The following is a 71,826-nucleotide window of genomic DNA, read 5'->3' as shown; positions in this document are numbered from 1 at the left end:
GGTGGCCTGGCCCTGGCGCCGAACTGGCAGCCTGGCATAGGCGCGAACTGGCGGCCTAGCCCAAGCACGACCTGGCGGCCTGGCCTAGGCGCAACCTGGCGGCCTGGCCCAGGCGCAACCTGGCAACCTGGCACAGGCGCCGACCTAGCGGCCTGGCCCTGGCGCGACCTGGTGGCTTGGCCCTGGCGCCGAACTGGCGGCCTGGCACAGGCGCCGAACTGGCAGTTTGGCACAGGCGCCGACCTGGCGGCCTGGCACAGGCGCCGAACTGGCAGTCTGGCATAGGTGCCGACCTGGTGACCTGTGAGACATGCTCGCCAACAAATTCGACATGCATCCTAACACTCCCATGATCATTGGAAGTTGGCCCACGTGCCGAACGATCCGGAGGGTGGTCAACGTGCATGACAGTTGCCTCAGGGAATCTGGGACAACTTAGACGACTTCTCAGAAATCTCGAATGCGGTGCATGAAGCACACGCCAAGCAATTCCTATATAAAGGCACCAACCCCAATGGCATAGGGGGGGGCAAGTAAGCATATTCTAGCTCTCATACTTTGTGATTTTTAGCTCACAATCTACTATGAGAGTATTGACTTAAGCATTGGAGCGACCTCGTCGGGTTAGCCACCCTGGGTCCTCTAACATTGATTCCTTGTAGGTCTCTAAAGAACTACGAAGCTCAACAATCAATCTAGCTCACCACCAAGCAGCTCGGCCCTCTGGTCAGCTCAACAACTAATAGGTAGCTCGGCCCTCTGGTCAGCTTGGCACCTAATAGGCAACTCGGCACTCTAGTCAGCTCGTCACCTAACCTGCCTAGCTCGGCCTAGTTAGCTCGTCACCTAACCTGCCTATCTCGGCCCAGTTAGTTCAGCACCTAACCTGCCCAACTCGGCCCAGTTAACTCGCCACCTAATCTGCCCCCAGCTCGGCCTGGTCAGCTCAGCATCCAGGTCCTCCAACAAAAGTTCACTTCGGCCTCTGAGTCATCGGCCACTTGGAAGCAAACCAAATGACGAGATACTTAGCACAAAAAATTGATACATAACCAAAAATTGATTCATCAATTTTGATTTTAAAAAAAATAAAAATAAAATAAAATATACAATATAATATATAATATATATATATAATATATAATATATAATACATGTAATATGTGTAATATTAATGTATATATACTTATTGGTTCAGTTAATCGCCAATTTTTTAAAGGTTAACCAAAAATCGAACCAGTCCTTCAGTTTTTCTAGAATACCAAACCAAAACTGAACTAACTAGTTCGATTAACCAGATTTTTTATTCGGTTTAACCAGTTTAGTTTGATTTTTCAGTTTTTCGATTTTTTTATGCTCACCCCTAGGTGGGGGTGTGGGGAAGGGGAAATTTACATGAAGACAAGTAGTATAAGTGGGGATTAGGGTTCACCCAAGTCACCCTGGCTTCATCCTTGATCATTGGGGTTGCTATACCCTTTGCTTATTTTAGAGCCATTTCCCTCTTGTGTCCAAAAAAGGTAAGTTGCTGAAACCTCCCACAAAGTTTTCGACCTTTGTTGAAACATCCCCTCTAGTTTGGTACTTGCATTCACCTCCCTTGAACTTTCTAATACATTTGCAAGTAGACCCTCTTTGTTAGAATCCACTAATAAAAGGCACAAAAATGTCCAAAATACCAATGAAATTAATGAGGCTGGTTCTACAGAAAAGCAATAACAATAAAATAATAAGAGAATTTATAAGTTACAAGTTACCTTTGAGCAATTGATATAAAGGGCAAATTTAGAAAATAAATCAATTATAGAAAAGAAATTGAAAAGTTTTGAACTAATGACTTATGATGATGCACAATCTGGCCGGTCTTAGCTGTCGATGATCTTGCCTCTGAACTGAGTAACAGGGACCTAAAATGGGAGGAGAAGAGAAGCTCCGGGGAGAACCCGGCGTAAGGGCTCCGAAGCTCAAGTTAGAATCCTTCAAAGGCAAGAATAACCAGATAGTGCGAAAGTTAGCATACCTCGTCCCTGGGGGGGTACAAGCCTTTTATAACCACCTCACGCACTCACTTCCAGGCCTCCGTCAGGTCGGGCATGATTACTTCTGAACTCCTGCCAGTTCGGGTGTCATTTCCTCTAGTCGGACAGAACCGCCACTGTTCCTTTTGTCGAAGCCGTCTCTGCGGCTAGTGACGACGGTTGCAGGTGGCGGTGGCAGGAAGCCGTTTGAAATGCGGCTGTCAAGCGTCAGATCCCAAATCAGTCAGGTACGTCGCCCTTGGATATGGACGTCCTTGGTGTCGGGTACGATTGGCTGGCCTGGTGCTTTGGAAGTGAAGTGTGGGAGTGGCGAGCGAGGTGCCTTCAGTTCGGTTTGGAGTGTTCTGAGCTGCCACGGGTCAGCTCGGGTCAGCTTTGTGAGGCTTGGGGCCCAGTATAGTTTGGGCTCCTTGCAGGGATCTCGGGTTCTCAGTAGGGAGCTCGCTCTTAATAGCGAGCTCGGACTCCCAGTAGGGAGTTTGTTCTTAATAGGGAGCTCGGGTTCTTACTTGGGGAGCTCGGACCCTTAACAGGGAGCTCGCTCTCAACAGGGAGCTCGGGCTCCTAGTAGGGAGCTCGGGTTCTTAGGGAGCTCGGGCTCCTAGTACCAAGCTCGGACTTGGGGAGCTCAGGTTTTAGGGAGCTCGGGCCTTTGACAGGGAGCTCGCTCTTAATCAGGGAGCTCGGGCTCCTAGTACCGAGCTCGGACTTGGGGAGCTCAGGTTTTAGGGAGCTCGGGCCTTTGACAGGGAGCTCGCTCTTAATCGGGGAGCTCGGGCTCCTAGTAGGGAGCTCGGATTTAGGGAACTCGGGTTCTTAGGGAGCTCGGGCTCCTAGTACCGAGCTCGGACTTAGGGAGCTCGGGTTTTAGGGAGCTCGGACCTTTGACAGGGAGCTCGCTCTTAACAAGGAGCTCGGACTAAGTACAGCGGTCTGGAGTTCGGGCTCGGTAGTGAGTTTGGACTTGCTTCTGATGTTCGCTTTGGGTGCCCTACTGTCCCGAGCTGCTTGCCTTTGCCACGTGTCGGGCGATCGCGAGGTCGGGCCAAATTTCCCTTCATCAATTGCCACCCACTCCCTGCGACAATGGTTCCGTCTTGGCGCGGGGAGTTTGCAAGGTAGCAGGAGGGTTTTGGTCCGTGCTGAGCGCGCGTTTGGGAGTCGTGACGGCAGTTGTTCGGGAGTTGCGCTGCAAACGCCTGTCCTCTGACAAGACGTGCGTGACGTTTCATCAGTTTCGGAAAGACGTGCGCCGATTGGTCTTGGAAGACGTGCGGCTTAGCGCGGCTGTGGGTCGTTGGATTGGCTTCGATTTGGGCCGTCGCTTTCCGTACGCTGTGGATATAAATAGTGCGCGGGGGGGGGGGACCCGTCCTTGCTACTGTTGTACATCTTGAGCTCACGCCTTAAGTTTCAGCTCGCGTCCCAGGTCTTCCTGCTTGTTCGAGCTCTCGCGGTCTGCTTCAGTCTTCTTCCCGGGTGAGTGTTTTTGGAATCCCGTTCCGTTTCACGATGTCTGGTTTGGAGGGTTCAGACTGTTCAAGCGGGTCTGATGTGGGTTCTACGAACCAGTTTGCGTCCGACGGTAGTTCAAGTGAGCCCGATGTAGGTCCAGAGGAAGGGGTCGGGCCTACCACCAGAGGTGCTTCGGGTAGGTCGGCGGCATCCACCTCCCGTCGTGGTCGGGTTGTAGATCAGTTCGGCCCTTCGACTATGACGCTTGAGGAACTTCAAACCCTCGTAGACTACTACAATTTGCCCAGTGAGTACGGTTACTTTATCCCTACGGGCAGCTTTCCTTGGGAACACGGTCCTGATGAGATGGAGATTTTCCGGGAACAGCTCGCCGCGGGGCTGTGACTGCCCTTCCACCCTCTTCTTGTCGAGGTCCTAAACCACTTCGGTGTGACGGTTGGCCAGCTTCACCCGAACTCTATTAGGAACTTAGTGGGAACGATCTCTTTATTTTGCGACGAGAACTTCCCTCTGGATCTGGAGATTTTTTCTTCTATCTTAATGCTGAAAAAGCAAGTGGGTCCCCTTCCTGGGCGTAGGCGGGCATACTACCTGTCCCCTCGCCCGGGCTTCAAGCTCTTACACGGACTCCCCAATAAGGTCCCGGCGTGGAAGCGGGACTATTTTGGGGTGCGAAGTGCGATGGGGTGGCCGTTTCAGACCGGCTGGGGGGTGGCCGCTCCTGATTCCGACATCACACTTGATGAGGAGACGGCGAAGGGCCTCTGGCAATGGGCGCGGCTTGGGCTGGATTGCCAATGGTATCTGACGGAGGCCAAGCTTATTGCTGATGGCCTGAGTTCGGGTAGGTTCTTTCCCTAGTGATCCTGTCTTGCTCTTCTTTTACGTGTCTTACTGATGCCGAACTCCTTTTCGCAGGTACAATGGATTCTCGAGGGTCCCGAGGTGCGCACTTGTTCGAGGGGATGAAGAGGAGAAAGCGGGTGGCCAAGCGAGCTCGCGCCGAGCCATCCCGAGCTGCGGAGCCCGAGGTGCCGGATTATCCGGCAGAGGAGCCCGAGATGGTTCCTCCTATGCAGGGGCCGGCGGGGTCTCCTTATGCCGAAACCACACACACGGGGGCTCCCGCCTATTCCGAGTCCGCTCATATGCAAGCTGGGCCGTTGGGCTCGGAGGCCCCGGGGGACTTCAGGAGCGTGCTGTCGCCTGTTCATGCTCTTCAACGGAGTAAGGAGGCGATATTTCCTGAGGAAGTTGCAGCGTGGACCGAGCTCCCTCTGCACCAAGTGGCCTGACGTGTCGTTACTCATGCCAAGGTGGTAAGTGATCCCTTCTTTAGAGCTCGGCTTCTATTCTCTTATTCGTTTCTCTGATCTCGTTTTCCTTTGATAGGTGAACTCCTCCATTCACGCCTTTGCGAACCAGGTGGAGAAATGATCGCGGCAGGCGCGAGCTGCCGAGGAGAATGCTCGTGCTGTTGATGCTGCTGCTCGCCGTGCGCGGTCTAGGCAGGCGAGGTCTTAGAGGGATGCCGAGGCCATGGGAGTGGTGGTGCAGCGCATGGCGGAAATGAAGCTGGACCTGGAGCACCAGGTCGAGTATCTTCAGGAGGATATCAGGGAGAGGACTCAGATCTTCTCTCAAGGCATCGAAGACGCGAAGAAGAAGGCTGTCAACGATTACATTGCTTCGCCGGATTTCGATGACCTGATGGTAGACTTCTACAGGAGGGGTTTCAAGCTAAGTCGGTGGATGATCCGGAATACGTACCCCAACCTCGATACCAGCGCCATATCCACTTCGCGCATCACTCCGGAGATGGCTAATGCTGCGGATGCCGAACCAGACTCCAAGGGGGAGGCAGGTCCTTCGGGCGTTGTCGGAGAGGCTTCTGATAACGATGAAGTAGCCCCGGGCTTGTGAAATGAAATGTCTCCTTTATTTCTTTTTTTTTTATGTACACATCTGTTTTGAAATGAAATGTCTTTTTGTTCATGTACTGGTGTCTTTGAGCTATATTTTTTGCCGAACTGACCATTTCGGTCCTTCAGTTCATTTTATGAAATGACTTCGGCGTACTTGCCCTGGTGGCCTATAGATAGTACCTTCTCAAGTTGACAACGTTCCATGCTCGGGGTACTTGTTTCCCTTCTAGGGTTCCGAGCTCGTACGCTCCCCCACCGAGTGTTTTCATTACTCTGTAGGGTCCTTCCCAGTTTGGTCCAAGTTTCCCTACGCCGGGTTCGGGCACCATGACCTTACGGAGAACCAGGTCGCCAACACGGAAGTTCCTCTTTTTTACTCGCGCGTTGTAGTACCGAGCTACCTTTTGTTGGTAAGCCGCAGTTCGGATGTGCGCGAGGTCTCTCACTTCGTCCAGTAGGTCGAGGTTGGTGCGTAACTCGCCCTCGTTTGTCCGTTTGTCGTACGCTTCTAGTCGCAACGTAGGCACTTCGATTTCCGCCGGGATCAATGCTTCGGTGCCATAGGTGAGGTTAAAGGGGGTCTCACCCGTGGCGGTCTTTTCCGTGGTTCGGTGTGCCCATAAAACACTTGGTAGTTCATCTGCCCACAAACCTTTGGCTCGGTCCAATCGCGCTTTCAGTCCGCGGAGGATGGCTCTGTTCATTACTTCTGTTTGGCCATTTGCCTGCGGGTGTGCGACCGATGTGAAGTTCTGACTAATTCCCATACTTCGGCACCATTCTTGGAACTTGATATCTTCGAACTGTTTGCCGTTGTCGGAGATCAGTACTCGAGGTAGCCCGAAGCGACATACGATGTTCTTCCAAAAGAAGTTTTGTATGTTTCGGGCTAGAACTATTGCCAGGGGTTCGGCTTCTATCCACTTTGTGAAATAATCTACTGCCACCACTAGGAATTTTCTCCCGCCTGTCGCTGGTGGGAATGGCCCCAGGAGGTCGATGCCCCATTGGGCGAAGGGCCATGGACTGGTGAGGTATTTGAGGTCGGCAGCGGGCTGATGGTGGATGCTGGCATGCTTCTAACACTTACCGCATTTTCTGACGAGCTCGATTGCCTCTGTCTTCATCGTTGGCCAGTAGTATCCTTGTCGAAGTGCCTTTTGGGCGAGGGCTCTGCCCCCCAGGTGTCCGCCGCACAAGCCTTCATGGATGTCGCGGAGTACCAGCTCGGCTTCGGCTGGGCGCAAGCATCGCAGATAGGGGAGCGTGTAGGATCGTCGGTACAACCGTTCGTCTATCATGACGTATTTGGTTGCCTGAAGCTGCACCCTCTTGGCTATGTTGCGGTCCACGGGGAGGGTTTCGTCTAACAGGAAGCTCGCGAGTGGGTCGATCCAGCTCGGCTCTGCTTCGGTGACGGGAGCGACCTCTTCTGCCCCACCGAGAATTCTGGGCCGAGGCAAGTCCTCTACGTACACGGTTCTCCTGGCGTTGTGGCTCGTGCTAGCCAGTCGGGACAGGGCGTCGGCCTCAGCGTTCTCTGACCTCGGGATTTGCTTGATGAAGTGTGATTGGAAGTTGAGCAGAGCTTCCTTTACTTTTGCTAAGTACGCAATCATAGCGAGTTCGCGTGCTTCGTACTCGCCTGTAACTTGGTTGACCACGAGCTGGGAATCACTGCAGATAACCATGTGCTTTGCTCCGACCTTGCGTGCTAGGTTTAGCCCGGCTATCAGTGCCTCGTACTCCGCCTCGTTGTTGGATGCCACGAACTCAAAGCGTAGTGCGTATTCCAGTTTTGTTCCGCCCGGGCCGCGTAGCACTATTCCAGCCCCGCTGCCTTGTTGGTTCGAGGAGCCATCTACGTGAAGGATCCAGGGCTCCTCATCCCAGTTCACGCTTGGTCTAACCAGGAGGGAAGCCACGCTAGCTGCTACTTCACGGGGTTCGGACTCGTTTGGCTTGGGAGCTCCGAGTTCGCCCGAACTGGGGACCTCAGGCTCGACCGGCTCAGGGGCTTCGGGGTTGAACGTGCACTCTGCGATAAAATCTGCCAAGGCTTGGGCCTTGATGGCAGTTCTTGGCTTGTACTGGAGATCGTACTCACTGAGTTCGATGGACCACTTCGTCAGCCGGCCGGAAACCTCGGGTTTGAGTAAAACTTGCCTCAGAGGTTTGTCGGTCAGGACGATGACGGTGTGGGCCTGGAAGTACGGGCAGAGTTTCCGTGCTGCTACCACCAGGGCATACACTAGCTTTTCTATCTGCGGGTACCTTGTCTCTGCTCCCTGCAAGATTTTACTAACATAATATATGGGTCGTTGGACCTGGTCTGCCTCCTTTACTAGTACCGAACTGACCACCTCGTCGCTAGCCGAAAGGTACAGCTCTAAGACTTCGCCTTCCTCGGGCCGAGCTAAGGTTGGCACATTGGCGATGTAGCTTTTTAGCTCGTCAAACGCGAGCTGACAGTCTTGGGTCCATTTGAACCCTTTGCCTTTGATTGCTTTGAAGAAGGGTAGGCAGCGATCTGCCGACTTGGACATTTAGCGGCTATGCGGCCGTTTAGCCTGTGGACTTCTTTTATTTTTCGAGGTGGTCTCATATCTAGGATGGCTTGTATTTTGTCTGGGTTGGCCTCGATGCCACGTCGATTGACAACGTAGCCCAGGAACTTGCCCGAGGTGACGCCAAAGACACATTTGTTGGGGTTTAATTTCATGTTATACTGACGTAGGATTTGGAAGACAGAATCTAAGTCTTGTATTAATTCTTGCGAAAACTGTGTTTTGACGACCATGTCATCTACATAGCACTCTATTTTTGTGCCGATCAGGGGCCGAAACAGCCTATTTACAAGTCTTTGGAAGGTCGCCCCGGCGTTTTTTAACCCGAAGGGCATGACCTTGTAACAGTATAGACCGAACTCGGTTATAAAGCTGGTTTTTTCCTCGTCGGACTGGTCCATCCAGATTTGGTTGTAGCCTGAGTAGGCATCCAGGAAGCTTAGCAATTCATGTCCCGAGGTCGCGTCCACTAGGCGGTCGATCCTAGGAAGGGGGAAGCAGTCTTTCGGGCAAGCTCGGTTCAAGTCGGTGTAGTCGACGCACATGCGCCACTTGCCGTTCGCCTTTTTCACCAGCACAGGGTTGGCCACCCAGCTCGGGTAATGGACTTCCCTTATGAACTCTGCCGCGAGGAGCTTTTCGACTTCCTCGTCGACCGCTTTCCAGCGCTCCGGGGCTAAGTTCCGTTTCTTCTGTCTAACGGGTCTGACTAAAGGGTCAGTGTTAAGTTTGTGAGTTATAAGACTAGGGTCAATACCGGGCATATCAGCCGCGGACCATGCAAAAATATCTAAATTTTGGAGTAAAAAACTTACCAGTTCGGTCCGTAGAGGTTCCTTGACAGAAATACCAATCTGGAGTGCGCGAGCTGGGTCCGTAGGTGTGGTCGGGATCGCGACTGTTTCTTCTGTTGGCGAGGCTCGTTCTTCACCTTGCTCCGTAGGCCGCTCCAGATCGAGGTCGCCGGCCGACATGGACTTGCCCTTTAGGGCGGCGACGTAGCACTTGCGGGACTCGAGCTGGTCGCCCCGCACTACCCCCACACCGAAGTCCGTAGGGAACTTCATTGCCAAATAGTAGGTAGAGACCACCGCCCGCAGGATATGCGTGATTGGTCGTCCTATTATGGCGTTGTATGGGGAGGGGGTCGCGACCACCAGAAAATCGTGGTTGAGTCTGACCGCACAAGGCCACGTGCCGACTTCCACGGGCACCGTTATCTTTCCAAGGGGCCTGACTTCCTCCCCGCTGAAGCCCACCAGGGGAGTGCTTGCAGGTTTTAGTTCGCTCCTTGGCAGCTGTAGCCGATCAAATGCCGACTTGAATAGGATGTCCGCCGAGCTGCCTGAATCTATGAGCACGCGCCTAACTTCGAAGTCGCTAATCCTGAGTTTAATGACAAGTGCGTCGTCGTGAGGGTAGCGAACTCTTCGGGGGGTTCCGCTCCTCGAGGACCGCTTCGCGAACTGAGGTCCGAGCTGCCGCTGATGTGCACCCCGCCACCACTGAACCTCCCACAATTACATGGATGGTTCCCCGAACTGGCCTTTCTGCCGGAGGCTGTCGCTGCATCGGTTCGGCAGGCCTGCTGCTGGTCTCCGGGGCGTCTTTTAAGTGTTCGCCCGGCTGATCCGCTTTATTGCTATTGTTGCTGTGCTGTACAAAGTTTCTTAAGTATCCGCGACGGATGAGCCCCTCTATCTCGTCTCGGAGGTTATTACATTGCTCGGTACTGTGACCGTGGTCCCTATGGAAACTACAATACAAATTCTTGTTTCTTTCGTTCGAATTTCCCTTTAGGCGAGGTGGCCATTTCACGAAGGGGGCGTCCTTGATCGTCATTAGGATCTCAGTCCGCCTTGTGTTTAGTGGCGTGTAATCCGTCCGAGCTGGCAGGGGAGCTCGGAACGACTGGTTCGGTTTTGGGTCCCGGGCTGGGTTTTTTCGGTCGGCCGAGCTAGAGGGCTCGCCGTCCCTCTTTCTTTTCTCATTTCCGCCCTCGGTTCTTTGGTTGATTTCCTCCTCCGTCCTCATGAACTTGTCCGCGAGCTTGAGGAACTCGGCCACGGTCGCGGGCTGGTTAGCTACCATGTGCCACTTGAATTCCTTGTGCGTCACCCCTCTTTTTGCTGCGGCGAGCTGTACCGCGGGGTTTAACCGAGGTATCTGTAAGCATGCCTCGTTGAATCGTTTGATGTAGCCCCATATGGGTTCTCCTTCCCTTTGGACTACTCCGAAGATGCTTTCCTCTGCTCTGGGGCACCGTTTGCTGGTGACAAAGTGTGCAGTGAAGACCTGCACGAACTGAGCCCAACACTTTATTGATCCGGGGGCCAGGTTCCTGTACCAAGTGCGGGCTACCCCCTTGAGGGTGGTGGTGAAGGCCACGCACATGCATGATTCGCTGGCCCTGGCGATGTGCATTTGGGACTGGAAAGCGTCCACGTGATCGTTGGGGTCGAAGGATCCATCGTACTTGTCTAGGGGCGGGAGCTTGAAATCTCTAGGCAAGGGGACTGCCAGGAGTTCTGAGGCGAGGGGGGAAGGAACTGAGAGAATCGGGGTGACTCCTACCTCGTCCGAGCTCGTCTCGCCTTTGCCTCTGAGCTCGGATAAGACGCGGGTGGCTATTCGTCGACTTCGACGGCGTCTTCGCTGCTGAGTGGGCCTTGTGCTGGCGCTGCTGGCCTCCGTGTGGCCGAGCTCGATGGGCTCGGAGTGCTGGTAGTCCGCTGCTGCCAGTGCGCCGAATCGGTTTCCCACCAGTGGGGACTTCGGTTTGGAGACCCGAGGTGCTGACCTCGCGGGCGAGGTTCCTGATCCGCCTGCGAGCCACGAGGCGGGGATGACTTTTCTTTCTCTCCGGCCTGGGGACGAGGCCTGGCTGTCTGGGGGATTTTGGGGCCTGGAGGCCTTTCCTTGGTGGAGGTGCCCATCCTGCGGAGAGGCCTTTACTGGCTTCGGGGCAGGGTGGCGAGGTGGAAGTAGTGGTTGGTTCGGTGTCAGTTGGGGGAACTGCTGCTGATAGTGGTATTGGGAGAGGTTGTGCAACACTTGGTGCTGGTGAAGCTGGTGTTGTTGGAACTGCTGCATCTGGGCTTGCATTGCCCGCATGCATTGCATTAAGTCGTCCAACCGATTTTGGCTAGCTGCCAGGGGGACGACGGTTGGTTCAGTGAAGGTAGTCTCGATGGGAAGAGGGAAGGGGATGTTTGCGGAAGGTAGGCTTACAGGTGCCACTGCTTGTGGCGTAGTCAGATTGGGGATTCCATCCACCATGAGGGGGATGGTGAACTGCCCAACACACACCACGGGAACTTGGAGCTGTTCCCAGGTGGTGTTTGTCTCTGTGCCGCGTCCGGCGTTGCTGGATGAGGCCATAAGTAATGAGTTTTTCAGAGAAGAAGGAAAGGGTATGAAAGTTTTGGAGGGAGGCTTTTTGAAGCGTTTCCCACAGACGGCGCCAATTGATGATGCACAATCTGGCCGGTCTTAGCTGTCGACGATCTTGCCTCTGAACTAAGTAACAGGGACCTGAAACGGGAGGAGAAGAGAAGCTCCGGGGAGAACCCGGCGTAAGGGCTTCGAAGCTCAAGTTAGAATCCTTCAAAGGCAAGAATAACCAGATAGTGCGAAAGTTAGCATACCTCGTCCCTGGGGGGGTAGAAGCCTTTTATAACCACCTCGCGCACTCACTTCCAGGCCTCCGTCAGGTCGGGCATGATTACTTCTGAACTCCTGCCAGTTCGGGTGTCATTTCCTCTGGTCGGACAGAACCGCCACTGTTCCTTTTGTCGGAGCCGTCTCTGCGGCTAGTGACGACGGTTGCAGGTGGCGGTGGCAGGAAGCCGTTTGAAATGCGGCTGTCAGGCGTCAGATCCCAAATCAGTCAGGTACGTCGCCCTTGGATATGGACGTCCTTGGTGTCGGGTACGTTTGGCTGGCCTGGTGCTTTGGAAGTGAAGTGTGGGAGTGGCGAGCGAGGTGCCTTCAGTTCGGTTTGGAGTGTTCCGAGCTACCACGGGTCAGCTCGGGTCAGCTTTGTGAGGCTTGGGGCCCAGTATAGTTCGGGCTCCTTGCAGGGAGCTCGGGTTCTCAGTAGGGAGCTCGCTCTTAATAGCGAGCTCGGACTCCCAGTAGGGAGTTTGTTCTTAATAGGGAGCTCGGTTTTTAGGGAGCTCGGGTTCTTACTTGGGGAGCTCGGACCCTTAATAGGGAGCTCGCTCTCAACAGGGAGCTCGAGCTCCTAGTAGGGAGCTCGGATTTAGGGAGCTCGGGCTCCTAGTACCGAGCTCGGACTTGGGGAGCTCAGGTTTTAGGGAGCTCGGGCTTTTGATAGGGAGCTCGCTCTTAATCAGGGAGCTCGGGCCTTTGACAGGGAGCTCGCTCTTAATCAGGGAGCTCGGGCTCCTAGTAGGGAGCTCGGATTTAGGGAGCTCGGGTTCTTAGGGAGCTCGGGCTCCTAGTACCGAGCTCGGATTTAGGGAGCTCGGGTTTTAGGGAGCTCGGACCTTTGACAAGGAGCTCGCTCTTAACAAGGAGCTCGGACTAAGTACAGCGGTCTGGAGTTTGGGCTCGGTAGTGAGTTTGGACTTGCTTCCGATGTTCGCTTTGGGTGCTCTACTGTCCCGAGCTGCTTGCCCTTGCCACGTGTCGGGCGATCGCGAGGTCGGGCCAAATTTCCCTTCATCAACTTATATGAATAGAAAATTGGAAAAATAAGCATTTTGGTGAAAAGTAACTACATGGATATTTTAGACATTTTCATGTATCTTCTTAGAAAATTTTAATAAAGGGTCCACTTGAAATTGTTACAAAGTTCAAGGGAAATTTCAGCAACAACAGAAACTTCAGTGGAAATTTCAGCAATTAAAAAAATTGAGATGAATTTGATTTATCTTGACCTAATTAATAATTTTATAAGATTTCTACTTTAAATATAGTTGACAAAGCCAGTACATGAAACAAGTCCCGTCCAAGTTGGGGTCCAATCTAACCTAACTTTGAGAAATGATTTTGATTTTCTTCTTTCACAATTTATTTGAGGGAACTATTGAGGAAATTTTTGTACGGGGATCTGCTCCACACATGGGCGCCTCACAGACACATCCACCGTGCATTGGGAGCATCTCTCGTGAATGATAACTTATAAGTATGGGAGATATTTCCAATGTATGGTAGGATGTGCGTGTGAAGTCGGTGTGAGACACCCTTTGTGAGGAGCAAATCTGGTATCTTCTACTACAAGTGCACGATACAAAGTAAAAGGGGTATTTGTGTTCCCAGTTCCCACTTGTATGTACGAATTTCTCCTCGTGGCAATGAAAACGTCTTGTATCAAAGGGTGGCTCATGAGGATCTTCTCCTCACACAGGGTGCCTCACACCGACCTCACATGTACATCCTATCATACATTGGGAATATCTCCCGTACTTATAAGTTACTATTCATGGGAGATATTCCCAATACACGATAGATGTGACTGTGAGGCGCCCATGTGTGAAGAGCAGATCTCATTCCGATATCTCATATCAAAATAAGAGGGAAACTGACGGCCAATTTGAAAACAGCTGGAGCGCCCATGTACGGGATCTGCTCCACACAGGGGCGCCTCACAAGTACATCCACCGTGCATTGTCTCTTGTGATAATAAGTTTGGTGTGAGGTTGGTGTGAGGCGCCCTAAGGAGCAGATCCGGTCTCGACTTATTGCTTCTATTATTTAATAAGTTTTTAAGAAAGTTGCGATAAGCCGGAGTTGATCAGTTGGATTGGTTCTTATACCCTTAAATATTTATTATTTAATTACTGTATCCAGTAAAAGACAAAAGCAATAAAGTCTTTCGGTTCAGCCACTTTTAGTCACATGTGCTCTTAGCTATCCAGTCGAAAAGGGAAATCCTCTCTCTCCCCAATAAGAAGAAAAATCTGTTTCAGCACAATACTAACTTGGGCATTATCGAGTGACCAAGCGGGTCATACAACAAAGTTGGGTTAAAACATATATAAAAATTATAGTGCTTTCTTTTTTTTTCTCTTTTAATTTCTCCTATCTGTTTATCTAAAATCCAAATTTATATATACACACAAGGTTTTAAAATTCGGCCGAGAAACGGAACCATTTTGACCACCGATTCTCCAGTCAACAGTTTTACCGTTCAGGTCAAACAGTTATGATGATTTGAACATCTTACCCATTACATTACAATATCAGGGTAATATGCAAATAAATATAAGAGAAACTAAGGTTTAAATGAGAGAGATTTGAGAAGTTGTCGGTTGAAAGAAGAAGAGAAGAAGAAGAAAAGGAGAAGGAGGAGGACTTGCAGGCGGCAGCGATGATGACAACAGCGACTAATAGCGGCAATAGTGACGGCGACGGCGATGGCGAACTATAATGGCAACAACAGCGGCAATGGTAACAAATTGGCGATGAAAGTAGATCTAAGATTTCACTCTCTCTCTCTCTCTCTCTCTCTCTCTCTCTCTTGCAGATCTATCGTCTAGAGTCTAGAATGCTCTCCCAGATCTCTAAATGTGAGATCTCTCAGATCTCTCTCATTGTCTCACACATCCCTCTCCAGTAGATCTCATATCTGAGATCTTCTTTTCTTTCATTCTTGTTCTTAGTTAGAAGTAATAAACTGCAAACCGTTCTCCGGGTCGAATGGTTCAATGGTTAAACCATCTGGGTCAATGATCCGTTGACTAATTCAATGGTTTTTTACCAAAGACTGGGTTTAGGATAAAACAAAACCAGTCGCCTGAACAATTTCCGATCCGAACGGTCTGAGCGTCCAGACCAACGACAGTTCAAAAACATTGCATACACACACACGTATAATTTTAGAGTGGAGTCATTAATCAACCCGAACCTGGCCTGGGCCCTACCCTAATCCAAATACATCAAATTACAATGCGAGTTGGGCTCAAATTAAAAAGCTCAGGTTTGACTTTAGGCTCAGGCATGGATTGAAATTGACCATAAACCCAGCCTAACCCACCCAACTAGACCTGTTCATGGGCCGGGCCGGGCCGGGCTTTTACTCTTCATTAATGGAAATATGTTAGGCCCGAGCCCGAAGCCCGACCTAATAAAAAAAATTAGAATTTTCCCTATTCAATAATCAATATAAATTATAATTTATTTATATTAAAAAGGAATATGAATTCAAAATTTATTTACATTAAAAAAAATAATATAAAGAAGGGAAAAAGGATGTGGAGAAGAAGGGTTCGACTGGAAAAATAAGGGAAAGAGGTGAAAAAAAGAGAGGTATTCGACTAGGGTTTTTAGATTTAATTATAGGTCAGGCCGAGCCGGGCTATTTTGGTAAATCTTGAGCCCGGCTTGAATTTATTGCGGGCCGGGCTTTTTGGCCCGAGATTAAGCCCGCAGGTCCATATACCTATTCAAGCCCGTCCGGAGGCCAGGCCGGCCTGTCAGGCCACCCGGCCCATGAACAGGTCTACACCCAACTTGCACCCTAGATATAATATAATCCAATCTGATCATGGAAAGAAAGCCATAGTATCCTTGGCTATGTTTTCCAAACAGCTTAAGTTTCATATACGACATAGGGAATCCTATACTTAGCAATGCTTTGTATGATTTTCATGTGGCAGAAATAGTCAGGGACATATAAGGAAGTTCTCTATTTTATACAATCAAATAACTTATTTTCACTAAGGTAATCATGGATAGGGGTGAGCATAATTCAGTTAAAACCGAAAAATCAAACTGAAATTTTGGTTTTGGTTTAATTAATTTGGCCTAATCGGTTTTTTGGTCGGATTCGATTTATTATTCGGTTTTTTTGTATTTCAGGTTTCGATTTCATAAATCGGTTAATCAAAAAAATAATAATTTAATTTTATGACTATACATTTTGAATATTATTTATATTATAATTTATAATTTTATATTAATATTTAATAAATTAATATATAACGTATTTGGCTATTGGCCAAATTTCCAAAATAAGCAAAACGTAATAGTAAAGAGTCCTCACTCGTATTAGACAAGTAAACTGTGCATGTGCGAGCGTCTAAGCGTCTTCTAGAATCCAGAGTCCCAGACTTCCACTCTTCCTTCCTCAATTGTTCTCTCGACTACCCACTGCCAGCTGTCGTCGAGTGTGGAGTCTGTATTGCCGATTTGCCGTCGTTCTTCTTCTTCTTCTTCACCCCCAGTTACAAGTTTACAAAAGGTTTCTTCTTCTTCTTCTCTGCTTTTGATAGAACACAGACTGATAGACTGATTGACTAACAGAAGGCTTGTCGTCATTGCCGAGTGTCGCGGCTGTCGGCTACCGCTGCATCTTCCTCTAGACTCCAGGCTCCGGTCCTCTTGCTAAGTGTTGTAGAAGAGATTGTCGAGATGAAAGCTCCTGTCAATGCAGTCGAAGAAGTGTCTAAAATGTCAGAAATCTGTAGTTTAAGCGAGAGCGCCTCTACGACGACCATGACAGAAAGGAAAGACGACGAAGAGAGGAACCGGGACGACAGAGAAGTGCGGCAGAGAGTGGACAAGTCTCCGGCTAGGGTCCCCAGGAAATGCCAGAAGGACTGAAAAAGGGGGCCGGTCTCCCCGCAGAAGATATGAGTCGTCTCTCGGCAAGAAAATGGATAATGCAGTGATGTCAGTCCCTAGCAAGGAAATGAGCCACAACACGTGACGGCAGGTTCCTGCGAACAATGGGCTATTAAGGTGAGATCCAGGCGATAGCTCCGGGCGGAGATCGAGGTCGTCGGCGACACGCTCGGTCGACCCTGGGCCTTATTGATCTACTATAGGCCGCAGCCCATCTTCGAGAAAAACCGGGCATTCCCCTGGCCGAGCACCGCCGTTGTCCCAGGACAATGACCGGAAGTTAAGAAGAAACCAAAGAAGGAAGCTGGCCGATGAACGAGTCCCTCGAAAACCCTCTCGTTTCGTTAGAATGCTTTATATTTCTGTAGTAGTCTCTTCTATTGGGACTTTATTTCGTGCATTTTTTGCAAAGACAATGGAATGAAGTCTAAGCATTACATCTAAGCAGGCAAGTTGTTTCTTTTTCCTTTTTGGTGTTGGTGGATGGTAAGGGAAAAAGGAAAATGAAGTTCGAACCGAGAATCTTGTCAGTCATTATTAACAGGCTAACAGCTTTGCATAGTTCGCTTGTTGGGATGGATGGTTGATTACCGCTGGATATAAGCCGGCAGGAAGGGAGGTAGTAGTTGTCATTTCTCTCTTGGATTGGCTGAGTCGGATTTAACTGAAATAGCCGAAAAGAAATTCGGTTCAGTTTATCCGGTTTTCACATATTTCGTTTCGGTTCGATTTATCATATTATTAAATCGGTTTTTAAAATTTCGATTTTTTCAATTCGGTTTTAAAACGTAAAAATCGAATGCTCACCCCTAAATTCATGGAGCCTCTTTCTTTTTTATTTTTTTAAGCCCTAAGGCAATTCCATTCATCATTCAAAATAATTACACATCACAAATGGACTTTAAAAAGTGGACAATCGATCAACTCATGCTAAAAAACCAGCAACTATTACTAGGGTTAAAACTTCTGAATAATGGATCAAAAGGTGGTGATTTTACAGTTTTAAGCCCAGCTCTATTCTAAGGGTCTGTTTGGTTTACAGTCCAAATTAGAATCGAATCCATGGTCTATTTAGTTTAGACGGGAATGGGAATAAAAGTTGGAATCGGTAAAAATGGGATTTCATTTCCGAGAGGGAGGGAGTAGTCATGAATATCATTCTACCAAAAAATGAGAAATAGGATTCCAACTCCGTGCAACTAAACACTTGGAATCAGAATAACTTATTCCTATTCCAATTCCAAGCCCCTATTCCCACAAACCAAACGGGACCTAAGTGTACCGACTGTGCCTAATAGAGAACTGTAGGAGGAAAATTCAGCAATCAACTTGTGGATTTCCAAAACAATGTATATATTCTCTAATGAGATAACTAATCTGCCAATACTTACTGACTATGCATCATAGTGAGTATATAGACATATATCCTTGGCCGTTCAGACCTTCCAGAATCAAAAAGACCTCTGTTTCTTCCGTTGAAGTGCAATTAACCCGGAGAGCACCCCAACTAAAAAAACCCCTAAACCATCTGTTACAGCATTAGGAGTCTATATCTGCTATCCACAACACCACATTGAGAAAATCTCAGTTATATCATTTATGGGGAGATGAACTGGATATAGACATGGATAGCAGATCTGAGTCCCAGTATTATAAGGGGCATTGCGAAGCATAGGTTTGAGTCTTTTTTTATTCTTTTGGGTGAAGAACTTCGTTAGATTGAAAGAAATAAAGCAAACAACATACAACCAATATCTACCAACCGACATAACAAGGCAAAGTAAAAAAACAGTAACAACCACTACCAACGAAAAAAGCGCAGAAGACCAACACGACCCTACTAGTACTATCAAACGTAAGAGCCAAAATAAAAAAATAAAAAAATAAATCAGTCCTTAGCACATTTGACAACCACAGAGGCGTAGCAATATCAAAACAATAAGGACCCACAAACCTTTTTTGGCTAATTCATGGGCAGCCTGGTTCAATTGCCCAGGAGTCCCTCCAGATCAGAAGCTTCAGGATGTCTTGAATCTTGGACCCAAGAAGATTTTGAATCATTAAAGCATTTACTAGCTGAGCATTAATTGTCACTTTCTGCAATTGCATTTGAAATTTCAACCTTTATCAGCACCAAGGTTTTTAAAATCGGATGGGACATATCCCAGGTCGAACGGTCCGATCATCTGATTCAAATGGATGGCCTGTTCTTATTTTAAAGAAATAAGAAATAAAAAACTGGCAAAAACTGTTGTTCGGATCGATTGTTTAGTAGTTCAACCGAGGTTTTTAAAACTGATTCGGGCAATGAACCAGTTAGGGGTCCAGTCTTGAGTTGAACGGTCTGACCGTTCGAACCAAATAGATGGCCTGTTTTGACAAAAAATTAAAAAAAATAAAAAACGGCCAAAATTGTTGAACGGTTTGAACAATTCAACTGCCTGGGTCAGTGGTTTGCTGACCAAGCCAACATTTTTTGGCAAAAATCTGGTTTTGGGAAAAACTGGAATTGGGAAAAACCAGACTGATTCCCAGTTTTCTAGTCTGACCATCCAGTCTAATCTAGTTTTGAAAACCATGGTTCAACCATCCAGATCAATAGATCGCTAACTAAATCAATAGTTTTTTGCCAAAAAAGTTTTAGGATGAAACGAAACTAATTATCTGACCGATTGTTGAATTTTCTGATCCCACCATCCAGTCCAGTCCTACTTTCAAAACCATGATCAACACTTTAACTTAGGGCTGTTCATAAGAAGACCCAACCCGATCAACCCGGACCGACCCAATCCGAATTGGCCGAGTTTTCTTCAGCACTGATCGGTTTCGGGTTGTAAAAAATCATAAACCGATGATTTGGGTTGGTTTCGGTTTTCATATGTGAAAACCGAAATCGACTCGAACCGAACCGACTTAGTAGTTAGTAGTTAGTTCCTAATTAGTATTTACAACCTACTTAGTTCCTATGTAACTAAGTTGTCTCTATCCTATTTACAACCTAACTTAATTTCTAGTATTTTAGTTAGGAATGACATTAATGGCAAGTATTGTAAGACAACTAGATAAGGAATTTTTTTGGAAAAGTTTAAAGAAAAGAATAAAAGGATCCTAGTTTTTATGGTCTTTTACACCAAATAGGCAACTAATTACAATTAGAGTTAGGTGTCATTTTTTACTTAGATTAGAAGGTTTCTTGAAATATACAAATTTCAGTCTTCTTTCTCTAATACAGTTTGACTTTCTATTTTCTTGATAACTTCTATTCTAACTTAGTCCGCCCCCTACCAATTTCAGTATTCTTTCTCTAATAGAATTAGGTGTCATTTTTTACATCAAATTTCAATCTTCTTTCTCCAATCTACCAATTTATTACCATGGATGAACTTAGAGCCGAAATCGACCCAAACCGACCCAACCCGACTCAAACTGACTAGGTCGGTTTTGCTTAACACATGATCGATTTCGGTTTCAATTTCAGGTAACCCGACCAGGTCAAGTCAATTAAAAAAAAGTCAATAAACCGACCCAACCCGATCCATAAATAACCCTACTTTAACTGCTTGAACACTTCACTCATAAAGGGACTTATGAGGCTTTACATAGTCCGGACTTGATGAGGCTTTACATAGTCCTCATTAAGCAAGACAGTACTCCACCATCATCTCTGATAGCATTCCAAAGGCAGCGTTATATATTTATATGAAAAAGATCACCGTAGAGATTGACTTTCTGCACTCCTTTTTCAAGCGGCATCCAAAATGTGTGTAAAAAGACAAAGATTAGAACCATAGAGGAATGAGGATCCCAACTCCTACTCTTATAACAGATCTGAAAATTAAATAGAATATCATAACTTCATAAGGCATTGTTATATCACAATTGCAGCAAAATCTTTAAATAATAAAGGATAATTTCAGTGGTGTTTGGTTCATGGTCTAAAAAAAGGTGGTTTGGTAAAAAAAATATACAAAAGTATTTTTTGGAAAATGTTAATTCATTTTTCTGAAATGGATAATATAAAAGAGATTGGCATCCGAGGGTTTTACAAGCGTCCTGTTTTATAAGTGGGCCCTGATTCACAAGTGTTTCCTTTTATCTGTTTTTTTTTTTTTTGAAAAATACAAAAAAAAATTGGGATACGATTTGGCATTTAAAATGATTTGATTTAATATTATAATATATTTATAATAAATTAATAACAACTATGTAACATCTCAAAAATTAATTCTTTTTCAAATTTCAATATGTCATATCATCAGGATATTCAGGATCACCAACACGATTCAAAAAACATTAATTTGACATTTCAATAAATTCCTCCTTTCCCCAATTCCAAATGTAATTTTCTTGCCAATTCTATTTAATCACTGATGTAGCGTGCATAACTGGAGCACTTAGAAACGCTCCAGTGCCCACATAATTAGCCACAAAATATCAGGTTAAAAGTGTTAGAGTAATGAAGGCCCGTTGGGTTCGAAGAGCAAACTTGCCAACCGCATGGGCCACTCTGTTGCAGTCTCATGGGCTGAACTTCAGCTGGGCCTGTTCAAACCGCATAAGATGTCCAGATTCGTTGTGCAGTAAGTCGAAATGCGATACGAAAGTCAGTTTGGTTGGGATGTCCTTTGAGTTGTAATTGACTGGTGCTCCCTAGCCAAGGAGACCGAGCTCAAGGCCATTCGAATGGCGCCTGTAGAAGAAAGATCCATGAATCTATCTAGAATTGTTATTAACGAATTGGGATCTGTTCCTCACAAAAAGCGTTTCACACTGACGTTACAACCACATCCCATTGTTTATCGGAAACATCTCCCATGTATAATAAATATAAATGCGTAAGATGTTCCTGATGTACGACTAAAACATGGTGTGAGGTTAGTATTCCCGATGTACGATTAAAACATGGTGTTAGGTCGGTATAAAACGCGCTATATGAGGAGCAGATCCGGTCTCATTACTGAGGTGGCAATCACGCTATCTGGGTTCGAACATGATAAATTGGTGTTTTCAAGATAATATAGGGGGATTTGCATTTGCTAGCTACTTCTGAAACCATGGTTTGCTGTTCCAATACCACAAACAACATTGAAAAGCACAAAACAGGATATCTCATCTCAGAATCAGATGAAAATCAAACAAAACCTCAAACCAGATACACTGTCAACACCAAATCAAACTCCACCAAATGGATCCTATTAGAAGCGAGTGACAACAATTTACAGCATTCAATCGCTGATTAAGGGGTAAATTGTTTTCTTGTTGCTGGTTTAAAAAAGTAAATCAAAATCATCTTGTTCGAAATGTTTCTTAAAACAAAAACACTATATATATATATATATGTGTGTTTTTGATTGTGTGTATTTTTTGTTTTAAAACCAAAAACATGTTACTTGAATCTGATTTCAAAAACATATTTTCATCTGATTATTCAACATCATGTTTTATAAATCATATAATTTCTATGCTAAAAAATGTGTTTGTTTTAAAATCAATATTTTATTGGTTCCAAAAGTATGTATTATATTCTCATGTAGAACACCCCCATTTCAAACACCTTTTGAGTTATTTAACAGAATAATCACCCCTTTCACATGATTAGAGTGAAATAACGCTATACAGTTTGTGTCTTTTGATCAACATTTGTAGTTCATCTCATCTACAATCCTGCAACCCTTGCCTGAACTGAACAATAAGCATGTATGCAACCTGAAGGCCATACAATCATTATATAGATTAATAGATAGATAGATAGAAGAATGAATGAAAAAATAGCATGATTGTAGCTATCAAAGAATAGTCCAATTGAAATACATGGAGCAATATAATTCTTAAAAGGATACCTTTTCTTTAGGTAACCTCTATTCTTAGGCTGTGTTTGGTTTGAAGGAAAAAGTAGGAAAAAAAAAGGAAAGGTAGAAAAACCTTAACAAACCTTGTATGTGTTTCCCTACCTTTTCCTTCAAACCAAATATAGCTTTAATGATAAAATTGAAAATACTAATAAGTTATATCATGTATAAAACAGTTGTGCTAGCCAAGTTCTTGAAAATATAAAAGTGATATTTGAACCAATGTTGTCAAACTTAGACTAGACAAAGACAGCGAAATTGATAATTTGGTGACCTTTCTAGGTTGTGGTTAATAGATAGTTTTGATGGTTTATTTATTTATTTATTTATTTTAATTTGGGCGAATTAACTACGAGTGCAACTTGGGTAGGCTCAATGCATTACGTTTGGATTTTTTATCCTCAAGCTGGATCTGAGCCCAAACTTTGGGTTTTTATTTTCAGGGTAGATCCATACCTAATTGTTAGGTAACCTGAGCATAGCACCGAATACTGATGAAGGGTGATTTGGCCCGACCTAATAAAAAGGGACACGTGGACACGACCTAATCGAGAGGTGACAACTCAGCCTAACATGACCAATCCGTAGCAGATCAAGCTCGGGTACCCAACCACCCCGGGCTAAAGTAACCTCGGGACAAAGTCACCTTGGGACGAGATCGCCTCAATATCATATCGCAACAAGAACACCTCGATGCCAAGGCACTACGTGGTGATCCCAAGAACCCCTCCAACGGATCCCGAGCCTCACGGGATCACACCGCATAACAGCTAGCATTATCTCCCCGACCGATTCGGGCGGAATTGATGAACCTTATTGGTTGGCAACATTATCTTCCAACTAACGCGGAAACGGATCCTATCGTGACGATGATCCGGAAACCAATCCGCAAAACCCGCGAGGACTTGACTATATAAAGGCTCTACCCTCGGTGGTTCAAGGTACGTGTGATTTTCCTGCTCTCTAGCTCTCTACTTTCTAAAGCAATTCTCAGCTCGCTATCAGTTTACTGACTTAAGCATCGGAGCGACATCGCCGGGCTAGCAACCCCGGGTTCTCTGATATTCTTGCAGATCCAGCCCGCCGTCCGTTTGGAAGCCAAATCACCTCCAACAGGGAGCAGTTAGATCGCGCAATATCATTTGGCGTCGTCTGTGGGAATCAAACCCACGACCACGTGGTTAAAAGCCATGTTCAAGAATAAAAGGTAACCTGAGATTCAATTATGATATTAAAAAAATTTATATCCAATGAAACCGTGCCAAATTACCAATCAAATGGATTTTCATTCAAATTCACCGAGGGTGTTGATTGGTTCATCACACTCACAATATTTGCGGTGTTTAATTATGTTAGAAGCGTATTGTAACCAAGGATTAAAGTATCAGTATCGGGTATTGTATCAGACAACTTGAATATGGATACGGATATAGATACGTCTTGAGAAACGCATGGATATGAACGAAAAAATATAGAAACACTTGGATACATTAAGAAAATGCACACGAATTCCATAAATATATTAATAGCATTAAGTTTAATATCAAAACAACTATACATAATATATATACATAGGAATTGTATATTTAAATGATATATATATGAAGAAATATATTATAATTAATATAGCGGGACATGTAGATATTATAAAATTTTATAAATAATGCATCAATCAAGAGTTCAAGGCAAATATTATATAGATTTTTATAAATTAATATACGCAAAAAGCCAATATTATTTTATTATCTATTAAAGTGTAAGGCATAAAGCATATGCAACTATTATATTTGAATTATTATATTATTTTTTCTATTTTTTTATTTTTATTTTTTAACTTTAACAAAAAAATTCAACTAAAAAAATTAATTCTTAAATATTTGATAAATAATATTTATATTTTTGTAAACAATAAATATGTTATTATAAAATTTAAATTAAAATATTAATTAATAATTTATAAAAATATATAATCTTAACTTAAAATATATTAAATATATTAAAATTTTTAAAATGCATATCATATGAAAATTCATAAATTTTAATTACTAAAATAAAATTTCTGTTATTAATACTTTATTTTTATAAAATTTCGAAGTTAAAAATTATTTTTAATATAAAATGTAGATTAATGGACTTGATAGATTAAATTTATATTATATTTTCAAATACTTTGTAAACAATACTTTTATTTTTGTAAATAATAAATACATTGTTATTTAATGCAAATTAAAATATTAGTTAATAATTTATAAAAAATTAAGATATATATCATATGCAAATTTATAAAATTTAAGTATTAAAATAATTATTCTATTATGAATATTTTATTTGTATACATTTTTAAAATTAAAATTCATTTTTGACATATATATATGTGGATTTTATAAATTATTTATTCTCTTTATTTATAGAATGCTAATTTTGAATATTGTTCTTTTTAATTTATAGTTGAAGTTTTTGAAAATAAATATATGTTGTTTTTTGTTTGCATGTAAATATTAAGTTTAATAAAATATATTTTATTACACTTACTAACATGAATTAATAAATGGCTTTGTGGTTAATGTGCGCCTGAACATTAGGCACGCATTGACTGGTGTGGGTCCGAGTCTTGTCGCTTTTGTTTTTTATTGTGAGACGCCACGCCGAAATTGTAGGTACATAGTGGTCACTAAGACCATTAAAATACAAAGGGTGTTAAACTAACGCTATGTGGATGCCTGCGATGAATACGTAAACCATCACACATTTACGATAAGTTCATCGCAGATCTGCGATTGCGATGAACTCATACCCAGGACAATTTGCAATGAACTTCATCTAGTGCGAATCTACGATAAAGCTAAGACACATGCGGGTTTGCGATGAACCCTGGGCACACGCAGATTTATGATGAACCCAAACACATGCAGAGTTGCGATGAACTCGACACCATTACAAGAGTCGCATAATCACGGTAGATCAGGAATAAATGCCTATTACACGTACGTCTTTTAAATTACGCATGTGGGTATGCACGCCAAACGATGATATCACCCGCGCCACGTCGGAATACTAGGGTCACATATGGAGAGAATCTGGGATAGATATCATTCTCTAATAATGATCTCTTAATAGTTAAACAAAATGAAAGATCTCCTTTCCTCTTTCCTAACAGAAAATATCCCATTTCCTAACAAGAAAGAACTTCTTCCTTAGTAATCTTAGCTTTCTCTCTATAAAAGGGGGAGAGCAATTCCTCCCAAAGGGGAGACAAGACAACATAATACAACCTAAACCTAGGGTTTCTAAAAAAGAATCAACTCCCCTCTCTCTTCTCTTTTCCTCTTTCCCCACATCCTTTCTCTTTCTTGTAGTCATCTCCGGACCTTTGGAGACTAACCAACCTCTATCTTACCATAATGACTACAGAAAACAATGGTTGATACGCTTTAGTATCGGCGTGTATCAACTGATACTATGCGATATACACCGATACAATGGTATATCAAACTGATATATAATTAACAGGAATACACTACAATCATAAGATATTAATACAGTCCGATACCGATAAGATGCGCCCTCTATAATATTTAGTTGGGGCAGAACGGAAGTCCGATTGGTCAAAGTCTTCACGGTACCATGTCTTCCCGGAGTCGTAAATTTTTCGTATAAAAAGAAAAAGAAAAGTAAAGATAAAAGATTTCCTAGATGGCGGCTGGCGGGGGGGATGGCCTCCCTTGGAATTTTCGGATTTGGGAAAGAAAAGAAGTGTCGTGGTGGTCGTACTTGTTAATTAGTCCAAGTCTAAATGTCCAATCCAACTATCACTTTCTGATTGCCTAAATTCCGATATTCCTTTGATACGGATATCCGACTCCGTTTTCTATGGATCGTTTTCCTTCTTTCTCTCTTACATGGGAAAATCTATGCCAGAAAGTATGATATCGGAAGTGCTTTGATCAATCAAAATCCATTCGATTGATTGGTATCATTGTCTTTCTTTTTTTCCAACTGTTACGGTTTACTTTCGCTAACTTTTCAAGGAGGGAATATTCATTTCCACGGTAGATAAATGGCCACGTTGCTCATTTTAGTGCTGGATAGTGGATACGTTGTTAGTGGAGCCTTCCCTGCTTTCCCCTGCATTCTCTTCACTGGAGTCGAGAATGGCCGACAGGCCGAGCCTGTTATCAGAGAGACAACGCTCCTCTCTGACAATGAGATGAGCCCGTCAGCCGTCACGTCAAAACTACCCACTCTATATTTTAATGGTCTTCTCTTCCCTTAAAATGTCGTTGATTTGATCCCTTCTGCAAATGATATCGTTTGACTTCTTTCGCCCACCCCCCTCTTCTCTCTCTGTCCAATCTCAACCACCATCTTTCTTCTTCCTTCTCGTGGAGTTCCTTCTTCAATCTTCCCTATGCATTTCTCCAATTTCGTTTCTTACTAGCGTTTTGTTAGGATTATAGTTTAGCAGAAATGAAGTGCTTCCATTTTTCTAATGGGGAGAAGAGGGAAGACAATGATTGCTCCATCTCTAGGGCTTCTAAGGTTTCTTGGGCTCGCTCCTTCAGTGTTGCTTCCAGTAATGCAGACGTTAGGCGCTCCGAATTCGGCTCGGATTCGAGGGACTTCTCCGGCTCGCTGGGATTCCATGATTTTCTATCTCTAAGGAGAAGTAATGATCTACGAGTCTTTTCCTTCTCTGAGTTGAGAAGGGCTACCAGGGGGTTTAGTCGAGCCTTGATGATTGGAGAGGGAGGATTCGGATGTGTTTATAGAGGGGTTGTTAGTATTTCCGATGATGATCCTGATGCGAAACTGGATGTCGCTGTAAAGCAATTGAACCGGAATGGATTGCAGGCAAGGTCTTCCTTTCTTCTCTCTAACTCTTCTCTGAATTTACTTGGTTATCCATTACGATATTTGGGTGCAAAATGTTCATAACGTAGGTTAACTTTACTCAAGATGGTTTTTAGAGCTAGGAATTGGGTTTAAGTCAAAGTTGAATGGGTAGGATGGATTGGGTTAGGAAATAGGCTTAACTGCAATAAGTGCAAATTTGTCCTAAACCTGTGAAAGGTTTTGAATTAAGGAAAATAGGTTTAGGCTGGTAAATTTCAATTAAATTCTATATCAAGAACTTATCTTGGCATTAAGAGAATGTAGTATTACTTCTAACCAATGATAATCCTTTTATATATTATCTGTGCGCCTGAGATTTATCGTTCCAATTTTAACGGAACTAGAACTGAAAAACGAAATTCTAGCATAAAAGTTTCTGTAAACGGGCCTACGTCCTAATTATGAAGTCTCAAATGCTAGGTTTCAAATCTAGCCACTTTATTAAGTGGTCGTTAAAAGTACTTGTTGCACAAGTACTTCGTACTTATTTTAAAAACCACTTAAAGGCTGTTTAGTGACCGACTTGCCAAATCACTTATTATGTTTTTGAACACTTATTTTGGATGGGGATGTTTGGTAAGCTAGTGCTTATATTGAGACAAATGACAATTTTAGCCCTTACTTCACTCGTACATATATAAAAAACCAGAAAAAAAAACACCAAACATGGAAGGAAGGAGTTGGGCGAACTAACCTCCTTGTCGCCTGTGGCTAGACGGTGAGATTGTCGCCGTTAAACTCTTCCAAAGTGCAGATCTGTGAACACAACAAATAGAGGAGTTTTAAGTTTTAAAAAACCCAAGAAAAATGATTTAATGAAAAGAAAAACTTCAAAAATGGAAGAAAATGGCAAAATGATAGGTCTGCCGGCCATTTTTCCTCACCGCCAATCGTCGCCGGTGGACCTATAACTTGGTGCGCCGCTACCTGGTTCGCTATGTTCGAATGAGAGGAGATGGAGGTAAAATCCTCGTGCGGGGGTATTTTGGGATTAAAAGAAAATACCAGGGACTGGTTCGTCCCATTCTATTGGAGAAGTAATTCTCCAAGAAGTGCTGAAAAAAAAAAGGCAACTTCAAGTCACTTTTTCCCCACTTTTTTCCCAAACACATAAAAGCACTTAATAACCACTTAATGTGTGGTCCCAGCTCTTAAAAGAAATACTTCTTAGAAGTGAAATCAAACAGGGGCTTAGTGTTGGAAGGATAACCTGGGTTATAGTTTATAAATATTAGGAGATATCACATAGATCAATGAAACATGACGTAGAACAGTAGAGTGGAAGAAACACCCAGCACTCCTAGGTGATGTTTGGTACCGTTTACATTTGTTTAGTAAACGTTTATTGATGTTGCCACATAGCCGCCATCTCAGCATTTTCTCTCTCTTGCTCTTCTGCATACATCGAAAATGTAAAAAGTGAACTTTGGTTTATGTGCATGCCAGCCGTTTGTAGAAGTTATTTTTTGAAGCTTCCACAAACGGCCAGGCGTTTATTCACTGTCATGCTGAAGTGGCGCCCAGTTGTCATAAATGGTTGCAATTATTGCATTTCTCGGTTTTACCAGCAAATAAAGTACAAACATTTATTCAATAAACATAAACGGTACCAAACACATACTTAGTCCATATAAGTTTTATTTATTTTGCTTCAATTTGGAACCTTGTACTTTTATTTTGGTTACTTTGGGATGCTTTGCACTATAAATATAATTCAGAATCTCTGGCAATGATGTGTGTTGTCATCAACTCATCATCATCATCTAAGGCTTGTCATTCCATCCTGTTTGGTTCCGGATCCATTATTGGTATGTGGACCCTTAAATCATCTCTCATTACTTCAATCCATGTCCTTTCTAGCTCGCTGCCTTGCTCCTAGTTCTTCTTAATCCTTCAACTTGTAATAGATCACTTCTTATGGTGCATGCCAAACCATCTAAGTCTACTTTCCCAGTTCCCTCATTTTATCACCTTTTGGATCCACTCCTAGGTTCCTTCAAAAAAGTTCATTTCTAATCTTATAACTTCTAGTTTTCTCACTCATCCATCTCAACATTTGTGTTTCTGCCATGATCATCTTTTTAGACATGTTGTTTCTTGATTGCTCTATCTCTGCCTGACAATGTCAATATAAAGATATACAAATTTGGTTGGATATTAACATAGTAAAAAGGCCCCACATGCATGTGTAAGGCTAAAGTAGTAGTGCACAGCAATGGCTGCATGAGAAGAATTTAGACCTAACATATAATGCTTTTTTGTGGATAGGCAAAAGTATAATTTTTCTATATCTATAAGAGAGGGAGAACCCTCAAAAAACATGTAAAATAAGCTATCTGTACATGATAAAATATATAATGTGTTCTTGATAAACTCAGACTAATTTCACTTTTCGTTTTTGTGCTATTTCATTGGATAAAGAAAACATACTGTAAAGTTTTCATGAAAAGTAGAGTCTAGATGGATGAAAAAATTTGTCAAACCTGATCTTGGTCTCTGTCATTTCTGAAGCAGTGCCCTTTCTTGGTGGATTAGCCTGATTTAATGATCAATTATCTATATTTGGTGTACAAGGTTTTATTTTTCAGTGTTGGACAATTAAGGCTGTCAGTGGACTCCAAAAGTCCAATACCCAATTTGACACCAGATCTGATTATCCCGGAGTTGGACCTTAGAACTTGCATCCAATTACTAATTGGATAAGTTATAATCTTATGTATCTATGTAGTATAATTATGTATATAGATAGATATTATATACAATTGTATAAAGTTTATAACTGATGAATTTAATATTTTATATTTATATATTTATATATATATGTATGTATAAGTTAAAGGTAATTATTTTTTAAAACTTTTTTTAACATTTTTGTCATTTTAAGCACAAAAAATTGGATACGGATCAAATCCAAACCTGAATCTGAGTCCAACAATCGGATTTCAGATTGGATTCAGATTCAAAGGTTTATTAATCAGATCGGATGCGGATGTAGCTGAATTCAATCCGATTACAGCCCTATGGACTATGCTAAAACAGGGTGATCTTTGTGTTTTCAGGCCTAACTGGTTTTGTTGACCATTATATATGAGATTTTGGATTCATATTGGTTTGTGCAGACTTGTTATAAAGAGCTTGAGAAAGTTGAGGCGGAGATTGACTCTTAGGTGGACACTGCTTGCTGAGAAATGGGTCTGATAATCTTCAAAGGTTTTTGTATTTTGGTAGGTTGAGGTGACAAGATCTTTAGCTTACACAGTGCCTACTAATTCATCATCTGACAGTCTTTCTAGGAATGAGATGTGTTGACAGGCCTGGCCAGGCCTCCTTTCCTAGCCATGTTTCCATGTTTATGTTTGTGCTTTTTTCAGTTTTTGCTTTTATGGCCTTTCTTGCATTTTCTTGAGGTACCTTTGGTAATGCTCTTCCCTTATCTATCAAAGAGAAAGGTTGTTTTCCTCATGCAAATTGTTCATTCTGATGGTTTCCTTTCAGATCATGGAAACCAAAAGTCATATTTCTCTTGTATATCGTGATTTGCACAAGCTTCTGGGACACTACTGATGTGAAGCAAATTTTGATGTGTTAGAGATTCTCAAACTGTTTGTTTATATTTCATTTGTTAGTATTCAGGGGCACAAGGAGTGGATTACAGAGGTGAACTTTTTAGGTGTAGTAAAGCATCCAAGTCTTGTCAAGTTAGTAGGGTATTGTGCTGAAGATGATGAACGGGGAATTCAACGGCTTCTGGTATATGAACTTATGCCCAATAAAAGCTTGGAAGACCATCTATTGGCTAAGGTGCCATCACCCCTTTCGTGGGATATGAGATTAAGAATTGCTCAGGATGCAGCACGTGGTCTAGCATACCTCCATGAAGAAATGGATTTCCAGGTTTGTATACCATCTATTGCCTTATTTTTTCAGAAACAAAGAGAATATATTAAAATGAATGGAAGAATAGTTTCAGTACAATTTTGTGCCAAGCACCACAAAGCCTATCCCATGCTAGCCACCCCATTTTTGTGCTTTTACATTGACACTTCTTGAGGGACACCCCCCAATACAGCTCACTTTGATTCACCCCTTGTCTTGCTAAGCCATCAACCAGTCCATTAGCTTGATCTTGGAACACATTTGTACCTTGTTCATAACACCATAGCCAACCACTTTACCTTACTCATTATATTATCTATATTTCCAAGAATTGGTGCTGTTTTTCTATAGCTATCCCACAACCCTATGGGAGTCGCCTTCCAAGATTATATTTGTGTACCACAGGGACACCTTTTTAGATTATTGATATGTAAACCTTGGTACAGGACCTAGGAGCATAGTATTTAACCTTTAACTTGATTGACTGGCAGTAAGTTGTGATATTCATCTGTAACTGTGCAGTTAATATTTCGAGATTTTAAAACATCAAACATCCTATTAGATGAGGACTTCAATGCAAAGCTTTCAGACTTTGGATTGGCCAGACAAGGACCAACTGAAGGATTAAGTTATGTTTCAACATCAGTAAGTTTTTTTTTTTTTTTCACTTTTGGTACTTGTACTATAAGTAAAAATATATGCGATATGATTAAACTGATGATGCAGTTCTTAGGGCTGTACCCTGGCTGGGTTAGCCCAGCTTTAGAACAGGGATTGAATTATGAGACCCAAAGTTGAGTTTGGATAATGTTTTTAGTGGAACCCACTTGAGATGCATGCTGTTGCTTTACATATTTAAAATGGATTTCTTTTCTATGTGATAATATGATTTATTAATTTCTTCTTCGTAAGATGGTAAGCTGAAAAAGAGGTCCCCCACCAGGCCTGCTCGGCTGGGGGGGAGGGGGGGATAAAATAATGGTGGTCACCGGGGGGGGGGATAAAATAATGGTGGTCACCGGTACTTGTAAAAAATGGTTTTATAACCAATTGAAGAATGATCACCATCATCATCCAAGCCTTGTCTGAGCTTATATGGAGTTGGGTACACGAATCCTGTTCCACCATTCTGTTCTATTCACTGCCATATCCATCATTCCACTGTTAAGCCATGGGACCTTTAATCATTTCTCGCTACTTTAACTCATGTCCTGTTTTCCGTAGCTCTTCTAACCCTTTCAACTTGTAACGGATTACTTCTTCTTACTGGTTTGTAGATGGGTTTCTCTGCATGTACCCAAACCATTTTAGTCTACTTTTCCTCATTCTAGTTTTTGGACATGTTGTTTCTTGATTACCCAAAGCTCTGCTCCATACAACATTGTTGGCTTTATAACTGTTTTATGAAATTTTCCTTGAGCCTAAGTGGTATTCTCCTATCACATTAGACTCTAGATGCACCCCTCCATTTCCCATTCTGCAAGGCAATAGAAGCTTTTTTTTTAATGAAGAATCATACTCAAAAACTCAAACTACAAGAGTTGTAAAGAACAAACTTCATTTAGACACTCTTAGATAACTCCAAAAAATAAAAATAAAAGGAGAACATAAACATTTATAATGGAACATTTGGCATTTCTATTGTTTTCCTATTCCTGGGAAATAGAAAAATCAACTATTTTAATATTTTCTACTAAGGAATAAAAGAGAACATAAACATTTATAATGGAACATTTGTACTACTCAGGCCAACTGTTTAGCCAAGCAAGGGGCAACGAGGGAACATTTGTATTGGGCTCAGTTGTAATCTTTTTTAAGTGTTTGTAGGTTTGGAGAGGTCGCAGCTCGTCCTTCTCCAAGTGTATCCTGTAAAAGTTGCTTCTGTTTTCTTTCTCTAATAAATTCTTCATTTATCAAAAAAAAAAAAAACATTTATAATGGAACATTACCAATCCATCTTATGTTCCACAGAGAATCTCTAAAGCCACTTAAGGTATGAGGGCCTTGTTCCTCTTTCAAATTTTCAAATTCTTATGCACAGTAATATACATAAGCAGGTTCTATGCCTAAGCTTTTCTATGTTCCATTCAGATTAACTAGTAAAGTGGTGCTGGATGCATTTAGGTCCAAAATAGTTTGTCTCGACTTTGTCCACTTGACCTGGATATGCCTGTCTCTGCATATACCTGACACAATTTTTAAAGAAAATATTTAGCATCTAGAGTAAAATTGTGAATTTTTGTATTCATCTTTTTTTACTTTGGCTCCTTTGAATAGGTTGTGGGTACAGTGGGCTATGCAGCTCCAGAGTACATTCAGATGGGCAGGCTGACTGCAAAGAGTGATGTTTGGAGCTTCGGGGTAGTTCTGTATGAGCTCATGACTGGACGGCGTTCAGTGGACAGAAACCTACCCAAGGGAAAGCAAAAGCTCTTAGAATGGGTAAAACCATATGTTTCTGACTCCAAAAAGTTTCACCTCATAATAGACCCACGGCTTGAAGGACAGTATTGCATAGAATCTGCTCAAAAGCTTGCATCCCTTGCTAACAAGTGTCTAATGAAGCAACCTAAGTCCCGCCCTAAGATGAGTGAGGTTGTTGAAATGTTGGGGCAGATTATTTGTGAGACATCATCACTATCATTGTCAGATTGTGGGGTCTCAGAACCTGTAAAAGAAACTGAAGCTACAAGTGAATATAGTATCACAGATACTAAATCATCAAAACAAGGGAATGGTTACCTGAAGAGGGTTTTTGATTTCAGAGAAATGGTCAGTTTAAGAAACAGATCTGGTGGGAAGTTGGATTGGAGAAATTGGACACCTGGATTGATAAGAACATAGTGAATGATGATAACATTTTAGTGATAAGAACTTAATTCCTTAATAATGGAAAATGCATGCATTCAGAGGCAGCTTCTCCTCATTTTTCACTGAGGTTCCGAGAAGTATGTTGATTAGGAAGGTGCATTTGCTTTTTGAATTGTTTTATCTGCAAAATGTTTTGTAAATATATACCTGTAAATGTTCACTGGTTGTCTATAAAGAAAGAACAAATTAAAGTTGCGCTATTTTTCACCCCGTGTTTTTGTGATGAACTGATGATGCTTATTGGAAAGGTTCATGGTTGAGATATCTAATGTGCATCAGTGGATGGTGGAGGAGCGGATCTTCTTGACTGTAAATTAATCTCTGGCAACTTTTGGGTATCTAAAGGTTATATATGAATGAGCATGGTATACTGCTCTTCTGGGCTTAGACAAGCTTAGATTGACTGAATTCTCAGAAAATGGAAATGTGGCCCTGCTTGGATTTAGCTCAAAATAGGCTTTGTGAATTTGTTCAAAACTTCGAATTGCGTGCCCGTTTCAATGACCTTTGCAAATTTTATCTTCCTTCTCTTTCTCGCATTATGAATTTGGTTAATGGGAAAATTCCCGATAGGTACTTGTACTTTAGGCTAGTGCCAATTTAGTATCCGAACTTTAAAACGCGACAGTCTAGTATCCGAATTTTTGAAATGTGATAATTTAGTACCTACCGTTAATGGACTGTCAGTTATGTATATCATGTGATCTCATGTGCGATTTAATATTTTTGGAAATGTCAAAATTACCTTTAAAATAAAACACTTTGTTCATTATCTTCTCACCAAAATAAAACATCCCAAGCTCTTAATAGTCTGGACGAAAACCCCAGAGTCTGCTTGCCGCTCGCTATCCTCCAAGAGCCCAAAATAAAGCGAAAAACCCAAACGTCTATCAGAGTCCGGATCTGCTACACCGTATGTAGATGATATGTTCCACTCTGACCTGTCCGATCATGTCCACTAATTCAACTAATTCAAACTAATTCAGCCCCAGCTGTAACTAACTTCCTAGTTTCTGCCCAACCCCTCTCCTCCCACGTGATGTCCATCTTAGCTTACTGCTGCTCTCCCTCTCTGCAACTTTAGCTCACTCTCAGATTCACAGATAACTCCTTCAGTTTTTCTTTTTGGGTGATCATGTCTATACGACGTACAGTATGGTCATACAATCTGTGTTTTAGCTCATTCAACCTTTTAAGCATAGATAAACAAGCAAAACCCAGATGACCCACCAGAACAATCTCTCTCTGCTGACCCAGAAGTTGACATTTATTATGATGATAATAGAGTTGATGCCAATGACGACGATGGCGGTGACGGTGAAGTCGATGTCGATGATGGGGATGTGGATGATGATGTTATTGGCTTAAATATGAACAATGCATGCCTCACCCAATACACTTCTGCTCTAACTTTATGAATGGCGATGGATTGATTACCTCTGAATTTCCAGTAAAGGTGTTTGACATGGATGGCTAGCTTCCCATCTACTTTATCTCCATTTCTGGATCGAATCCACCAACACAGCTGTTAGTATTGGCACTGCTGCTGCCGTTGTTAAATTCTATGGAGATCTCATGAAGCCTGCCTTTCTCATGAAATTTTACTCTTGAGATGAATTTCTTCTTGCCAAATATATGCTCCTTCTTTGATACCAAGCTGGGCTCAATTAGTGCTGGTCGGCACCCTATCTTTCTGTAGGCATCTTTTTTTAGATCATTGAGAAGCAATACAACCTTATCTTTGCAGGCAACGGCCACATAGTAATCGGACTGTGGCTCAGTCTCTCCATTGAACTTGACAGCGTTCAGGTCCCAAAAGACATCGACGGCTTTACCTTCCACCATAAATCGCTTGGAACCTTGCTTCCTCCAGAAGTACCATGGTTTGAGTTCAACTTTGCAGCGAGACGCAGAGGCCGTGGAGTAACAGATTCTTACACCATGTTACAGTGATCAGACGGCACTGACCGGCAATCTTTGTTTTGTATACTGACAGGAAGACGTTCTGACCTCCCCAAGGTTCTCTGTGATAATGTGATTATGACTTTCATAGGTTGGTTTTGATTTTAGCAGATAAGTTGATAAAGAAAATTAGATGATATTTTAAGGGCATTTTTGTCTTTTCACATGCTATTTAATGACTGGTTAACGACAGGTACCAGATTGTCATGTTTCGAAAGTTTGGGTATTAAATTGGCACTCGGCCTAAAGTACAAAGTACCTATCGGGAATTTTCCCCTTGGTTAATTACACAAATAATAATAATAATAATAATAATAATAATAATAATAATAATAATAATAATAATAATAATAATAACAATAATAATAATAATAATAATAATAATAATAATCATGTTTCGAAAGTTTGAGTATTAAATTGGCACTCGGCCTAAAGTACAAAGTTCCTATCGGGAATTTTTCCCTTGGTTAATTACACAAATAATAATAATAATAATAACAATAATAATAATAATAATAATAAGTTCCGAAACTTTGGATTTGGTGAATAATACTTGTTGCTTGTTTGTAGCAGAATTCACTTGCAAGTGGAATTGAACGAGATTTTAAACTCATCTTCCTTAATTGGGAGCTCTCCTACGTCATGTTCTATGGTAAGGCTCTTAACCAAAAAAAATGTTCTAACATATGGCCTTGGCTCGGCAAGACACGCATTTTCATCTACATCTCTAATATTTAGAGGTGTTCTCCAATGTGAATTGTTTAAAAAAAATAAAATAAAAACCTACTGATTTTGAAAACAAATTCGTTCTTGAAACAAAAACACAAAAACATCTTCTTAGATATGTGTGTGCTTTTTATTTTCAAAACTAAAACATAAAGAAGTGTATCCTTGAATTTCTAGTTTAAAGAATATGTATAAAACATATAAGAAGATCTGCTAATATTACTACTCATGCCTTAACTTATAATGCTTTTAAATATAACAAAATAGTAATATGCGGAAGGGAGCAAACTCCCTGTAATTCTATGTTAAATCTTTAGTGGAGCTTACTATTTTGCCAAAACAAAATATATTTTCATCAAATTATTTAATACCATGTTTCATAAATCATATAATTTTTGCACCACAACAGGTTTAAAGAATATTATTCCTTTTTTTTTTTCATTTGGGTCTCTGACCAAATCAACAGTTTTGACTGGCTACTAGACTTAAGGTTAACCCAAAGTGGAATTGTTACTAGGTAATAGTCAAATGGTTTGACCATCCATGTGGGCCGGGTAAATAATGGGTTGAAAACATGCTCTATTTTCAATTATTCATGGTTAGGTGTAGGAGGAGTCTGGATCTGCTCCTCACACCGACCTCACAGCATGTTCCAGTCGCATATTAGGAACATCTCCCATACTTGTATGTTCTTATTCATAGGAGATGTTCCCAATACATTGTGGAATGTAGCTGTGAGGTTGGTTTGAAGAGCATATTGTGAGGATCCCAATTCGTGTGGAAGGCTAATATAGTACGGTATTCAGTCCAACTGAATAAACATTTTAATATGTTGGTTTATGACAACCCATCTCAGTTTGTATTTCCCAAGATAGCATTATCGTAGAATTTTCATGTCTATCTATCATGATTCACATTTACCAAGTTAGTGTCAAAGTGGGATTTCCGAATTTGTCTTCAATTAAGACTTTTTTTTGAAAAAAAAAATAGTAGGATTTTAATAAGGAGTGTTCAATTAGATTATGATGTTTTTTTGTCGGAGGCATAAAGGTGTAAAGAAATTTATATAAAGAGTAGCTAGACCAAAGCTAGGGGAGTTTTTGTTGATTTTTCTTAAGTATTTAGTGAAGAATTGTTATTTTTCCTAATTTTCGACTTTGGTTCTTTTCTTTGAATGTAATTCATTTTCAAACTACACCAAAAGGCCTCCTTCGAGTTGGGAAAAGGGAATGAGTTACTGCTTACCATTCTTTTTTTTTCTACCAAAATTCATTAATCATTGAAGAAATGAGAGATTATATATACCTAGAGGGGAGATGTCTTAAAGATGATTACAAAAAGAGTCACGAAGAGAAATAACCAATGCATGAGAAATGATATTCTTAGTACAAGTAGCATGGACAAAAGAGACACTGTTGAAAAGCAGAATTGGTGGGCCAGTCAGTGGCTCACCGAATTTGCAAACAGTGGCCCACCGAACTGAGCCCACCACTTAATTGGTGGCACACAACATTAATCGATGACACACCATTTAAATCCACCGTTTGGGTTTTCTTAACAATGAAGACAATTTTTCATAATTCCCAATATACCCCTCTGCTCAAGTATAAATAGGGGTCCCTCTGTTATTTTTCATCCATTCCATTTCATTTCATTGTATAGTAAATACAGTGTGTTGAGAGGAGTGAAGCGTTGGGTGTATTGGGTGTTGGGTACGGGTGTGATTCTGGTGAGGTCATTTTTGTTTTTTCTCTTAGTGAGAAGGAAAGCTCCGAGCTGCTGCCCGTGGACATAGGCAATTTGGCCAAACCACGTTAAATCTGGTGTTCTCTCTTCTTTCTTTCTTTCTTGCTATCTGCTTTTGTTTCTTTCTATGCATATACAGATTACGCTATTCGCTATGCAATTCCAACAATTGGTATCAGACCATCATTGAAAATGTTGTAACCGATTCCGTCATGATTTGGCACAGATGTTTGGGTCATATAAGCAAGCAAGGACTTAAGGTATTTCTTGATCAAAATCTACTGATTTGAATTTCTGTGAAGATTGTTTATTTGGGAAACACCACAGAGCTAGTTTTCCCAAGTCTAAAGCTAGAAGTAGAGAGGTATTAGATCTAATAACTCTGATACGTGAGAAGCTACTACGGAATCTCATGGAAGTTCGTTATACTGCTCTTTTATTGATGATTTCTCTAGGAAAGTATGGGTGTATATGCTCCATAGGAAGAGTGATACTTTTTCCTATTTTAAGAAGTTCAAAGCTCTAGTTGAAAATCATAAAGGAAAAAGAATTAAGTGCCTGAGAACCAATAATGGAAATGAATATACCTCAAAAGAATTTGAAGATTTTTGCAGTGAGCACAGCATTTCGAGACAGTATATGGTTCCTCGAACTTGACAACAAAACGGAGTTGCTGAACGAATGAACCGTACACTTATGGATCAAGCTAGAAGTATGTTAAGTGCAGCTGGGCTGGAGCAGTGCTTTTGGGCAGAAGTAGTCAATACAACATGTTATCTAGTAAATCGCTCTCCCTCTACGACACTTGATTGCAAAATTCCAAAAGAGGTATAGTCAGGAAACCCTATTGATTATTCTTTCCTACGTACCTTTGGTTGTGATGCTTATGTTTGGATTCCTAAGGAGTAGAGGACCAATTTTGATTCCAAGGGGTCCGTTCTTCTCATCCCATCCCCCCTTTTATAATGAATTGGGTTCATTTGAAGAGTTCGCCCCATTTCAATTTTGAAATTCATGTTCTAAAAGGGAATGATCTTTAATAGATTTCTTGGCTAGCCTTAATTTTCTCTTACCCAATTGTCAATTAGACATCATTACATATTAATCTCCATTAAATGGGTCCCACTAGATCCCCCAACTCTTAATGCGATCCTCTTTCACTCCAAATCAATTATCGGCAATCTATTAACGGGCATCTTACTAAGATCTAACTGGTGCCCATGAGTTAGGCCATAGGATCAATATTCATGATTCGGTGGAAGGCCCACATCAAAGGAAATACCTCAACCCGTTATCAATTAACCAACTGCCATTTCCCTTTTTATTTTGTCACTTAAAAATCCTTTAAATTAACCCAAACCCATCACATTAATTTGAAAAGATTTTTGGTTGATTTGTCATTTTGTTACCACCTAAAGGTCGAGATTTGGAATGGTAATTGGGTGATTACGCACCATGTGTAGCCTTACCATATGGGGGTGGCATGTTTGAAGGCTAAGCGCCAAAGGATTAAATCCACTTAGAAAGAAATCTTGTGTGACCAATTAGGCCAATAACCAGCACATATATTGGCCATCCAAGCCTTTTTTCCATATCAATTACTATTCAATTTGATTTGTAGTGGGCCCTACCCAATATTTTCCTTGGGCCCAAATTCTGTTATTCTTTTCTTAGTGGGCCAATAACTCCTTTTCACTCAATTTCATATTGGATCCAAAATTTATATATCAACAATGGCATTTGAACCAACGAACCACAAATGAAAAAAAAAAAAAAACAATAGCTTCTGTTAAGTAAAGATCTTTGCCCCTTACCTCACTTATTCCCCAATGGCTTTCTTGGTGTTCTTGGAGACTGCCAATAGAAAGATGATCCGTCCAAGAAGCGTCTTCCATATTTCCTAGAAATCAGTCCAACAAAATTTGTTGTGTCAACCACAGCCCCGTTGAGCATCACAGGGTTGAAACTAAAGAGCAGTTACTACTAGTTCAATCATAAAATGGCATTTTAAGGCATAATCATCTTGCCCAAACTGAAAAATGGCATTTTTTACCATAAAAGGGTAAGTTAGGGATTTTGAAAAATATAAGTCACATGATATCACATGTGAATGGTTTATGATGGAGCATTGACAATAAGGGGAGTTTTAGGCAATTGTCAGAAATAGTAGGGATAGAGTTAGTCAATTAACTAAACCATAAAGGTAGTTTAAAAAATTTGCCCTTTTCAAAAAAGCAAAATCAATCATTGATTGGAGATGATATTTACATGCTTCTGGTAAGTAGAGTCATATGAGATGGTTACTTAGCCTACATGCAAAATAAGCAAAAAGATGAGCCAATAATTTGACTACCTATTTACACATTCAAAATAATGGCTCTTAAATGATCAAAGTCTATTACTGATGTTCCTCCAATGAAGTTGTTCAATCCACATTGTTGGCCTTTCATTTGAAGTAAATAGTTTAACTAAGGACTGGCAGTCGAAGTATACTATTATAGTATTGTCGACAAATGTTGAAGCTACTAATTCAAGTCCATTAGCTAGTGCTCTCAGCTCAGTGTCATGGTTGTTAATGACCCAACATGGTCGGTCTTCCGCTTGTATGTATGCATTTTAATGGTGTTGGATGATGAATGAGCATCCTTCATCACCTGTTATAGGATCAAAAGAGTCATTAATGTACAAAGATGAGCATTGTGTTGTGTTGATGCGTTGCGCTTGCAGTCCCGAAGTTTCATTCATGTGAGCATCAGTGTTGTACTCTTGAGATTTGTTGATAATGTCTGAAGGCCGGAGGGAATGGTTTTTGAACAATTTTTTGTTTCTTGCTCACCATATAAGGTAAGCGATTACATAGAACTTGTTGAGGTAGAAAGAGATCTCCTTATTGCTTAACTGTGACTATAATGAATTTAGCCAGTTGTCTAGGATTGTGTTGAGTGGCTTCTGCTCTATGATTATGGAATTGATTCCAATATGAGCTTCGCACCATGTGGCCTAGGCGTATGGACATGAGAAGAGCAAGCATCATAAAGATTCTACTTCTTGTGAGTAGAAACTAGAGTTGTTCTGCTAGGTGTAATCATCTAGTACATTTGTCCTTCGTTAGAATAGCCTCCCATAAAGCTTTCCAAATAAAAGCATGGCATTTGTGTGGGATTTTTAATTTCCACAAGAACTTCCATTGAAAGTGAAGATTTGAAGTAATGGTAAAGAGGCATAGAAGGACTTGTATGAAGATTTAACTATGAACAAACTTGAGTTTGTTTTCTTGCATATAACTTGGTCCTTTTCAAGATTAGGTTGAGGTCTTATTTTCCTTATATGGGTTATATGGTATCAAAGAACTTTTGTAGTCTTTGTAGGTTCCATTCACACTCATTATTCACAAGATCGACTACCTTGGGCTTTTGCACAGTGGAATTACCTAGGCATAGTTGTGGGATTCCACCTATGAGAGTTGGGACCCATAGGTCTTCCAGGGCAGAGATGGAGGTGCCATCTTTGATAAACCATAGAATATTAGGTTTGAAATGTGAAAATAGTTCATAGGCTTGCTTCCACCATTTTGAATTGTTACTACCTTTCTTGGACTTCAACAATCTGGATTTTGAAAAGTACTTTTCTTTAATAACCTTGCACCATGGGGTGTTCTCCTGTTTCAACACTCTCCAAATCTGTTTGCTAAACATGGCATTATTCAATAGCCTGCACCATTCTACCATTGATTTTTGGAAGCAAAACTTTTTCCAAGATATGGTGTGTTTCAAGCTATGGTTTTTAGGTTTCCACTAGAAATCTCTTGCTAGTTTGCCAATCTAATCATGAAATTTTTTGGGGAAGAGGGTGGTTGCCATGGAATAGTTCAAAATGGATTGGACAACTACTTGAATTAAAGTTGTTCTGCTAGCCTAAGTGAACAATTTTGTATTCCTAGAATTAAGACAGCCTTGGATCCGGTCCAAGATTTAACAGATGCTTGATTTTCTGGTGTTGAAATCAACTATATAGCCTAGATACTTAGAACCCCATAGAGTTTTTTTTTTAATATTTTGATATTCTTGGTAATAATTTCTAATGTTACCTAGGCACATTTCTACTGAAAATTACTTAATTTTTCATAGTTAATTTGTTGTCCAGATGGCTCTTCAAGCTTTGATATTAGAAATGTCTACTTTACAAAAAAGTATGCAATCATTAGCAAACATCAACTGAGTGATGGTTGTTCCCATTCTACACATTCTAACCCATATTATGATCTGTAACACTATTTCCTGGTTAAGCATATGAGAAAAGGACCTTCATTCTAAGAATGAAAAGATAGAGGGAAAGAGGATCCCCTTATCTAAGACCTCTTTAAAGGTGAAAATGTCCATGAGCTTCTCCTCCTAGCTTGATTGAGAAAATGGGTGTGGAGATGCATTAGAGTAAATTAAAAATATAGAAGTAGAAGATAAAACTAAAATATTGCTTAACATACATTGGGCTTCGGGCTCAAACCCAAACTTCGATTTTATATTGGGGTTGGGCATGGGAATAAGCCTGATAATCGGGTTGGGTTTAGACACATACTTGCACATTTTTTGTTAGTAAGTGGTAAAGGGCAACCCAAACCTGGCACATGAATAGGTTATATGTTATGAATATTTTTAATATTTGATTTGAAATCCATCTCAAATTCTCAACTCATGCAAGGGAAGAAGTGTTCTTTTTTAATGTTTCAATTAGATGTAATCATGAAAACAACTAACACTAATGGGGCGTTCTTTTTTCGGATTTTGAGAGGGGGGAAAGTTAGTCAATGGGTTTTTGGTTCCCATTGACCAAGAAACCCATGTTCTTTTTTCAAATTTATGTGGTGATCAGGGAAAGTTTATTTTCCTGGTGTAGGTACATAGTGCTCGTTCAGTTCCTCAAAGCACAGTGAACATTGGATTGATACCACATGGACGTTCGCAATCAGCCTGTAGCCAATCTTCCCTTTGCGATGAACTTACAATGCGTCGCAAGTTTGCGATGGAACCTACAGCACATCACAGGTGTGTGATGAACCTACGACTCATCGTACGCTTGTGATAAACTTATTCTTAGCGTAAACCCAAAGCAAACCTAGGTCGAACCTGCGATAAAGTGCACACATACCCGACCCGATGATAAACCCTCAATCGCCACAGGGTCCCTGTTTGTTAAGGACTGGGCTTAGATCTTAACTACATGCGTGACTTCAAAATAACGAATGTGACCAAATGCCATGTGGGTCCAACAAGACGTCGTCTACTAGACAGTGACATCACTAACGACATGTCAGTTAAGTAAGGCGCAAAAGGATAGTAGAACACATGGGTTATGAGGATTTTCGAGTGAAAGGAAAATCAATCTTCGAAGAGATCCCAATAGGAACATGTGGCGAAACCCCAGTAGTGCCCCTTAACGACCAACAACGAATCCAATATTTTGTTTCCTAATAGAAAACAAACACCTTCAGCTCATTCCTTTAAGGATCTTAGGATCTTCCCTATAAATAGAGATCCTTCCCATAATGAAATCCATTCATCCAGTCATTGATTAACCTTATCATTGGATTCCCTGTTCAGGTGTCTCTTCACCCTCTTTGCCTTAACCTTCCGTTTGACTCCTCGTCCCTGTTCTTCCTTTGTCTTTCAAGGAGGCCATCACCCCTAGCCTAACCACCACCTTACTTACACCTGGGTACCCATCTCCTAGGTGGGTAAATAATTTCCCCACATGAGGAAAGTTGCCAATACTTAAATGAGACAAAAATGCCCATTTTATTAATGGATTTTTATGACCAAAATGGCCATTACCTTATTTACACTTACCAGGTAAGTATACCTGGGTAAGTGCATATATAAATGGTCATTACCTGAGAAATAAAAAACATGGATAAATACACATACCCAGGTAAGCACACCTAAGTAAGTGCATATATAAATTTACTGAAAAGAGAACATGGCCTAAAAGTAACACAAGGGCTCTCAGTCATTTTATAAAGGGTAAATTACAAAGACCCCCCTTGTGCTATGGGGTTAGTGACAAAGACCCCTGCACTTTTTTTTGCGACAAAGACCCCCTTGGTCGCTAAGTTAGATGATAGAAGGCATTAAATTACCAAAATACCCCACTAAGCTTTCTCTATTTTCTCTCTTGCCATTCTCTCTTAACACCTAACAGTGAGAAATCTGACTTTCTCACCAGTTACCTGAGAAATAAAAAAACATGGATAAATACACTTACCCAGGGAAGCATACCTAAGTAAGTGCATATATAAATTTACTAAAAAGAGAACATGGCCTAAAAGTAACACAAGGGTTCTGAGTCATTTTATAAAGGGTAAATTACAAAGACCCCCCTTGTACTATCGGGTTAGTGACAAAGACCCCTGCACTTTTTTTTGTGACAAAGACCCCCTTGGTCGCTAAGTTAGATGATAAAAGGCATTAAATTACCAAAATACCCTACTAAGCTTTCTCTATTTTCTCTCTTGCCATTCTCTCTTAAAACCTAACAATGAGAAATTTGACTTTCTCACCGGTGAGGTCCCAAAAAGAAACTTTCTCACCGGTGATCTCGTCAGAAAAGGAAAAAATCTTCAGCAAACTGCAACTACAAACCAAAACTATAAGAAACTTCATTTTCCACAAGGAAACTTGATTCATAGGTCCCAAAAAGAAGCCCGTGCCAACATATTTCCTCCACCTCCACATCGGCTAATTTGGTTTGGTGGCTATCAACCAAATTAGCCACCTTGACCCTTCATCTTGAACCATCACATCAAACTTGTTAACCTTATTAACGCCTCTTCTCGGGTTACTATGGTAATTGGTGAGGTCCACTTGACAGGTTTAAGATGTTGAACTTCTAGAAACATTTTCTTCCAACTACTTTGTGTCTTTCAACAATTGACATAGTAGCCTCTAGCGTTAGAATCTAATGGTTGATATTCATCTCGTCACTCTGGCCCCCGGCCTCGCTTAGGCGTAAGTGTAGTCTAGCTTCAAATGAGCCAGGCAGTGGGATGCTTTGTAACTTTTGAATCATTTAAGGAAAATTTGAATATAGAAGCAATTCTACTAATGTTTAATTTGAATATAGAAACAATTGACATAGTAGAGGTGTAAAATCGAACCGGAGTAAACTTTATACCCCGGTTCGATTTTGTAGACATTTGGTAGAAGTGTTAATATACCTCATCAATCGGTGTAAAAGTCCATTCTTATCAGTGAAAAGTTTACATCGATGTAAAATTTTACCTTTCTCTGTCCAACGGTTACTCGCTTCTCCGGCTGCATGTCTTTGTCCAACAGTTACATCGAGAAGACCCCGTTCTCTCCCTCGTTCGCTTCATCTCCCCTCCTCTTCTTAGACCAGCAGAAGTCTGCGACCAAAGTCACAGGCAGCAGAGGATCCACTCTTCCTCTCGGTTACATCGAAAAAATGGTATCTTCATACTTCTCTGGTTGCCACTGATTTTCTTAGTTCTTTTTCTTCACCTACCAATTGTCTTCTAATCTAATACTGATGAGGGCAGATTTGGCCCTCCAGTGAAATTGCGACACGTGGCACCTCGTGACAACTAGGCAAGCACCCAGGCAACAACTTACCAAGTTGGTGTCCCCCCGGGCACCGGTCTGGCTGGCCTGAAGCGACCTGCACGCGGCCCACGGGCGGCCTGGCGCGGCCTGCGCGCGACCTGCGCGCGGCCTGCGCGACCTGCGCGCGGCCTGCGCGACCTGGCCGGATCAACCTGCCACAGGCGCCGACCTGGCAACCTGGACCGGACACAGGCGCCAACCTGGCAATCTGGCCCGGACACAGGCGCCGACCTGACAACCTGACCCGGACACAGGCGCCAACCTGACAACCTGACCCGAACACAGGCGCCGGCCTGGCAACCTGGCCCGGACACCGACCCGTCGACTGACACAGGCGCCGACTTGGCAACCTGGCCCGGACACCGACCCGCCGACAGACACAGGCGCCGGCTTGGCAACCTGGCCCGGACACCGACCCGCCGACAGACACAGGCGCCGGCTTGGCAACCTGGCCCGGACACCGACCCGCCGACTGACATAGGCGCCGACCTGACAACCTGGCCCAGGCGCCGACCTGGCCGCCTGGCACAAGCGCCAGCCTGACAACCTCGAGGAGTTCATCACCGTACCCCGATTCTGACGGGATATGACGTCTTACCATTTGAAGGCTTTTCACCCACCTAACCCGCGAGGGCACCACTATATAAGGACTCCGACCCCCAAAGCCAGAAGGGGGAAAAAAGGATGGTAACCCCCGCTCTCTAGCTCTCTCATTTCTCTCCAAGCCCTCTGTAATCAGAATGCTAACTTAGGCATCGAAGAGTCCCCGCCGGGAAAATACCCCCGGGTCCTCTGATTCAGTTCTCGCAGGTCCCTCAGCTCCCGCCGTCTACAAAGGAGAGAAAATCACCTCACGCGGAGGGTAGTCGGGTTGCACTGCACCAAGGAGCTCCACCATCCTCTGAGTTGCAGACTGCCTAGGAGCAAGTCAAGTGACGAGTTCGCCACCAGGCAGTTCGCCCCCAGGCAGTTCGCCACCAAGTAGCTCGCCACCAGGCAGTTCGCCACCAGGGAGCGCTACCAGGCAGTTCGCCATCGGGTAGTTCACCACCAGGCAGTTCGCCACCAGGGAGCACTACCAGGCAGTTCGCCACCAGGCAATTCGCCACCAGGGAGCACCACTAGGCAGTTCGCCACCAGGGAGCACCACTAGGTAGTTCGCCACCAGGGAGCACCACTAGGCAGTTCGCCACCAGGCAGTTCGCCACCAGGCAGTTCGCCCCCAGGCAGTTCACCACCAGGTAGCTCGCCACCAGGTAGTTCGCCACCAGGTAGTTCGCCACCAGGGAGCACTACCAGGCAGTTCGCCACCAGACCGCCATCAAGCAGTTTGTCACCAAGTAGTTATCCCGCAGGGAGTTTGCCACCAAGTAGCTCATCACCAAGGTACGTCACCACCGGGTCAAACAACGAGGTACTTAGCCAAAAAATTTATACATCACAAAAAATGGTACGTGACCAAAAACGGTTACATCAATTGGCGCCGTCTGTGGGATATGCTACGAAAAGCTAAGTTCTCATCCTACAAAAGCTAAGTTCTCATCTTACCAAAGCTAAGTCCTCACTTTTTTGAAGCTATCACTTTATAGTTTACATTTTTTATGAACTCAAAAACTATGCAGGGGGCTAACAGACTAAGTAGCTCTACCAACCTTACTTTCAATTCAAATAATGCCTCATCAGTCCTCTCCGCAAGGTCCCCCCTACAAAGATGAGCTCTTCGTGGCTTCCGTGGGAGTTGACGGCCAACAGACTACATAGGCGCCCTTACCGGTCGAGCCTTCCAAGGCTCCCGTGTGAGCTGGCAACCTAAAGTTAGAAGTGCTGCCCCCGAAGGTCGAGCTCCTAGTAGCTTCTTGTAGGAGTGGGTGACCGGCCTTACGAAGCTGATGCAGCACAATCATAGCTCGACACCTCACAGGCAAAGCCTATGGGCCACATTACTGCTTAAGACCCGGTCGCCTCTCCGGCACGGGCAAAGTAAAAAAAGAGTAGACTACGAGTCACTCCCAAAAGCCTACGGGCCACATTACTGCTTAAGACCCGGTCGCCTCTCCGACACGGGCAAAAGTCAAAAAAGTAGACTACGAGTCACTCCCAAAAGCCTACGGGCCACATTACTGCTTAAGACCCGGCCGCCTCTCCGGCATGGGCAAAAATAAAAAAAGAGTAGACTACGAGTCACTCCCAAAAGCCTACGGGCCACATTACTGCTTAAGACCCGGTTGCCTCTCCAACACGGGCAAAAGTAAAAAAAGAGTAGACTACGAGTCACTCCCAAAGCCTACGGGCCACATTACTGCTTAAAGCCCGGTCGCCTCTCCAGCACGAGCAAAAGTCAAAAAAGAGTAGACTACGAGTCACTCCCAAAGCCTGCGGGCCACACTATTGCTAAATATCCAGTCGCTTTCTCAGCAGGAACAAAATCAACAAAAGTGAACTATAAGTTGCCCCAGAGCCTAAGGGCTACACTACTGAACTGGCGGAGACCCCCTCGTCTTACTAGCAACTCGCCACATATAGGCAGCTCCCAAAGCCTAAGGAATTGGATCAAAACTTACTAGCTCGTCGACTTACGGGCCAAAAGAAATCTACTCCCTTCGTTGAGTTACTCTCAGCTCGGGAGTGGGGGGCAATTGATGAGGGCAGATTTGGCCCTCCAGTGAAATTGCGACACGTGGCACCTCGTGAAAACTAGGCAAGCACCCAGGCAACAACTTACCAAGTTGGTGTCCCCCCCGGGCACAGGTCTGGCTGGCCTGGCGCGACCTGCACGCGGCCCACGGGTGGCCTGGCGCGGCCTACGCGCGACCTGCACGCGGCCCACGGGTGGCCTGGCGCGGCCTACGCGCGACCTGCGCGACCTGGCCGGATCAGCCTGCCACAGGCGCCGACCTGGCAACCTGGCCCGGACACAGGCGCCGACCTGGCAATCTGGCCCGAACACAGGTGCCGACCTGACAACCTGACCCAGACACAGGCGCCGACCTGACAACCTGACCCGGACACAGGCGCCGGCCTGGCAACCTGGCCCGGACACCGACCCGCCGACTGACACAGGCACCGACCTGACAACCTGGCCCGGACACAGGCGCCGACCTGGCAACCTGGCCTGGACACCGATCCGCCGACAGACACAGGCGCCGGCCTGGCAACCTGGCTCGGACACCGACCCGCCGACTGACATAGGCGCCGACCTGACAACCTGGCCCAGGCGCCGACCTGGCCGCCTGGCACAAGCGCTAGCCTGACAACCTCGAGGAGTTCATCACCGTACCCCGGTTCTGACGGTATATGACGTCTTACCATTTGAAGGCTTTTCACCCACCTAACCCGCGAGGGCACCACTATATAAGGACTCCGACCCCCAAAGCCAGAAGGGGGAAAAAAGGATGGTAACCCCCACTCTCTAGCTCTCTCATTTCTCTCCAAGCCCTCTGTAATCAGAATACTAACTTAGGCATCGGAGAGTCCCCGCCGGGAAAATACCCCCGGGTCCTCTGATTCAGTTCTCGCAGGTCCCTCAGCTCCCGCCGTCTACAAAGGAGAGAAAATCACCTCACGCGGAGGGTAGTCGGGTTGCGCTGCACCAGGGAGCTCCACCATCCTCTGAGTTGCAGGCCGCCTAGGAGCAAGTCAAGTGACGAGTTCGCCACCAAACAGTTCGCCACCAGGCAGTTCGACCCCAGGCAGTTCGCCACCAGGTAGGTCGCCACCAGGCAGTTCGCCACTAGGGAGCGCTACCAGGCAGTTCGCCATCAGGTAGTTCGCCACTAGGCAGTTCGCCATCAGGCAGTTCGCCACCAGGGAGCACTACCAGGCAGTTCGCCACCAGGCAGCTCACCACCGGGCAGCTCACCACCGGGCGGTTCGCCACCAGGGAGCACCACTAGGCAGTTCGCCACCAGGGAGCACCACTAGGCAGTTCGCCACCAGGCAATTCACCCCCAGGCAGTTCACCACCAGGTAGCTCGCCACCAGGTAGTTCGCCACCAGGCAATTCGCCACCAGGGAGCACTACTAGGCAGTTCGCCATCAGGCAATTCGCCACCAGACCGCCATCAAGCAGTTCGTCACCAAGTAGTTCTCCCGCAGGGAGTTCGCCACCAAGTAGCTCATCACAAGGCACGTCACCACTGGGTCAAACAACGAGGTACTTAGCCAAAAAATTTATACACCACAAAAAATGGTACGTGACCAAAAACGGTTACATCAAATACCATCTTTTACAGACGTTCAAGAGGAGAAACGGAGGACGAAACAAGCATGGAAGAGGCCATGTCAGGTTCATTCGCTGCTCTAATTGCGGCAAACACTACAAGAAATTTCCTATTAGCCGGCGGTTGGTCTCTGGCGGTCGCGTCCAATGCCAGCAAATCCCAGCAAAATCGAACAACAAATTTGCCCGCTCACACAGTGATTGCGGGCCGGCGGTCAAATTGTAACAAACCATGTAACGTAACGGCATGATGGGTCCCGACGGTTATTATTTAAAAAAAAAGAAAAGAAAATAATAACCTAATTGATTGATGAAACAGGTCCCGCCAAAACGGCTATATTGCGCCAAAGGAGGGGTTCGTGAAACGTAATCGACGAATATCTCTCCATGAAAATCTTCCTTTCCTTAAATCTCGATGCCATAGCTTTCTTCCTCCATTTAGCTTAAACCATGCATTGAGTTCGATTTCAAAAGAACAGTGGATGTGAGAGTGGAGATTTCAAGAGAACTGTGCATTGTTTGTGGATATCTCTGCCCAACTCAGAGAGAAGGATTTGAAGCCAGAAGATTCGTTCCTGGTACTCCATTCCTGCTTGTGCAAACGGTAATCACCTTCTTTCCTTTACGATTTTATATTTTTTTATTATGGGATTTCTTTGTTTATCTTCACCACTGTTTCACCTCATATGCAGGGATTTCATCCATCGGATTCTTGAAGAGACCTATTGGATTCTTTTGTAAAGCATAAAGACGGCAGCAAAAAGACGGCCTATTGGATTCTTTTGTGAAGCCCTAAATAGAAGAGACCTATTGGATTCTTGAAGCATAAAGACGGCAGCAGGTCAAGCCAAATTCAAAAGAAGGTACGTCAAACCATAAAGAATTCATTCATATAAGGGTTAATTTCTAAGCTTGTTTTTTTTGAATAACAACAGTAGTAAAATTATTCTTTTTGAATCCAAACTGAAAAGCCTGACCATAGAGAACGGACCTTCTGAACTTGTTGATCTCTTATTTTGCCTGAACTGTGTTTCCTTAATATTCCCTTCTTTTCTTAACAAGGGAATTCACATAGAAATTTTGTAATCAAATCCCGTTATTCTCTTTTGGCTGTTGATGGATTTTGCTATACCTTTGAGAAATGTGAGATTGGCAAACCACCTTTTGTGGAGAAAGAATAAAATCCAAACACTTATTCTCTTTTTTGTTTAGTGGTTGTAATAGTTTCCACTTGTGACAACTCATCAAACTATCTCAATTGCTTTTTTTATTTGGAAATCACCTATATTGACTGATTCAATAAAGGTTCTCAATTTGTAACTCAAATTTGAGTTTAAGTTCTGGTTTAATCCCACATGGATTCCTTGGTGTGAATGGGCAGAATTTCATGCATAATTCCTGTGTAGATTGGCACTCTAAGCATGCAAGAAAGACCCATTTGTGGCTTAATAACTTCAAAAAAAGAGAGCATCTAGACCTAGTCTAGCTTGTTTTTTTTTTTTTCTTTTTTTTAACAAACCTCATTTCATTACACTAGAAAGAATTAAAATGTGCCACAAAAACCATATCCTCAACCCACTTTTATTTTCTGATTGTAAAAAGAGAACATAAAAGACCAGTCTTTTCCACTAATTCTCACAAAGAGAAACAGATTACCTGCCATGAAATATGACAACCCCTAAAAGCCTTTTTAAATGTACTGGTAAATGAGATTTGGATCTTTCTTCCTCTTCCTTAATCAGCTGATCAATTGGCTAGATCAGGTTCTGGTACAAAAACAACTCAATCTCAAGAGCATCAAATGCATGAGTGCACCATTCAACCCCTCAATTGAGCCCCAATCATGTTCCATAGAAGCCCCAGACAACATTCACCAAAGATTAGAATGAAATAGCTAAAATGATGTTCCACAAAAATGACTTAACATAATAAACAAGCCATGTCGGAAGATACTACTGGGGGCAGTGCTGCCTGATCTAAAAGCATCAGCAGTGCCATTGCTAGTTTTTCTCACAACCCTCTTGCCAAAATACTCAGCAATCACAGAAAACCCATCCGTTGAGTTCTTCACTTGTTGAAAGAACCGATCTTGGTCCTTGGCATTCTGCTCCAAGCTTCTCTTCACTCTAGGACAGATCTGTACTCAGGAGCACACTCAGGGCATTCTTTCTCATTATCTCCAAGGCAATGCTGGTGGAATGAATGCATACACATGAAGTGCACAGCAGGGAGATCAAGGGTAAAAGTGCATGCAGTGCACATACTAAGCTGGAAAATCCTTGCATTAGTCCTAAGATCCTGGATTTCTTTCCTCATCACTGAGGTGTCTTCCCGGTCTTTCTCAATAGATCGGTGGTCTTCTTCAATCAGTTTTGATTCTTCTTCAAGTTTTCTAGCAATGTAATCCTTGACAACGGAGAGAGTGAGACATGGATTTCTGGACAGTGTCTGAAGAACGATGATAGGAGGTAATATGTCATCCCTTTAAATATAAGTCAACACTTCCTCTACTTCTTTGGAGCAATCTTCTTCTCCAAGCTCACCAAAGTATTTCAGTAGATCACCCCAAAGAGGTTGGACTGGAAGATTACATGGGTTGCTCTTCAGTTCATAGTGTTGGTCCCTCCATCGCTATATTTGATACAATTCACAAAGGGCAGTTGGATTGTGTTTGTGTGTATCCATCACCCTTGCATTCCAGGGAACAGATGCAAAAGCTGATTGACAACATGAAAAGGATTCTAGTGAACTAGCTAGAGGAACCGAATAGAGTGAAAAAGGAAGGGTCTCCACCGAGTTTGTAACAGTACTTTATATATGGTGGTGTTTTGAGTTGAATAGTGGGACTGAAATTGCAGAATGCCCATTCAGAGCTTAATACATCTTGAGATAGGCACATAAGAAGTCCAAGTTTTCTACTTGGATGCCTTTCATTGCTTGTTTGAGATATATTGTAGCTTTACAGGCTTAAGCATTGGCTTTCTGAAAGCTCACCATGATGGGTGTAGAAGTCAAAGATCAGGGGAAGAAGGCAGTAGCAGTCAAAGATCAAAGGAACAATAATTTGTCATGGATCAATAAGTTGTATTTGAACAATTTGTTTTCAATATTATAATGATTAATCTTTATATTAATAGATTGAGTTTTACATTTAAACTTTTATTTAAGTTGTTTAAGTTTCCATATATCAATTTGCAAGAGTGTATTAAGTATGTATTATAGTGGTGGATCAATAAAGTGCATATATAAAAAGATGTTAAAAATAACATATCATAAAAAAATAGTGATCAAAGTCAGCGGTCACCTAATCGCCGACGTAGCTATACATAAGGCCTAAATGGCGACTTAAGTATGATCTAAGCCGGCGGTTCAGGCCGCCGCTAAAATGAGTAGGAAAATTTTTGCAAAATTTAGGCCGGCGGTCCAGACAGCAGGCCAGTTTTTGACAAAACTAAAGTCGGCGGTTCCGACCGCCGGCGGTCCATGGTGTCTACACCGGTATTTTACACCACCGACACACATGTACATTGAAAATCATTATGGCGGTTTGCTTTTACTTGTACCGGAGGTTTGTAATGCCGGTATTTATAATATATTTGAAAATTATAAATTTATTTACTTTACCAGCGATTTATGACTGCCGGTATAGTAAAGGATAAGCTGACAATACTTAATTTAATAGTCCAAATTGATGCTACCTAGGCCGGCAGTTTTGTACAGTTTTGTCGGCGGTCATGAGTTTCCCCGATAGTGGCTATACCGGGAAAGAAAGATCACCGGCATTGGTCAATTCCTTTATGTTGATTTCTGTTCTTGAAATAGGCTACACGCTCTCAAAGCTATACGCGAAGATGCAATACTGCATTTCGTGTGCGATCCACTCTCACGTAGTTCATGTGAGGTCCCGTACTAATCGCCGCAACTGTGAGCCTCCGCAGCGCTTCAGGTGCAGGGTATCTATGGCCGTTGCTTGCTCATGCCTATCAGCGTAAGCATTGCTTGTTCACCTTTTTCCGTCGAGACCCAGATTAAAAATTTACATCATAGAAAACTAAACATGATCGGTGTAAATTTTCAAAATCAACTGGTCCCAATTTCCATCCATCACTAAACCGGTTCACATTTTCCATGATGTAAAATTTGAATTTACACTTCAAACAAATGCAGCCTTAACAAAACATCACCTAAAACCAAATCAAAGTCTCTACAAAAATTAGAAATTGATTAAGAACTAACAAGAGGATTATAGCTTTAGAAAGGTATCGCCACTAGTTCATCCTCCTAATGTGTTCATTGATATAATCTTTCCGATTTCCAGCATCCCCACCTCCAACATAACGGTTTCTCTTCTTCTTCAAGCCGCTAGATGGAGCACTCAACTTGAATGGCCAAAGAAAATTGTTTGCCTCCTTGAAGTGGGGCCCTACTATAATGATCTCATGGATCCGATCTTCCATGTAAATGATCCCATACTTTCCTAGGGCCTGTTTAATTATAGAATTATCAATCAAAGCAATTTGCTGTTTATTCAACCCTATGCAACACATTCATAGTTACTTTGTTTACTTAGCACACCATTAAAAATCTGTCTCAAACGGTGGATGCATTGCATTAATACCACGAATACGAATAATGAACATCAATTTGGCTTCTGGATTAATATAGAAACCATCTTTCAGCTTGGCCCCACGCTTCAATCTGATTAGCTCTTTCTCCTATTCCTGGTATTCTTTAACATATTGTTCAGTCCTCTTGAAGATGACTTTTCAATTTTCAACTTTTACTCAATTATACTCCACCAAGGAACAAGCTTATATCCATCCTTCACCATTCATTGATTACCTATTGTCTTGATCACCGGTTCATCATCCCATTGCTAAATTGCAGACTCGTCTATGAAACCACCATGATCTCAAGCTACTTATATTGCACTATGCGAGATTGGATGAGTGAATTGCAGAGATTCTGAGACACTCCCCGTTTGGAACCTTTGTTCATCATCGTCCTTTCAGTCTCTGTCAAGTCCTCTCACTGCAAATCCTTCTAACGTTCAATAGCACCCATATACGACAAGATGAAGAATATGGTTTACACTCACGCTTTGCTTTGCAAGAGCATGAGACTGTATCTGCCGGTTCCCAGGGACACAAAGGAGGTAACGGAGGACGACGTGTTATTTGATGGGACGATGGTGAAATGATTTGATGAATTAAAGAAAAATGTGAAATAAATTAGAAAAGGGTAGTTTAGGCATTTAGAAAAATGTAAACAGTCCGATTAGAATTTTTTAAAGTTATTTGACGGAATGCTAATGGAGGGAGTCTTTGTCTAACGGTCAAGGTTTAGGGAAGTCTTTATTAAAAAAAAAGTGCAGGGGTCTTTGTCACTGACCCCATAGTACATGGGGTCATTGTAATTATTTGTCAGAAACCTCGGGAGAGTTATTTAACCGGGTTTTATTACTAGCCAAGTAGCCATAGAGATTTATTTTGAGGGCAAACTCATCGGGGGTTTTCGTTTAATTTTCTCAGGATTGTTCGCAGTTCGCACTCATAAAAAAAAGTCGGACTCTTCCAGGCTCCAGCTCCGGGTTCCAACTGTGAGATTGATCCTAGGTTCCTTTCGCACTTGATTTCTCCGGGTTGTTCAGGTATCTAACTTCGTTAGATATGGTTTATGATATGTTAAAACCCTAATATCGTTATCTTTTTGCTTTAATACTCCTAGGGAACGCCGTTAAAGATTGTAGTTTTATCTTCAATCTTCTAGGTATGATTTAGGGTTTCAATCTACTAATCACGTTCTTCTTTTTATGAGTTTTTTTTTGCTCCTTTACATAGTGTGATTCTTCTGTTTTTTTTTTTTTGTCTAGGGTTTTTCTCAAGTGACTTGGGTGCTCTAATAGTATTTAACCTTCTTCAGCATTACTGGATGTGTATTGTCTTTATTCTCTGACTTTGAACCCTATGCAGTATATTGCATCTGTTGGTCTTTACTAGCTATACTTTCATTTGTTGTATTTCGAAGAATATAGCTAGTTATTTATCGGTTGAAACGACTGAAAATGCTATATATTTATTATCTTAATCTTAACTTAGAAGAAATTTTCTCTAGTGTGTTCGTTAGAATTTAGGGTTCTATAGTGAAAGGCATCTCATCTGCTTAGAAGCCAGGAGTTACATTTGAGGGGTACCCATTTTGACGGCACTGGTTCGTTCTCTAATCGGGTGTCAGTATCAACTGACCACGACATAAATTAAACTAATTGTCAAGGCATCGCCTATGCCCTGGCAACACCTAGTCGGTAAGGAATTTTTTGTTAGTCGCCTTATTCCCTTTCATCGAACTATGTGAAATTTAGTTGTAGCTTATATTACACCAAATTTCAGTTCAACGAACCAACCTTTTTCATACCTGACCTTTCAAAAAAAAAAGTCCTTTTCTCTACAATTAATACACAAATAAACATGCACACATAGAGAGAATCATGCACATGCATACTATCCTTGTATTTCTGTTTCATTCAACATAAAGAGGTTCTAACTCTATTTTATTGTTTTTCCCAATTTTCAATTTATAAGCATATATAAACATGTAAATAATCTCTTTTATTCTCTCACTCTTTCATTAACAACATAGGGGCTCTGCCATTTTCTTCTCGTAGCTATGTAATACTGCTTTTACTTTACTTTTAATTTGTGATTTTTTTTTGAAATGTAATTTGTGATTCTTTGATTCATTCATGTTAGATCACTTTTTAATGTTTAATATTTGCTGCTTCAACTGGGGAAACAAGCTAACTCATAAGAAACAAGGAAGCAATAAAAAATTAATTATATATATGTTGTTGCTGCCTGGAATGGGCCGAGGGCAACAATGTAAGTTCGCTTCCGAGACGAGGGCTGGCTTAGGAGTTCGAGGGCTGCTAGAGCCGAAGACCTATAAGTCCAACCTGTAGAGGAAGAAGCATGTTAGAGGCCCCGGGTGTTATCCCAAGGGCGGAGGCTCTTACGATCAAGTTAGCAAGGGTGTAACGAGGACGGACGAAGCCTGAGTAAGGTAGCTCAGGCAAGGTTGCTAGGAAGCTAGAGAGTTAAGAGCAATAAATGCCAAGATGTCTTACCTCATAGTGACGCCACCTATTTATACTTGAACCTGCCTGGAGTTAGTTACGAGCGGACGGCCAGGATGCAATCTGCCCTGCCGCGCGTCGCCACATATGTGCGTGCTGTTGGACCTACCATGTGCGCCTACATCATTTGCGCCCCACTCTTGAGGCCGTGGTGGAAGTCTGTTGTGGTGACCTCGGCTTCGGCTGAAGAGAGTGCATCATCCACTGGCAGGCGCTAAGTGGCTTGTATTGGTGAGTACCTCGGCTTCAGCTTTGGAGACATCTAAGATAGCCTGGCTCAGAAGCGGGAAGATGTTGGCTCTGGCTTTGACTCTATTGAATATAACCCTAGCTCAGGAGCGTGGAGACGTTGGCCGTGGCTTTGACTTTGTCAGGGAGAGCCTTATTTTGGGGATGCGGAGGCGTCGACCTTGACCTCTGAGGGTCTCCCTTGGTCTTTGATGATAACTGCTTCTTGGGTTCCGTCTCTTGGGAGAGTTGTGGAGGACCGGGTGTGCGGAGGCGTCGTCCTTGGCTTTTGAGAGCTCGGTACCGTGCTTGATACTAGTACGAGATATGCGTGCCCCCCAGTCATGTGCTTCACAGGCGTGCTGATGAGTCTGTGCATGGGCCAGGCATCGACCTCGGTTGGTTACCACTGTATGAGGTACGAGTAACTTTAACAGGCATATCGTAGCTGTGCACGAGATGGGTGCTGATGTCGACAAGTGGTGACTATATAGGAGACGGGTCTCGTCGTTGACGAGCCAGGACCGTGTTCGAGATGGGCGTCGGGTTGTGACCATACGTGAGACGGGTCATCACGTCGTGTTTATATGCGAGACGAGTGTCAGGTCGACCAGGTCAAGTTGCTTCTGGCTCAGGATCGTCGGGCAAACCGCTTGACTCAGTGAGTGGACCAGTTGATTCGCTCGGCATCATTTCGTCTTCCCGAGGTGAGCGACATGTGTCATGCGTCAGTTTGGATCGTTAAGGTGGTCACTTTGTGGCCGTTGGATCGGGGATGATCTGAGTCGTCCATTTTCCTTTAAATAGGGCACTTAGTCGAGTTAGTCTTCATCATTTGCTTTCGAGAGCTAGACCTTGTAGAGACCTCGGCCTTCAATTTTCACCAGCCTTTTTTCAAGACCTCGTCCTTTAGGTAAAAACCCTAACCATAAGCCATGTCTTATTGAAACTCTGGTCCTGAGTGTGCGAGCTCATCTCGTACTACCACGGCTGTAGTAGCGAAGGCTACTCTGGCGAGTTCGAGGGCTCGGCTCTGAGGCCCAAGGTCCAAGTGCTGAGGGAGAGGACTGCCTTTGTAGGCGTTGAATGTGGTTGAAGAGGTGATGAGTCTTCCCATGAAAGTGTTGGATTTACGAAGCCGAGGTCACCACAACAGACCTCCACCACGACCTTGAGAGGGGGGGGGCAAATGATGTAGGCGCACATGGCAGGCTCAATGGCGCGCAAACACGTGGCATCCTTAGATGACAGCGCGCGACACAAGGCAGATTGCACATCCTGTCTGTTCACTCGTAAGTTCGTAACTAACTCCAGGCAAGTTCAAGTATAAATAGGTCATAGGTGGCGTCACTATGAGGTAAGACATCTTGGCATTTATTGTTCTCAGCTCTCTCTAGCTTCTTGGTGACCTCATATGAGCTACCTTACTCGGGCCTTATCCATCTTCCTTGTTATGCCCTTGCTAACTTGACCGTCGGAGCCTCTGCTCCTAGGATAACACTTGGGGCCTTTGACGTGCTTCTTCCTCTACAGGTCGGACTTATAGGTCTTCAGCTCTAGCAGCCCTTAGACTCGTCAGCCAGCCCTCGTCTTGGAACTTACATTGTTGCCCTCGACCCATTCCAGGCAGCAACACATATATTCTATGAATAAAGTTATATATTTTTTTACAAAAATATCATTGCCTAGGTTTGACAAGGCACTTCTCTCTTGCTTAGCTTTGCCTTAGTGCCTTGACAAATGACAACTATGTAAGCCTAGACTGGTAAAAGTTGTGTTTATTATGATCTATGATGTTTTGGGAAGCCATTGGATTTATAAATGAATTGCATTTCTTATTTCCAAAACAACTAAAGTATGGCATGCCAAATGGGATATCCAGTATCCTTGGTAAACTCAATATCCTTTGGGAGTTGATGGCCAACCATTATGAGATAAGTATCGTAACCTTTTTGGAGAAAGAAATTCTTTAAATTGTGAATATTTGGCCCTTATTTTTTGTAAATGCACCTTAACCTCATTGTTTTTCTGTTTGTTTAATATTGGTCACTTTTCTTTTTACACTTCTGGGCAAGGATTTTGATAATTTGTAGAGTTCATTTTCTTTCATGGTTATGCATGTATATGAATTAGATAGATGCATGAGAGTGAAGTTGTCAGGTGATTTTGACAAAGAAAATGGTTAATTCCTAGTTTTATATATTAATCAGCAACCATATAAATTGAAAATAGCAGCATTATTGATAACAATGAGCTTCATGTGTAAACCTAGTAAATCATCACATTCAAAAGACAATAGCAGTTTGGTGTCTAGGCGATTCTGAATGACATTGGTGTACCTGGCCACCTAGATGATAAGAATTTTTAAAATAAATAATTAACTTTTGGCTAGTTCCCTTGTTTTATATACTATTCAGCATGGATATTAATTGAAAAATAGCAATTCTCTGTCTTAAGAACATAAAATTTCCTCTCACATCGTGGAAAATCATCATATCTAAAAGATAAAATATTTAAATCTATTAAATTCAACTTTTTTGAAAATCTCTTTATACTTTATGTTTCTTTCTTTTCTCTTCCCAAAAACCTTATGATCTTTTAAATATCAATAGTAAAACTTTAGAACAAAGTTTTTGTGTGTGCATACACACACATATATAGCAATATGAATGATATTATAATAAGGCACCCACCTTGTCGTTTTTTGTTGCCTAGGTGGGTGCCTAGTTGCTATAAGTCAAGGCATTTATGCGGGTTGCCCAGCCAAGAGTGCCTAGTTGCCTTGACAACTATGCTTTTCTGTTCACTATTAATATACCTGCAATATTTCCAACGCCTCCCTGCTCATTAAAATATAATAAGTATTTAGTAGAGAAGTTGCATGCAGTAAAGCTAGTAGCATCTGATGGAGATTATAATTTGTTACTAATAAAATATTTGATAGTGTGTAATTGCAGAAAAAAAAAACAAAAGTGGTTACTGATACTAAAAAACAACAACAACAAAGCTGTTCACCTCCTTTATCCTTATCTTCTTTCTTTCTTTCTCTCCTCAAAACCTTTGTATCCTTCCTTCCTTTATGCTTGAATAGCGAAACCTTAAAACATAATGATCTGAGTGGGAAACTGGTACAAGTAACTTCAATATTCAAGCTTTTCTTGGTGGATGACATAATTAGAGGATGGAGACAGATTACAGACTCATCTTCAAGCAACAAGTTCCTATGTTGTTGGTCTCCACCATCTTTGAACTAGTTAAAACTTAATTTAATCTTTGTAGCATGGATAAATCAGGACCATGAAGTTTGGGGGAGTTTTCAGGAATCATGAAGGAGCAGTTTTGGCCATCTACTCAGGTTCTATAAGCCAAGGAAACTCTGAAGATGATTAATGGCTTTATTTCATGATCTGAAGTTGGGGAGAGTTTACACAAATCTGATTATGGAAGGAGATTTAAAACTGTTATCAGATGGCTAAACTATGATAGGCCTGTACAACCTGGTTCATGGTGTTACAGACATAATAGGAGGGAGATAATAGGCTTAGCAAGGGAGATGAGAGCCAGTTTCAAATGGACACAGATCAGGCAATTGCATGGCGCATGGCTGATTCTCTTACAACTACAAGACAAGGGGTAAACAGAAGTCAACTGTATTCAGGAACCATCTAAAGGGTTGCACACTAGCTGCTGTGAACAATGGAAATGTAATGTAATAGCACCTACTCATGGTAGCCTGGGGGAAATTACCAAACACATTGTATCTAGAATCTTTTTTCACAAAGTAATAAGTTACTAAAAGTTATCCATAAAAAAAAAAGAAAAACCAGAAATGTTATGGGCATACACATACTGAAAAAAGATCTTGGTTGTGATCTATGAAGTTCAGGCCTGACTGTGCCCTGGGTCAATTTCTTTTGTATTAAAACACTGCAGTCATGCTAATCTGATCTGGTGGGTCAAATATTTGAATTGTATAATCTTTGGATAGGATTGCTTTCTTCTTTCTTTGTGTATATGATCGTGTGTGGGTTTTACAATAGATAACACTTATCCTTTTCTGTCCCACACATAGGTTGATCTGCATTTTGTTTTAGCTTTATAAACCTACTTGTTTTTGGTACTCCATATTATAATTCATTAGAGTTCTTTTCTCTGTAGTTTTATTTTCTATTTTACCTCCATGATGTGATATTTGAAGGTGCATCTATAGCAATTAATACGTCATTGGCTTTCAGCAACATGCGGAGGTACAGTCCCCCATACTATAGTCCTCCCAGGAGAGGACATGGAGGTCGAGGAAGGAGTCCCCCAAGAAGGGGATATGGAGGGCGCAAGGAACAGAACAATGGGAGCCTGTTGGTTCGAAATGTTCCTCTTAATTGCAGGTAAGCTATCCACTAAGGTGATTTTAAGTATCTTTATGTGTCAGATGCACATATTTGGAAGTAGATCCATTCCTATGGTATCATGCTAACTTTGTTGTGATGGCAGGCCAGAAGATCTTCGAGTTCTATTTGAAAGATTTGGGCCAGTAAGGGATGTTTACCTGCCAAAGAATTATTATACAGGGTGAGTTTCTTGTTCTGGCTTGATTGCCCAAAGTGCTTTACTATTTAGTGGTCATCTATGTTGGCTTTCTTTTTATATGATTTTATTATAATTCATCGTTTTTCAAGCTGCAATTGCCCTCCCTCCCTTCTCTCTTTCCGCATGCTTATATGTCTATACGTATATATCAAAATTCCTTAAGGGCCTTGTATTTATTGTTTGTAGCTGAGTTTGCATAACTTGACAGAACTGTGGCAGTTATAATTGCTAGTTTTGAGTATAACTGGTAGATGATGTTATTTCCTGCATTTTCCATGAGATCTTTGATCATGGTATGCGTCTATTTTTTTTGGGAATAATCTCTATAAGGAGGGTGATACTGTTTTGCTATCACATCAGTTGTTTTCTTCTTTTTATGTTGAGTCACTTTTTTGAACTGGTTTGTCAGGGGGTGTGTTGGTTTGAAGTTAAAACAATCCCAAGCCCCGCATTTGACGAAGGCCTACTGTTTAGCATTACTTTAACTTATGGGCCTGCCCAAGGGTGTTAGAGTATTGTTCAAACAAGAAAGTTCCTGTATGAAGAGAAACTATAATATTCACACATCAAATTGAAGTTTATTGAGGAAGGTTGAACACCAAATTGAAGGGGGATTGCATGAGAAGATTTATGTTTGGAGCAACATTGATTTCATGTGCCTATATTTACAAGAATGTGAAGATTTTTCAAGTCTTGCATTTTTTGAAGTTGCTCTGCATACTTGACTATAGAAGAAAGTTCCTGTATGAAGAGAAACTATAATATTCACACATCAAATTGAAGTTTATTGAGGAAGGTTGAACACCAAATTGAAGGGGGATTGCATGAGAAGATTTATGTTTGGAGCAACATTGATTTCAAGTGCCTATATTTACAAGAATGTGAAGATTTTTCAAGTCTTGCATTTTTTGAAGTTGCTCTGCATACTTGACTATAGAAGAAAAGGTCAGCCACTAAGCTTGGACTAATTGCTATTGTGTTAACATTGCACGCACTTTTGTTGAAGTACCATAAAGCTGATATCTATGCACCATTTAGGTAAGAGGCATATTAAGTAGTGGCATTGTGACGGTAACTTAGTATTGCTGATTTTGCTTTTAAATAAATATTCAATTAATCTTCTTTCATCATTTGCCATAACTGTTTCCCATGTTTATATATTTGTTGCTCAGCTTTGTTACATTTCTGCAGGGAACCTCGAGGTTTTGCATTTGTGCAGTTTGTAGATCCTTTTGATGCCACAGAGGCTCAGTATCACATGAACGGTCAACTTTTTTGTGGGAGAGAGTTAACTGTGGTGGTTGCTGCAGAGACCAGAAAAAGGCCTGAGGAAATGCGAAGACGAGTGAGGGTAAGGTACTAAAAGTATCCATGCTTCTCTGTAAGATTTAATACCACATGTTTCTTTGTATATTTTATTTGTTCTGTTAAACTAGTTTTCCTTATTATTATTTTTTTAATTTCATTTTGTTCATTGAACTTTGAACAGAGGGCCTTCGGGTCATCAAGGTCGACGATCATCTTATTATGGTAAGATTGACTTCTTATAGGTGGCTACTTTGCATTACTTTCATGAGAAATTGTATGAGAAGCTCATGTTTCCCAAATTAAAAAATTGCCTTCGAAGCTTTCTTTCTTTTTCAGTAAATCATTCTTGAAGCCTTTTCTTGCTTATATTTATTTGTTTGGAAGTTTGGCATAAACAAGAACAAACAATTCCAACCATTTCTCTTAAAATCCCCTTAAGAGGTTTCATCCACCAGATATAGCTTTTATTATTTATGTTCTTTCTACTATTACATTTCTTCAACATCAGTTCAGTGATAATGAGTGGGTATTATCAGCATTTTAGATGTCAGTATTTTATTATTTGTAAGTCATCATCATCCAAACCTTGTCCCAACTATACGAGGCCAGCTACATGAATCCTGTTATGCCAGTCTGTTCTGTTTAATGCCATATCCATTGTTAAATTATTGATGCTTAAATCATTTCTTACTATTTTTTGATAATTAAATAATTTCTTACTCTTTCTACCCATGTCCTTTTTGATCTATCCCTTTCTCTTCTAGCTTCTTCTACTTGTAACAAATCATAGGGATGCTCTTGATGATCTTTGCAAATAACTAAACCATCTTAGTCTACTTTCTCTTTTTTTTCCACCTAAAAAAATTGGAGCTACTCCTAAGTTCCTACAAATGACTACATTTCTAATGCTATCCTTTCTAGTTTATCCACTCATCCATCTCAGCATACACATTTCTGTCATATGGATGCTTAAATCATTTATTACTATTTTTTGATAATTAAATAATTTCTTACTCTTTCTACCCATGTCCTTTTTTGATCCATCCCTTGCTCTTCTAGCCTCTTCTACTTGTAACAAATCATACGGATGATCTTGATGATCTTTGCAAATGACTAAACCATCTTAGTCTACTTTCTCTCTTTTTTTTTTCACCTAAAAAAATTGGAGCTACTCCTAAGTTCCTACAAATGACTACATTTCTAATCCCATCCTTTCTAGTTTTTCCACTCATCCATCTCAGCATACACATTTCTGTCACACTCATTTTCTTAACATGTTTCTTGACTGCCCAACACTCTATTCCATACAACATAGCTGGCCTTAGTTTTATAGAATTTACTTCCAATCTAAGTGGTATTCGCCTATGACATAAACTCCAAATGCACCCCTCTATTTTGCCCATCTTGCTCTAATTCTATGGGCGACATCCTCCTCATTCTCTTCCTTGGTTCATGTTGCCCATAGAATTAGAGTAGGATGGGCAAAATGGAGGGGTGCATCTGGAGTTATTATTTATAATACTACATTTCTTAATTTTGCTTTTGCCTTTTTTGAGGGTGGTATGCATCATACATGAATATGCATTTGATTGGTGGTGTGCATCATATTATATTAATCAAATATGATTTACATACATGAATATGCATTTCTGCTCGGTATCCGGACAAGTTGGAACTTGGTATGCAAAAGGTCAATAGTCTCTTCAGTTTCCCTGTGATAAGCTGCTTTGATGTTTGCAGCCTGACTGCCTTCCCCCCAAAAGCACCTACCTTAAGAAATTAAACAGCCATTTTGGTAGAAGCCATTCAGCCTTTCCTTGATCTGTGCCCACCCCTAGAACCATTCTTTTGAGCAAGAGAAGAGTATTGAATTGCAGTATAAAGCTAAAAGGAATTTCCAATACTATAAACTCAGAAGTCTACAAAGCCAAAAAAAAAAAAAGAAAGAAATGAGGACCTTTTGGTGGCTAATTTCAAAGAATGGCTCCTAGTGGCAGTGCCTTTAGCGGCAGACCTTGATCTAGTCACTAAGCATTAGGTGGAGAGGGGGTTCTGCGTAGTTCTATGTGTTGGCTTTTATACAAAAGTTTTGTAAGATGGCAGGCATGGCTTTTGATATTTAAATTACCAGTTCACCAACCAATGTTTCCAGAATCTCTGTTCATTTCTTTCACATTGAAGACAACAAACTGTACCATATAAATAAGTCTTCCAATGGTATCAATAGGAATACATCCATATTCAAGTTAACTTAGGCAATTGAATGTGTGGTGCAAGAGTGGCATTTTCACATTCCGATACTTGGGGCACAAACATTGTTTTATTCATTGGGTGTTCTTTTCCCCTATTGACCATTTGACAATGAGTTTGAGAATTGTTTCAAATGCACATACATCTTGTCAGCATGGAGAGATATTATCTATTTGGAGGTTATTTCCAATTATTCTCATGGCATGCTAATGCCAACTTATTTGAATTCTACATCCAATGTGTGTTTCAGGACGTTCACGGTCCCGTTCAGTATCGCGTTCACGCTCTCCACATTATCCTTCTGCTTCAAGAAGCCGATACCGCTCAAGGTAAGCTGCCATTATCTCACCTCTCAGTTATATCATGGGATTCAGTTGAAATATAGTGAGTGCATTTTAATTTTAATCTTGTCAGATCCTACTCTCCTGCCCCAAGGAGAGGTGACTACTCAGTTTCTCCAAGGAGGCATGGAGAAAACCCAGGATCACCAAGGAATCCTCCCCCAGAACGAGATGATGATCATACACGTAGACATTCATACTCTCCGCGCTATGATGAAGCTGATGGGAATCAGGGTGGCAAGGGTTATGACAAGTAAGTAAAAATATTCTATTTGAGGAGAATAAACATAAAGTTTAGGAGAATGTCATAATCTATTCTTGTATACCATGTTAAATATTTAGGACTGCAAATTGATGGAATCAGATACACCTAGATCCAAAATTGATTATTGATTATTTGGATTTGAATTGAATGTTATTTGCTTGGATTTATATTGGATTTTGTCATTTAGATTGAAATTGGGTAGTGAATAGAATTAATAAATTAAACTAAAAATGGTAAAAAATTATATGTTATTAATAGAGTGAATTACAAATGACTTTGATATAGAGGTGATCAGGGGTTGTTCCAGGTTGGGTTTTGCACCTACGATTAAACTATAAATGTATAATATGTATAAAACTTTTGCGCCCGGGCCAAGTTGGGCTTTGGACCTTGAATGTCAACTTGTTCATTTCAGTCAAAAGGTTGATAGCCTAATATTCAATATCCCACATCAATAAGAAAATGGAAGCTTTGCGTTCATCTATTAACAATGATAAACCAAGGAAAAAATATATGAACTCATACACCGAGTAAACTCACAAATGAGGTGTCAATGCAACACTTAATTGTATATAAATTCATGTTTTACTTTATAAAATGTAAAATATTATATATGTTTTATAAGTTATACAAAAAGATTTATATAAAATATAATACGAAATAAAATAAAGCACATATTATATTATATTATATTATATATGTTATATAATATATAATATATATTCCGGGAAGGGCCTAGACACAACATAGGCCCAAGACAAAAAAATTACAGGCTAAGCTGGAAATGTTCACCCATGCTTTGATAAATTGATACCAAAATGTTTTATATCATGAACAAAACGAAATGAAAATAACTTGTACAAAACTTGAACCTATGATTTTTAGTAAAAAAGTAACATCTGTAGCAATTTGACTATTAGATACAATATATGTTTTAAGTATGTATAAGCATATATTTTTAGATCAGGATCCATATTTGACCTAATGATAAATGGATTGGATTATTAAATGTTTATCCATATAGTTGGGACAAGGCTTACTTGATGTTGATGATAAATGGATTTGATTTGGATCACTTTTCAGATAAACAAATACCATTTGCAGCCCTAGATATTGTAGCATCAATAGTGTCAAGTGAATGGCATATGTACATTGGCAATGTATATTGGGGCCAGCCTGTTTAGAGGTGTAAAACGGGTTGAGCCAAGTTGGCAAGACACGGCTCACCTATGGCCCGCACGGACCGTGACGACCGTCTTGTTAGCCCACGGACCGTGACGACCGTCTTGGGCCGTGCTATACCCTCCCTAGGGATAATTTGGGGGGTTGGCCCAACACGATCCACGATCCAAGCCCATGTGGGCCTGTGCCATGCTGTGTTGCAGGCTTGGGTCACAGGTCGAGCCTTGGGTGTGGGCTGAATCGGGCCATATTGAGTTTTTTTGTTTTATTTGACATTTTTTATTTTTTTTTTATTTCTTTGCTAAGTAAAACTAAAAAGTCTAAAATATTTAACTTTCCTTCGTGAACTAGTTGAAAAAATAAGAAATCTAAACAAAGAAATAAAAAAAAATACTTAACCAAATAAGAAGTCGAGGACAAAGACTTAAAGTGAATAACAAATTAGAAGAAAAATAGGAATTTTTTCATTTAAATTTGAATGATACAAAGCATACAATGGTTGGATGAATGAAATATGAAAATTGGAAAATGGAATAAATTAATAAAATATAAAAAATACAATATAATTACAAATTGAAAATAAAAAATTACATCATTAAAAAAATATCAAATAAATTAAATAAAATTAAAACAAAATTTACAATAATTTGAAAAAATGCTATACAACTATTGAACTTCACCATTTTCTTCTATTGTTCTTGACTTTGATTATCTCCTTAAGGTGAAACATCAAGTCTAGTGTCATGCCCTCCTTTGTCTTGTAATGTATCTTCAGCATCTTAGCTAATCTTTAAAGCAGATGCACATCTCTAGACTTTCATTATTCATACAGTTTTTCTTGTCGTCCAATACACTAGTACCTACACTAAAACAAGACTTTGATGGAACTGTAGACACTAGAGGGGTTAATAGATTACGTACCATGGCGGCGAGAATTAGATAAGTTTTTGCATGTTCACTACACCAGGCTAAAATATCAAAATTATTTGTTCCCTCCAAAGTGAAGGAAAAATCACTTGAAGTAGAAAAATTTGCTTGTAAATAAAAATTAAGTTCAGTAAATGAACTTGTTGTCGAGGCACTGGATTTATGCCTCTTACTTATTAAATAAAAAATTTCTCTTCCACTACAGGACTCAAGTTCAGAAGTGGAAAATACAACTATACAAGTTGTAGAATTTTTATTATTCCCTATACTTAAGATTCATATAAACTATACATTTCAAATAATAAATTATTATTTTTTTTACTATTACTTAAGATTCATATAAACTATACATTTCAAATAATAAATTATTATTTTCATTTTAAATATTCATATTTTCACAATATGTTCAAAGTAAAATATTTAAACCATCTTCCCTAATCCTAGGATCTAATATTGTAACTAAACAATAAAGAGGAGAAATGTTCTCCCAATATTTTTTTAAATTTATTTTCTATTATTTCAACAATACTTTTAAATTGTGGATTCATTAGTTGCAAAACAATAAAAATGTTGCATCATAAAAATGTTGCATCTATTATTTCAACAATACTTTTCTATTATTGCAAAACAATCATTAATCATCATTAATTTATAAGCTAAATTATAACTACTTGGATAATAAATACCCGATGATTCATTAGTTGCATCATAAAAATGTTTAAAAAAAAAATCTCTTGTACAAATTGTCATTTCTCAGTCTTCCTAAAATATAATATCAATAGGCATTTTTGCATTATAAAAATCTCTTAAACTAGTTGTTATATAGCAATTGGGGGGCATTTGTGTCATTCTTTCTTTCCGTCAAAACCAAAATACATAAATACCCCCCTATATAACTGTTTATAACTGTTGGGGGGTATTTCTTTAAAAAAACCCCCCAAAATCTGTAACTAACTGTTGGAGACCCTCCCAATGGCTAGTTCATCAGGTGGGCTGTGCCGTGCTGGCATGTCAGCCACGGGTGGCAGTCGTGCCATGCCATGGTGGCCTGTGGACCTAGAACTCCAGGCCCAGCACGACCCGGATCATCGTGGCACGGCCTGCATGTCATCGTGCTGTGCCATGTCAGGCTGGGCCGGCATGATTTACACCTCCATGCCTGTTTGAATTGATCATGAAGCAATTTTGTGTTGCTTTATATCTTTGAGGTTGGGTTTAGCATATTTTATTTATTCTTTTGGTTGTAACGTACAAGTTAGAATATTCCTTATGCAAAGCACCATCGGTCTCGAATGTAGATTCTTTTCTTTTGGTTGGTAATGTTGGTTTCATGATCATGCTATGCAACTACAGAAGGTCTACATATGAAGCTGAGGAAGCACAGACAGGCTGGAGATCATCTCCTGGACGTGCCTCAAGATCACCATCTGGGTCAAGATCTAGGTCAGCTGATTTGTCACCTAGGCACAGCAGATGATTGAAACTTTAAAGGCAAGAATCAAGATACAATGAAGAAACGACTTAAGTTACCAGTTTTCTTTTCTTGTATTTTGTTAGCATCTTTCAATGGTCTCTTATGTTTGTGTGCAGATGCAACTGACTCCTAAATGAAAGGTGATTCCAATCCTTGTGGACTAGATACGGTCTCTAATGTTTTGTGGCTGTTAAGTTTCTGATTCTCTTTCTTCAGATTGTATAAACTATAAAGTTTGGATCTGTTAACATTATCTGCTCTCTAGATTATTATTATTATTTTTTTTGTTAGAGATTCAAACTGAATACACCTGCTTGTGGTATGGGGACCCAATCTATCTTATTTATGGTCAAATTTTGTGAGATCTGGTGCAGCACCTTTTTTTTTTGTAGTTTGCATTTTATTAAAACACCTATTGTATAGTTTACGACCGTTTATTTAATCAACCTTATGGTAAGAACCTTTTGTATTGCTGTTTGGAAATGTCACGTGATCATATAAATAAGGTAATGTTTGGTTTGAAGGAAAAGGTAGGGAAATGAAGGAAAAGACAGGGAAACCAATACACGGGTTGTAAAAGTTTCTTTACCTTTCCTTTCCCTACATTTTCTTTCAAACCAAACATAGCCTAAGTGGAAAATGTTTTAAGGGCATAGACTGATGGATATTTATTTCTAAAGTATCCTAGAACTTAATATCAAGGTTCAAAGTATCGATAGGCGTATCGGCCAGTATCGGTCCTTTTTTTAATTTTTTTTTTTTTAATTTTGGTTTAGAGGGGTCGGTTTAAGTCCCAGCTACCCTCTGAACCAGGCCCTGACCCGATACAACCCCTGTTGGGGTGTATTTTGTCGATTTTTATGTTGGTCCAAACAATATAAAACATAATCTAAATCTCAAAAGCTTGTTTGGCAATTCTTTTCCATTATATTAAATGGCGTGAAACATTAGCAATCGCTAAAAAGATGCAAGAGATGGGGTTTCAAATTCCAATCATTGTTAGCCTACTTAAAACAAAACTCCAATCCATAGTAAAGTTGAATTTAGGCCTGAAAGAACGAGATCATTGAATATTCAAATTGTTAGTATCAGTGACTCTGTTTCCAATGGCAAAGGATCTTCGAAAGAAGCTGCAACCAAATAAAAAGACCTTTTCGCCCATGCTGGAGAGGGACTGGAATTGGCACTGGCAACCTGTGCAGTTGTGCTCGCTGCTACAACTTATGGAACTGGTGTCGGCAACTTGTGCTCAACGGAGCACTGTTTTCAAAACCGGACCGGACCAGAAAAACTGGGAATCAGTCACCTGACTGGTTCCATTTTCCTTCAAAATCACTTTTTCCCCCAAAACCGTTGATTTTGGTCAGCAAATCACTGAACCGGCCGGTTAATCGTTCGAACGGTTTTGATCATTTTCTAATTTTTAAAATTTTTGTCAGAACGGGCCGACCGTTTGGATCGAACGGTCGGACTGTTCGAACCGGTAACCGGACCCCTGACCGGTTCGGTCACCAGTACATCTTTAAAAACCATGCAACGGAGTTTGGCTACAGTTCAAATCAAGTAGGCACAATGTTGTAAGTATATTCAATGAGCACTTGAGATTTTTTTTTTGACTCCTATCCCTTAAAATACCTTCAGCCCACCCTTGAAAAAGATTAAAATCCACTTTTGATGGTTGTCAATATCAAGGTTCAAAATATCGATACCCCGATAGGGGCGTATCTGGCAAATCAATACCTTATTTTATTTTATTTTATTTTATTTTTCAAAAC

The 71,826-nt window shown here is 41.6% G+C and overlaps 3 protein-coding genes, 1 long non-coding RNA gene and 1 pseudogene across 6 annotated transcripts; 3 read left to right on the top strand and 2 right to left on the bottom strand.

The window, feature by feature from the left end:
- Window positions 1-26,533: 26,533 nt before the first annotated feature.
- On the top strand, window positions 26,534-34,298 carry LOC104602452 (serine/threonine-protein kinase PCRK1-like). Of its 2 annotated transcripts, none has more exons than XM_010266137.3 (4): window positions 26,534-27,304; window positions 30,968-31,235; window positions 31,740-31,862; window positions 33,495-34,298. In XM_010266137.3, exons 1-4 carry the CDS (start codon window positions 26,916-26,918, stop codon window positions 34,059-34,061), a joined length of 1,347 nt encoding a protein of 448 aa, XP_010264439.1. In that variant the 5' UTR covers window positions 26,534-26,915; the 3' UTR covers window positions 34,062-34,298. The 2 variants fall into 2 exon arrangements, with proteins under 2 accessions (XP_010264439.1, XP_010264440.1); XM_010266138.3 differs by having other exon boundaries at window positions 26,537-27,299; window positions 30,975-31,235.
- A 1,275-nt stretch (window positions 34,299-35,573) lies between these two features.
- LOC148802190 (uncharacterized) lies at window positions 35,574-35,933 on the bottom strand. The gene has a single exon (XM_088897840.1). It carries the CDS (start codon window positions 35,931-35,933, stop codon window positions 35,574-35,576), a length of 360 nt encoding a protein of 119 aa, XP_088753966.1.
- Window positions 35,934-50,558: 14,625 nt separating this feature from the next.
- LOC148802189 (uncharacterized) lies at window positions 50,559-53,491 on the top strand. Its single transcript, XR_016082871.1, has 2 exons — window positions 50,559-50,961; window positions 51,050-53,491. It is a non-coding gene; the product is annotated as an uncharacterized LOC148802189 (long non-coding RNA).
- A 1,134-nt stretch (window positions 53,492-54,625) lies between these two features.
- LOC148802188 (large ribosomal subunit protein uL30y pseudogene) lies at window positions 54,626-55,421 on the bottom strand (annotated as a pseudogene).
- A 399-nt stretch (window positions 55,422-55,820) lies between these two features.
- LOC104602453 (serine/arginine-rich SC35-like splicing factor SCL30) lies at window positions 55,821-70,413 on the top strand. Of its 2 annotated transcripts, none has more exons than XM_010266140.3 (9): window positions 55,821-56,007; window positions 61,953-62,102; window positions 62,209-62,286; window positions 63,496-63,660; window positions 63,794-63,834; window positions 66,113-66,191; window positions 66,277-66,456; window positions 69,931-70,068; window positions 70,168-70,413. In XM_010266140.3, exons 2-8 carry the CDS (start codon window positions 61,957-61,959, stop codon window positions 70,052-70,054), a joined length of 813 nt encoding a protein of 270 aa, XP_010264442.1. In that variant the 5' UTR covers window positions 55,821-56,007; window positions 61,953-61,956; the 3' UTR covers window positions 70,055-70,068; window positions 70,168-70,413. The 2 variants fall into 2 exon arrangements, with proteins under 2 accessions (XP_010264442.1, XP_010264443.1); XM_010266141.3 differs by having other exon boundaries at window positions 61,916-62,102.
- The last annotated feature ends 1,413 nt before the right edge of the window (window positions 70,414-71,826 follow it).

This window comes from Nelumbo nucifera, chromosome 2 (genome assembly GCF_055504915.1).
Source record: "Nelumbo nucifera cultivar China Antique chromosome 2, China Antique-T2T, whole genome shotgun sequence".
Taxonomy (NCBI): Eukaryota; Viridiplantae; Streptophyta; class Magnoliopsida; order Proteales; family Nelumbonaceae; genus Nelumbo; species Nelumbo nucifera.
The sequence above is the reverse complement of the archived record's forward strand: the minus strand, read 5'-3'. Positions and strand labels throughout refer to the sequence as shown.

Coding starts and splice junctions, on each gene's coding strand:
- LOC104602452 (XM_010266137.3), top strand. CDS start 26,916: ATGAAGTGCTTCCATTTTTCTAATGGGGAGAAGAGGGAAGACAATGAT. Junction 27,305..30,967: donor CGGAATGGATTGCAGGCAAG/GTCTTCCTTTCT, acceptor TTCATTTGTTAG/TATTCAGGGGCACAAGGAGT. Junction 31,236..31,739: donor ATGAAGAAATGGATTTCCAG/GTTTGTATACCA, acceptor GTAACTGTGCAG/TTAATATTTCGAGATTTTAA.
- LOC148802190 (XM_088897840.1), bottom strand. CDS start 35,933: ATGGTGGAAGGTAAAGCCGTCGATGTCTTTTGGGACCTGAACGCTGTC.
- LOC104602453 (XM_010266140.3), top strand. CDS start 61,957: ATGCGGAGGTACAGTCCCCCATACTATAGTCCTCCCAGGAGAGGACAT. Junction 63,661..63,793: donor CGAAGACGAGTGAGGGTAAG/GTACTAAAAGTA, acceptor AACTTTGAACAG/AGGGCCTTCGGGTCATCAAG. Junction 66,192..66,276: donor AGAAGCCGATACCGCTCAAG/GTAAGCTGCCAT, acceptor TAATCTTGTCAG/ATCCTACTCTCCTGCCCCAA.